Source organism: Equus caballus, chromosome 3 (assembly GCF_041296265.1).
Source record: "Equus caballus isolate H_3958 breed thoroughbred chromosome 3, TB-T2T, whole genome shotgun sequence".
In the NCBI taxonomy this organism is placed as follows: Eukaryota; Metazoa; Chordata; class Mammalia; order Perissodactyla; family Equidae; genus Equus; species Equus caballus.
The window spans coordinates 8,059,187-8,115,749 of record NC_091686.1 but is presented as its reverse complement, the minus strand read 5'-3'; the positions used below and the strand labels follow the sequence as shown (position 1 = coordinate 8,115,749).

The 56,563-nt window shown below is 46.1% G+C and overlaps 1 protein-coding gene and 1 long non-coding RNA gene across 8 annotated transcripts; one reads left to right on the top strand and one right to left on the bottom strand.

Moving 5' to 3' along the window:
• Positions 1-9,493: 9,493 nt before the first annotated feature.
• On the bottom strand, positions 9,494-12,962 carry LOC138923564 (uncharacterized). Its single transcript, XR_011437316.1, has 2 exons — positions 12,860-12,962; positions 9,494-9,836 (listed from the first exon to the last, which is right to left on the bottom strand). It is a non-coding gene; the product is annotated as an uncharacterized lncRNA (long non-coding RNA).
• On the top strand, positions 9,643-41,512 carry LOC100050992 (liver carboxylesterase). 7 transcript variants are annotated; one of them, XM_014738494.3, is made up of 15 exons: positions 9,695-9,826; positions 11,405-11,539; positions 12,616-12,820; positions 16,205-16,349; positions 19,329-19,462; positions 22,191-22,344; positions 24,031-24,135; positions 26,222-26,326; positions 28,692-28,730; positions 32,952-33,092; positions 34,939-35,019; positions 35,274-35,421; positions 39,629-39,760; positions 40,764-40,836; positions 41,118-41,511. In XM_014738494.3, the coding sequence occupies exons 1-15, from the start codon at positions 9,775-9,777 to the stop codon at positions 41,299-41,301; spliced, it is 1,833 nt and encodes a 610-aa protein (XP_014593980.1). In that variant the 5' UTR covers positions 9,695-9,774; the 3' UTR covers positions 41,302-41,511. The 7 variants fall into 7 exon arrangements, with proteins under 7 accessions (XP_001491752.1, XP_014593980.1, XP_014593981.1 ...); XM_001491702.5 differs by lacking the exon at positions 11,405-11,539 and having other exon boundaries at positions 9,643-9,826; positions 41,118-41,512; XM_014738495.3 differs by lacking the exon at positions 28,692-28,730.
• The last annotated feature ends 15,051 nt before the right edge of the window (positions 41,513-56,563 follow it).

Here is a 56,563-nt window from a genome sequence, read left to right as displayed (position 1 = left end):
TAGCCCTGGCTGCAAGTCAGGGGCTTCCCCTGGGCAGAGGTGGGGAGGGAGGGAGGCGGGCTGAGGCCCCGCACCTGGGAAGCTGCCCTGCCTGGCGCAGCCCCAGGTAACACATCTACAGGGTGAGCCTCCCTTCCCCCAGCTCAGACAGACCCACTGGGTCATGGCCCTTGTGCTCTGCTGGAAGTTTGTGTTAAGGGTGTGCCTCATGTTAGTCCCAGGGAAGGGGGGGTGGGGAGAGAACCTAACTTGGCACTTTCCTGGCCCGTGAAAGGGAATTCGTTGGCAAAGAGGTTACTGTCTGTCTGGATGAACTAGAACTCAAGATGGGGTATAAAGAATGGATAGGAGGATAAAGGCCAGGAGAGGTGTGGTGGCAGCATGACCATGAATATTCAGTGGTGGCAAGGGGGCCAGCCCAGTTGGCATCGTGGTTGGTATTGGCAAGGTTTCTGGAGACATCCTGGTGGCCTAGAGGAACAGCTTTTAAACCTTGACCTGTAGGAAACAGATTTCTTCCTTTACAGGGGGATGATTGATAAAAGATGAATTTAGCTATCAATCTATATATCTGCCGGTCCATCCATCCATCCATCCATCATCCACCAACCACTTGTCCACTGGCCATTAATGTATCTATCAACTATCTGTCTATAGCTATCTACCTACCTATCTACCTATCTATATACCTATCTATCTATCTATCTATCTATCTATGTATCCATCTATCTACCTGTCTATCTATCTATCTATCCATCCATCTATCTATCATCTACCTGTCTGAACCTCTTTATATGACTACCCTTGAGTCTCTATTGACCTCCTAGACTTTTCATATGCGAGAGTCAACGTACTCAATATATGCTTTAGGTAAGATTAAATATGATGTATGTATCACATGTTATAAAGTCCTGATTAAAATAATTGCCCATTTGACTATTTGCTTTCTATTCTATTTCCATAAGTGATATAGTCCTTAGTAATTTTGCCTATATCAATCTTCTCTCTTCTATTAGGTAATAGGTTCTTAAGACATGGTACAAATTTTTGAGTTTTTAAAGTGAATATAATACACATACAAAAAAGTGTATATGTGTATATATTCTATAAATATACATATATAATATATATTGTCTTGATGAATTTTCACTAACTGATCATACCTGTATAGCAGCATCCAGATCAAGACACAGACTATGATGAGCATTCCAGATTCCATCCTGAGCTCAGTTCCAGGCCATGCCCACCACCCCTCTTCCTGCCCCATCACCCACAATAGTAACCACGATCCTGACATCTAGCAGCATATTTCCGTTTTCTAGGTGTTGTACTTCATAGAAACAGAGTCATGTACTCTTTTGTGCAGCTTCTTTCTCTCAACATCGTGTTTATGACGCTCATCCATACAGTATGTGCTTGTAGTTTGTTCTTTATCATTGCTGCATAGTCATTATTTGTGTGAATGTGACATCATTTATCCATTCTACTGCTGTTGGGCACTTGGATAGTTTCCAGTTTCAGGTTTTTATGAATAGAGTTTCCTTGAATGTTCTAGAACATGTCTTTTAGTGACTATGTGCATGCATTTCTCTTGCAAATTTACTTACAAGTGGCTTTGCTGTATCACAGGGGTTGCATGTGTCAACTTTATAGTAGACACTCCAAAAAATTTTCCAAGGTGGTTGTCTCACCTTGTCCTCCTCTCAGCATACTAAGAGATTTCCAGCTGTTCTCTATTGTCGTCAACATTTGGTATTTTCTGAAAGTCTCTACACTTTTATTCTTATTAATTACTGTACATTTCTTTGTTTAGTTTTACTATGTGCAACAATTGATTTACAAAATTGCATTTCTGAAAATAAGTTACTGAATGGGAAAAGGGGACCATTGACGGTCAGTTAGGAATACAAGGGCAGAAACAACCTTGTCCACCATCATGACCACTAGTTAGGTGGCCAGGCACTGGTTTCATCAAGGGTCACTGTCACTGCAGCCATTTTCTTGACCTTCAGGGAACTCGTTTTTGACACTCAGATCTCTGAACAGAAATCACTTATGTTGATTTTACCAAGGCCCTTCAGATGCTCTGCCGTGATCAGGTGATCAGATTCCCCAGATTCAATCCCGTTCCAGGCCTGGCAGAGGCAGAGCACCTGTGGGGACTGTGGCCTGGGGGTGGGTCTCAGAGGGGAGAGCTGCCCACGCCGTGTGCATAGGTGAGGGATGCCTGCACCCCACTTCCACAGGTACCAGGTAGCTCTCAATCCAGAGAGTTTTCTGCTGCCTCCGCCTTGAATCCATGTGTGTGTGGGTTCCCTCCTCCCTGTGCCTTGACTGTTACTTTCCCTGCTCAGAAAGCGGTCTTCATTGCTTGTCCAGCTTCCAGCTTCCAAAATGCTTCCATTGTGTTTGTCCCTGTGGGCTTGTGCCTTTAAAGACTCTATTTTACTATCCTTTTAGATGAATTTGGGGAGAGAGAGAAAATAAATGCAAGTTCTGATCGTTCTTCTTTAATAGGAAATGGCCAACTGCTTTTTTTAATGAACATTTAAAAACACGTTTACATGTGTTTCTACTTTTTGACAGCTGCATAACATCCCAGAGCAGGAATACTTAGTAAATTGTTTAACCGTTTACTGTTGTCACTCACTAGGTTGTTTCATAGTTCTTACTACCGTCAGTATCACTGAGGTGAACCGTTTGATACACATACGTCAGAGTTATTCCTAGAGAGACCATCGCTGGGACAACGGTCATCGATAGAGTCAGTCTTCCATATCCATGGATTCCACACCCACGGATTCGACTAACTGCGGATTGTGTACTATATTTATGATCCACAACAGTGGATACAGAGGGCCTACTAAAGGACATGAGCATCCATGGATTTTGATATCCACAGCAAGTCCTGGAACCAATCCCTCATGGATATCCAGGGATGACTGTATTCGGATATGTTTTGCTAAATTGCCCCCCAAGCATACTTGCACTAATTTATCTCTCACACCAGCTGTATAAGTTCCTGTTTTTCCATATCTTTCCAATACTTGGCACAACCACTAAAATAATAAGGATACAAATCCTTGCCAATTTCATAGGGGCAATTTGAGTGTGTGGTTTTAATTTTCACGAGTTAATGTTCATGCTTATTAGTATATTGAAACGACATTTTGTATGCATAAGGTTGAAAGGCTCTTGGAACCTGGGTAACGGGATTGGGGGACAGTGGACTGACTCATTGTCCCACACACACTCTTGTGCCCAACACCAATGTGCTCCCAACCTGCTTGCATAGAAGGACAAGTAGGACAGAACAGACAATGGTTTGGGGGATCTCAGAGGGTTACAACTTCCCCATGGTTTCCATGACCTTCTAAAGTGAGAACTGAGAACAGCATCGATAGATCCTGTGATCCGGCAAACTTAGTGCAGTCCAGCACTTTGGAGACACTTATGTCATTATTCTTGCTGAGGCCTGTGGGAACCAAAAAGCCAAGCTTTCCCAGGCAGAGAGCTTAGCCATTTTTGGAAAGGAGAGCTCACCTTCCTCTCTGCCAGTGAGTGCCCAGGAGGTTCCTTTTCAGAGTTATCCTCTTGTCCTCTCCAATGGCTTGCATGCTACTGACAGATTCTACTTTCAGAAATGTCCTTTTAGGGACCGGCGTCATGGCCGAGTCGTTAAGTTCTTGCACTCCACTGTGGCAGCCCGGGGTTTTGCCGGTTCGGATCCTGGGCGCGGACATAGCACCGCTCATCATGCCACGTTGGGGCATCGTCCCGCTTGCCACAACTAGAAGGACCCGCTGCTAAGATATACAACTATATGCCGGGGGATTTGGGGAGATAAGGCAGGAAAATAAAGAAAAGAAATGCCCTTTTTATCTCGACATTCCCTTCATTAAAGCCTTTCAATGGCTCCCCATTGTCCGAGATGAAAGCCAGTTTTCCTTCACTTCGCACTCAAGCCCTCACTCCTCTACTCACCCATCCAACCCAAACGACCTCCCCAAGGAGCTCACAAACCCACCTGGCACCACTGCTAATGTCCTGTCTTCTCTGTGCTTCCAGATCCTGCTCCCCTGTTAATGCCCAGTATAATCAGGAGAAGTAACAGAGAGTTTAGGGCGCTAATACGTATAAACTTTCTGGGTAAGAAAACGCACAAAACACTTGTCTAGTTAAGGTCACTGTATTTCCCAAATGTCTATAATAAAATATAACAGTAATTTGAGGTGACTGAGACCTTTCCAGAATATGATTCAATCAACGTTTCTGGGCCTAAATTTTAATATATCTTTCTAATTCACCCATTTACCTTTTTTATTCATAAAAACCTGCAGGAAACATTTATAGTTAGGACTAGGAAGCAAGGACTGGATTTAAAATCAGGCTATTGGAATTTAAATCAAAGAAATGCAAAAGCTCAGCGTTCACCTGAGTGTAGTACACTTATTCCCAGAGTTAAACAAGATCATTTTAGATGGCATACGAAGAAACTTTAGTGCATTTGTATAATGGCTACATATTTGTTTTGCTGTGTATTTGAAAAAAATCCCTAATATCAAATCCATCACTTATTATTTGTGGCAGGAATTGCCAGCTGTCCATTAAATTCTGTCCTACCTTCTTTGGTGCACACATGCCAGCCTTCCTTGCAATTAGATTGGTCATATGCCAAAGTTCTTTCCAGTGAAATGTAAGCAGAAATGAGGATTGCCAGATTCACGTCTGGTTCAAAATGCCTGCCCCTGACCATGTTCACTTCCTTATGCTCCTCCTCTCTCTTGCTGACTGGAATCGACACCCATGAAACTGTTAGAAACCATAAGTTAAAGATGCCAAAGCCATCATAGTCTAGGTCACAGGCTGGCAAACTATGGCCTATGAGCCAAATCTGGCCCACCTTCTGTTTGCCCAGGTATTGTCTATGCTGCTTTTGCTACTACAGCAGAACTGAGAAGTTGCCGCAGAGACCATCTGAACCCCAAGCCTAAAATATTTACCATCTGGCCCTTTACAGAATAAGTTTGCTGACCCCTGGTTAGATCCCTGAATGACCATGTGGAGGACAGCCACTTTGTTGACCTGAACAGCACCCCAGTTCTTTACCTAAGCAGGAAATAAGCTCCTGAAATTCTGGGCCCATTTGCTCCCACAGTTTACCCTACTCTCACAATACGTTCTTACTCAGCAGGAGCTAAACTAGGCAGCCCCATGTGATCGCCTGATGCAGATGACCTGACCGCCAGTTGCTAGTGCTGTGCAAGATGACCAGTTATGCCCATGGGACAGTGCTCCCCTCCAGGACTCACCCCCAGGCCAAAATTTCCCACAGGTGCTCTCCCTCACTCAGTCCTACGACCAGATTGACCTTTGGGAATCTGACCCCCTACTCACAATACAGCATTGTAGGGCTTGAGATTGGGAACGAGATGTGAGTTCTCCCCAGTTATCTGAGTATCAAAAGGAAGAAGTTCCCTGAAGCTCAAGGAAATGGCTGCAGTAACAATGACCCTCAAGTTAGCCAAGGCCTGGTCACCTGTCTAGTGGTCATGATGCTGGACTAGGTTGTTCCTGCCCTTATATTAATAACTGTCCCTCTTTTCCTGTTGAGTAACTTATTTTTGGGTGTACACATTTGTAAATAGATTGAAGGTATTATTGCTGCTATTTCCTTATCCACATCTGATTTTTACCCTCATTTTAATTTCTAAAAATACAATGACACATTTTCCATGCTTACCTTTAATTCATGGTAAGTTGTAGAAGTCTTCCGTTTGTGGAAATGATGTAAAATTTCCTTTTTGAATGATTGTTTTCAATTAAAATGTATTAAACTGTTTAGGAAATGGAAAACTGCTAATAATAGTATAGATGGTACGTTGATATGACCAAAAATCATGATGTTATTATGAGAAGCAAAGAACATCAGAAATAACTTCAAAATAATGCACAAAAACAAAGTAACATCAAATAACATCCAGAAACATGACGTTATTATGAAAATAACTGAGGTTCCAGAAACACTGCTTGTGTCTAGGCTGCTTTGGAAAATGTGATGGGATGCTAGATTCAGAGAATATTGATCCAGGTGGGATGGTGCATGAGAGGTGTGTGCTTCCCATATCTATTGAGTGAATTGGTGGAGATGGAGAGGTTTGGGGGGCTAATGTGGATCCCCCAGAGGTGTCTTCTCTCCTAAGACCTGCCCGACCACTTAGGAGTTAAGGCCAGTTTCTAGGATTTTACTCTTCATCTAATTCCACATGGGAAACCTCAGGGAGTTCCCCAAGGCAAAAACAATAATCCCAATTAACTGCCACTGAAACAAGAAGAGCTGTATTGCATACAGGTGATGTGACCCAGAGAGATTACACACGTAAAGCAAAACCGAGGTCTTCTTGAGGTTTCATGCACTCCAGCCTCTCCTATCACTTCTGCGGAGTCATCATGAGCCAGGAATGGCCTTCCAGGCTGTAGCTAGACATAGCAACTTCTGGGAGTGGCTCCCTCTGTTTGCAGGATTGGCAGGTGTCACAAGTGGGCATGTGATTGAACAGTGGGGTTGGGAAAATAATTCACCCCTGCCTTTTATATTGTGCTGAGTCAGCACCCTACAATCTTAGACTATGAGCCAGGGCTGTGTGCCCAGGTTGCAAAGGCCAGCTGAAGAGGGAAAAAGGTAGGATGGTTATGTTTTAACAGGTGTGTGTGTGTGTGTGTGTGTGTGTTATGCTAAGTGATTAGAGACAGCCTTGGTGTCTACTTGTGAGAACCACCCAGATTGTCCCATGTGGATAGAGACAGGGGTGCTCTTCATTAGGTTGCTCTTTGTTACCTGTGTTTCTTTCCTGGATAAAAGGGAAGAACACAGCCTAGGTCAATCTTTATAGAAGCAATGAGCTCTGGGGACTGACTCTAATACTGTCACAGAGTCCTCACCCCACCACAGGGCTCCCTCTCTGGCCTGCCACAGTGTCTAGAATTAGTATAAGTGAGCATCCCTTTTGGAATTTGTGTCTCCAGAAGCTTCATTCAGCTATAACCTACAGCCTTGGCCAAGAACCCGTGGGTTCTTTCTGGGGTTGTCATGTGCTTTATGCTGCTGGTTGCCCAGTTTTCCCTGATGTCAATATTGGTCTGGCCTGGACACAGGTGGGCTTGCCAATGACACTGAGAAAACAGTGTGAGGGTGGAGAAGGCACAGCTGCCTCTTTCCTGTGCCGGCCTGGAGACAGCCCTGCTTCACATCTGCCCCTTCCCCATTGGCAAGAACGGATCTCATGACTCCAGTTAATGTGGGGGGCCTGGGGCATGCGTTCCCGGATGGGCAGCATTTTCTCAGTGACAAGTCCACACTGGGAGAGGGAACCGTGAAGTGTGAGCCATCACAGCAAGCCCTCCACCACCTGGTCACCACCTCTCCCAGGAACCCCAGCACTCCTGGTTCCAAACAGCCTTCCAGGCAGCCTGAGGACCCAGGAAGACATGGCACTTTGAAGGGATAGAGGTGGCGGAGATCCTAGAGGAGAGAGATGACCTGAGTTCATCCACAGGGGAAACAATCATGTGCTTAGGGCATCAGAAAGTCGGTTTGTCAAAAAGTTTTGACACCACAGCTGCGTGGTTGAGAGTATGGCCCGTAATGTTATGCAGTTTTTATTCAATCCTCAGCTCTTCCTCGTACTTTATGTGTGTGTGGGCCAGTTCCTGACCATGTGAGCCCGAGGAGATAATAATATCAATTCACAGGGTTATTTTGAGAACTAAGTGAGATCCTGCAAACAAGACACTCAGCACAGTGTTTGCCACACACTCAAATGAATGTCTGAATGAATAAAAGTTTTCAAATGAGTATAAACTCTCAAAATACTATAGCCAGGAAATGGCTACGGAAATACTAATTACATGAATAATCTTTCAGAATTTTTCCTATGCAAAAAAAGATATATATTTTTACTGAAGTGGAATATTATACATAACTAGATTTTTTAAAAATAATTATTTTATTGAAATACAATTCATGTACCATAAAATTCAGCATTGGTTTTAGTATATGCACAAAGTTGTGTAATCATCACCACTATCTCATCCCAGAACATGTCTATCACTCCAAAAAGAAACCTCATACCCTTTATCAGTCATTTACCTTCCCTCTTCCCCCTGCCCCTGGTAATGGCTAACCTCCTTTCTGTCCCTGTGGATTTGCTTATTCTGGATATTTCTTATACATAGAAGCATACAATATGTGGCCTTTTTTGTCTGGTTCCTTTCATTACCATAATGTTTCCAAAATTCAACCTTGTGATGAAGGAAAAGATTCTTGTTGTAAGAAGTATCCGTACTTCGTTTCTTTTTATGGCTGAATAATGTTGCATTCTTTGGATAGATCACATTTTGTCCGTCCGTTCATCAGTTGATGGACATACGGGTTGTTTCCACTTTCCGTTATTAAGAATAATGCTGCTATTTGTGTACAAGTTTTTGTAGGAATGTGTTTTCATTTACCTTGGGTAATTACCTAGGAGTGAATGCTAGAAAATACGGTAACTTTACATTTAATCCTTTTGAGAAACTGCCACACTGTTTCAAAAGAGCAGCCATAACTGTCTTATAGTCCTTTTTTCCCTTCACAATACATCGTGACTGTCTTTCCTTGCCAATAAATAGCTTTGGGCATCACTACTTTGAGTGAATGGATAGCGTTTCCTTAGCCAGCTGTACCAGAGTGTCTATAACTGGTTCCCTGTTGTGGGACATTTAATGATCCTATGAAACAGGCTTTGAGCATGTTCCTTGTCCCCCCAGCAGGTAAAGGACACTCTTCCAGGGGTACCCAGAGCACTTTTTATCCATTTTGGACCTTTCAGATTGCACAGCAATTCACCCCTCCCCCCCCCCCCCCCCCACCACACACCCTATCTGTCTTATCTATACACAGGGAGCTTCTTGAGGAGATGAAACATGTCTGGAATTCATCCTTGTATTTATAACACCTAGCACAGTGTCAGGCATTTGCAGAATGAATAAGCAGAATAATGAAGAAATAGAAGGATGGATGGATGGATGGACAGATGAACAGAGCCAGGGACAGGGAGGGATGCAGTTTGTTGCCGTAAGAACAATCTGTCCAAAGATCCCTGCCTCTAGAGCTAGCGAGTTCCCTGAGCCTGGAGGTTTGTGGCAGGAAGCTCAGTCACCTGGCAGGAACATTGTAAAGTTAATTGGGCATCAGAAGGGAGGCTGGATGCAATTTAAGATGCTTCCAAACTGGACAGCATAGAGCTCTATGAAATAGAAGCCCAGGGAAGCTAAGAGATTGGTCCTCAGTTCCCCATCTGAGCAACTGCAGGACTGGGAGTTGCTCTGAAACTTTTCAAGTTGTTCTGGGAGCCCAAACCAAACTCTCCCCTTGTCCAAAAGCATCTGTTGCTTGTGTCTGCCTTTGGGAAGCTTACAGTCCACTGAGCTTAAAGTCCAGGAAGGCAGAAACTCTTATGTAACAAGTTGTTTAACCAGTCTATGGCTATCTGTAATCAGAGAGTTTACTCTGTGCCGTTTTGATGAAAGAGGGTACACTCTGGGAGGCGTTGCTTAGAGGTTCTGAAAAGGCCCTGACTGATCTTTGAAGGGGGAGAGTTTTCTGCCTGATTAGGCCATTGGCTGGGAGGGAGGGAATTGAGGGGCAGGGCAGGGAAGGGCTCTGGGGCTGACTGCATAGCCCCTTCCAGCAGCGCTGAGTACTGCAGGCCCAGGAGCTGCTGTCCTTCCACGATGTGGCTCTTCGCTCTGGTCCTGGTCTCCTTGGCCACTTCTACAGTCTGGGGTGAGTCCATCTGAAATACAGATAGGGGGGCACATTGGAAATGCTGGTCCAGGGGTGAGGTGAGGGACACACATACAGGACAAAGGCGTGACAGCTCCGGTTCCACAGCAGCTGCCCTCCGGATGTGGGGCGCCCGGCCCAGACAGTCCCGTCCAGGGGAGGATAAACACCCAACTTCAGCTGCCAATGCCGCACGCAGGAGGGTACCAGCTAACCTCATGCCTCCAGATGAGGACTTTGAAGAACTCAGTTTATTTCCCCTTGAGATTTGTCCAGATATGGCCAAATCATGGAGAGTGACTTAGCAGAAAATAAATCTCAACTCTGGGGAAGAAGAGTGCAGGTTGGAGACCCAGCTCAGCCCTTAACTAGCTGTTTATCCTTAGGTAAGGTACTTCACTTTTCTGTGCCTCACTTTCTCTCTCTAAAATGGGGATGAGGACAGTACCTACCTCACTGAGCTGTTGGGAGGATGAAATACATTGTTTCTAAAGAGCATATTTTCTGTTATGAGGAGAGAGAGTGCAAAATAAAGATTAATAACTGAAGTGGTGGTTTTGAAATATAGTGTATAGATAGAAATTTAAGGTATGGTAAGATCAACAGATAAGGAGCCGACTGCCATTGAAAAGAAGTTTTTTACACACAATTCCCAAGGTGAGGTGGAATGCCAGCACAAGGTGAAGCACCTGGAGGGTCAGGAGACAGAGGGAGGAGGAGGAATTGTGGGCAAGAGTTTTTATCCTGCTTGCTGTGAGAAGGACGGGGTGAGGCAGCATAAGCATGTTTAGGATTTGCAAACTAAACAAACTGCTCTGGGGCCAGGGGGCGGTCCACAGTTGTCAGGTAAGTGGCCCTGGAGTGGTTAGGGCAGGATGATAGAGGCCTGGAAGTCCCTCCAGGGTCAGCAAGGCCCCTGATATCAAAGCACCAAATACAGAGCATAAAGACATGGTTAATACAAGGGTGCAGCAAGGGTCCTCAGAATACATCTTGTGCCATTTGATAGATGGAGAAAAAGAGACTCAGACAGGGAAAAGTACTTGTCCAAGGTCAACTGGAAAATCACACTCAGAATCTATGTGTTTCTCCTGAATCCAGGGTCAGTGCTTTGTCCAGTAATGTCCTGACAGAGTAGGCGCCATCTGGATTTTATGTTCATTCTGGTGGAGTGACACCATGAGAGGCCTGGGAGTGAGTGTCAGGGCAGAGTAAGAGATAAATTGGGAGGGATAATTCCTTTACCAATGGTCATCTCCTGGCAAGTCCATCTCAATTCAATCTTCAGAAAGTCTATAATGGCAGCATGCATTTCCTCAGCTTCCTCATTTGTAAATGGGATATATGAACACCTACCTAGCAAGGCACTTGTGAAGATTAATTTAGCTGACCTGGAACACAGATCCGGCACATAGGAAGTGCTAGTACACAAATATTACCTATAACACACGTGGTAACTGCTGCTCTTAACACTATGGCTGATGCCTCTCACCCCATCGCCCACTTTGTCACCCTCGGCATCTGGCTTCTGTCCACTTCATCTCTCCTGAAGGTTAGCACTGGATATTCTTCTTTCAGAACAAGTCTGGGTTATTCTTTCTGCTCTGGCCGCACACTTTGAGGGAGATGCAGCCCTTTCGTCAACATCTAAAGGAGAGCAGTTGGGAGGACGAGAGGCTAGACATCATTTCCTACGAGGAACGCTGGAACCATGTGAGGACGGACAAGAGGAGGCCTGAGGGATGGGCATGCTCAGGGGTCTGCAAGGCCGCTGCCACATGGGAGCTCAGGACGGGCCACAGCAGGTAGAAGCAGGGCTGATGTGGAAGCTGCAGGGGAGGAACTTCGGCTCAGCGAGGAAGAGCTGTCTGCTCCTCAAGAACAGAACAGACGGGGATCTGACCCCAGTCTCAGCCCCTCTGGACGACCCTGCTCAGAGCCACCAGAGGAATCCTCCTCAAGCTGATGGTGTCACTCTCCCATACTCTAACAGTTCATTCCTGCTCATTTACCCACAATAAAGCCCAGATCCTTAGCCTGGCATTCAAGGCCCTCCCAAACATGAACCTCTCTCACCCCAGGATTATTTTCCGCTCCCCATAGACTCCCTCTGCCTCACATGGGCCATCACTCTTCCTCGGGCAGGCCTTGCCTTTTGCTGTCTCAGAGCCTCGCCTCGGCACATTCTCTATACCTTTATACCCCTCTCCCATCTCCAATTGCTCCGCCCTCCTCGACTGCTAGTCCCAGGCTCCAAGGTGACAGCCTCCATGATGACACCTATCAGAAGGCCTCACTCCCTCTTCTAACTCATGAAGGACCTTACTGGTCCCTCTCTCAGGACACTGACCACTTTCTTCCCAGCAGTAGGGTCGAGCGTGTATGTGGTTCATTCTCCCCACAAGGCTCAGAGCTTCTGAGAAGAGGGGCCGCCTCTTGTCCACCCTCCCATCCAGCACGCAGGTCAGCGCCAGGATCCTAGTGGATAACTGTCTCCAGGGCTCCTGAGAGCGCAACCCCAATGTCTGCTTCACTCCCAGCAGCTCTCCTCCTTGCATTTCCTTCTCACTTGATGCCGTTTTACCTCCATGTCCAATTTGCTCCTTAAGACAGCCCTGGGAGTACGGAAGGATAGTTAACCTCCTCTCCCTTTTACATAAGAAGAAACTGAGGCCTAGAGAGTTGAGGTGACTCATTCAAGGTCACAAGCTGAAAGTGGCAAGACTCCCAGAATCCAGGTCAAACCTTTCACTGCTGACATGTGCTCATTTCCTCTCGCTGTCCCGCAGGGCACCCATCCTCGCCGCCTGTGGTGGACACCGCGCAGGGCAAGGTCCTGGGGAAGCACGTCAGCCTGGAAGGATTTGCACAGCCCATGGCCGTTTTCCTGGGGGTCCCTTTTGCCAAGCCCCCCCTGGGATCCCTGAGGTTTGCTCCGCCGCAGCCTGCAGACCCATGGCCCTTCGTGAAGAACACCACCTCCTACCCTCCCATGTAAGCCGGGGGCTTTGGCATCTTTCAGTGGGTGTGCACCTCAAAGTGACGCAGGAAGGAGCCAAGGCCATCCTCCGAGTGGCTCATACTTTGTTCTGGAATCCTGAAGACATTGTAGATCCTTAGAGATACTCCAGAACTCTCGAAGCATTCTAGAGCCCTGTATTCAACACATGGTTGTTGAGCACCTACTGTGTGCCAGGCATGTTTGAGGTCTTGGGATCCATTAGCGAACAGAACCAAGATCCTGTCTTCATGGACCTTGCATTCTAGGAGGGGAGACAGATAATAAATAACATGCAAATTAATAAGTGAATTATGTCATATGTTAGAATATTTGATAAGAGCTTTGGAAAAAGATTAAAAGGTGAGCAGGTGAAGGCGACCAGGTGTAACGGTTCTGTTTATTCTCCTGTCTTGAACATTGCTATAGTTGGCAAGTAGGGTGAGCCAGGCAGCGTGTGGGTGGGGAGTGCTTTGGGATGTTGACCAGGCAAGTTCTCATCTCCCAGGTGTGTCTAGCCACCTAGACATGAGCAGAGGAATGGTGGATGTGTCCTAGTCACCCTGGCCATGTTGGGCAAAAGAGCCCCTCAGCCACCCTCAAGCCTCCATGCATCCATTTAGCCCTTATTCTTCTCAGCAAGGCATTTCTCGGAATCTCCAGCTTCCCACCTCTTGCCTTCTTTTCATTTCTTTCCTTTTTCCTCTTCTCTACTCTTCTCCCCTTCCTTTAAAAATTATATTCACTGTTTTTGTTTCTTGATTGTAAGTGTAATACATTCTTATTACAGAAATGTGAGGATGCACAGGTAAGGAGAAGTAAGAAAGTGAAAATCTTTTATGAATTTACCACTGGAGAGAACAGTGGCTCGTGTTTTAGGTTCTGTTTTCCAGACTTTCACGTGTTGCATGTTTTCTCTCTTAAAAATAGAACCACCCAATATTCTGTACCAAATTTAACATTTGTGTTTCTTTTTCACACTACTTGGGTATCTTACAATTCAACTCAATTCAGACGCCATTTACCAGGAGGTAGTATCAGATGCCACCGGTTAAGAACTCAGTCCCATAGGATTGCCCTCTACTTCAGATGCCCAATAAGGGTCCACGTTGTTATCTGTGCTTCCGATTGACCAGCTATAAATCAGACATTCTCATGACACCCTCCTTATGTTCCATTAATTTTCTATAACGGTTCACAGACCTCAGGAAACTGATTTAGTCACTAGATTAATGGTTTCTGAAGGATTTTAAAGAATATGAATCAACAGTAGATGAAGAGATTCATAGGGTGAGGCTGTGAAGAAAGCAGCTTCTGTTCTCATGAAGTTTGGGTCTGGCAAAGCGGCAGTGGGAGGCATTCTGGTTCACCAACCAGGATGCTCTCTGAGCCCTTGTCCATTTGTGTTTTTAAGGATGCATCCTTATATAGGCATGATTGATTAAACCTTTGGCCATTGAACATTGATCCAACACCCAGCACCTCTCCCTTCTCTAGAGATTAGGTGAGTGGGACTGAATTTTCTAAGCCTCTAATCACTGGTTTGTTTCCTGGCAACCAGCCCACATCCTTAGCTGAGGTCCAAAAGTCACCTCATTAATATGACAAACACACGTTTATGGCTCTCATCTCTTAGGAAATTCCAAGGTTTTAGAAGCCCTGTGCCAGAAACTGCATGAAGAACAAATAGATGTTTCTTATTATAAATCACAGTATCCCATCACCCTATACAGATAGTTTGGATGCCTCTTTTGCTCACTTATAAGTCTATCCTGAATATCGTTCTATGTCGTTAAATATCACAGCCTGACATTTAATAGCTGTGTTACGTTGGGTATTGAATCATCATTTATTTACCTGATCTCTTATTTGGGGTCACGGTTGTTCTTAATGTTTTTGATAATATACATAGCATGAACAACCCATAGTCAAATCTTTATGCACACTCACAATATTTTTGGAGAAGTTCCAAGAAATTATTTTCTGAGTCAAAGAATATGCACCTTTTTAAAAATTCCCCCCAAGAACTGTTCCAACTACACTCCTTTCATTAATGTAGGAAAACCTCCTTTCCCTGGACCTTTGGCAATACTTGGGGTTTTTTAAAAATGTATTTTGGCTAGTGGATAGACAAAATAATAATTATTATCACCATGATAATATGTATGTATAATTTTGCTATTTATTTTGCATTCATTTGAATACCAGTGATGTTGAAGTGTTTTCTGCTTTTTTGACATTTGATGTTTTTATTTTATGAATATTATGCCTCTTGCTCTTAGTGATCCCAGAAATCTTCCTCCGGGATGGAGATCAGGAAGTCGTCTTTTCAGGCCTGACTGCCTCCTGACAGCAGCGTCATCCAGGCACCTTAGTGCCTCAGCCACCTCATCTGCACACTGGGGGTGGTGACATCTGCCTTCTGCTTACATTGAGACTCAGAAATGTTGCTTTTAATGTCCTTCGAAATGCAAGCACTCCATAGTATGGATCTTTCTGTCTGTGTAAACAAAGGATTTCTAACCTGTCTGTCCTTCAATTGTCTTCTCTATAACATCTGGATAATAACAGAACCCATGTCATGGGGCTGCTTGAGGATTAGGTGAGTTAATACAAAAGGAGTACACACCTGATGTGCTGGGAGGACTCAGGAAATGTTACCAATTATAATCTATACCTGATCTTCATGATCTGTTATTAGGGCAACCATTAGTGCTTGTCTGGGCTGGATGATGGTAGAATCTTAGTATGTCAGGACTGCAAGGCCCTTAAAGAAATCTCTCCCTTCTCCTAGATCTGAAGATTGAGGATTAGAGCAGGGAAGGAATTCAACCAAGGTCACCAAGCTCAGTAATGGCTAACACAGGACTAGAACACAGTTCCTTTAATGTTGTCCCACAAGTATTTCTCCTGACATGTTGTACGCCCTGAATGTCTGCCACTTGAGTGACTTCTCATAGTTTATGGAAGTCTCCCGGGACTAGAACACCTGGTTTACATGGTGGAGGAACATGGTCACCCTGCAGCCCACCATACAGAGCCCTGGGGAGAGCCAGGCTGTGTCAAGAGCCTGCAGGAAATGGTCCTCTCCCAGGTGTAGAGGCGGCCTCCTCTCCTTGACCCAGGGCATCCTGAAGGCTCTGGGAAGGGGACAGGTGACAAACCTCCTTACTATACACACTTGTGGAAGAACCTAGTGTGCCCCAGGGCCCCCCACCCTGATCCTCAGTTACCTTCCTTGTCATTCCAGCATCTCAAGTCTGGTAAGAACAACATTAATACATGCCTAACACTCCCAGTTCAAGGCTCAGCCTGACCGTAGGAGACATCTCCTTGCTCAGCTCTGACTGACTCAGGAGTTCTTCTTTCTCCCCTCCCAGGTGCTCCCAGGACACAGTGGCAGGGCAGATGCTCTCAGACCTCTTTACCAACAGAAAGGAGAACATTTCTGTCCAGATTTCTGAAGACTGTCTTTACCTAAATATTTATACTCCTGCTGACTTGACAAAGAAAAGCAGGCTGCCGGTAAGTAGTGGGAAGCACTGGTCAAGGCTGGTGAGTTCCAGCCCTCCAGGATCTTCTGGTGGAGACTGGAAGAGGATGAAGGCAGTTTGGGGTGGGGCATCACCAGCCGTGGCTGTTTCAGGGCCCCAGGGCTTTCTTCACCCACCCCAGCCAGACCACATGATCACAGGAAACTGCAGGGGATGAAAGCTTTTCCCGTCTTCCCATCTAGGTTCTTTGGCTGGCCTAATAATTAAATTGACATAAGACAGATTAACAGGAGGAAAACAAATTTAATTTTGTACATACAGCAGCTTATCAAAATTTGAGTATTGAAGAAGTGACCAAAGCAAGCAGAATTTATACATTTTAGACAAAGAAACATTTATGAAGATTTAGCAGCAAAGGGGTTTGGGTTGGAGGGGAAAGTTAAAGACGAAGTAACGAAGGTTGTTTCTACAGCCTTCTCGACCTTGACTTCCCCATCTCTGGTGATAAGAATGCCTTTTCCCTTCCAGATGTAGGGAGATTACCCTTCACATGGGAGATTCATTCCTGCTTTCAGGAAACCAAAAGGGTTAGAGTGTCCTTGCACTGGCTGTTTCCTAAGAAATTTTCTAAAGTAAATTTAATTTCAAATAATCAGTATACCAAAATGGCATATTTAGGGGTGGCATGTTCTCCTCCCCTTCAACCTCAGTTATCCCTAGTGACAGACATAGGATCTTTTGGGGAGTTTGCTGTACATCTGTAATGTACCTTTCCATTGTCCAGGTTCTCTTACACTAACAGAAGAAGAAGAATGATTACTCTTGGTTGCTACGTTAGGAATCTGACACCCAGAGCAGCTTATATATAATTTCCAACAAGGTCAGAGCTGAAGTAATCATAGTGATAAGCCAACAACCCAACCTGTACTTTACAGAGAGAGAACTGAGGCCCAGAGAGGGGAAGGAGAGGTCACACAGTAGGGTTGGCAGGATGAGAACGGTTGTCTTCTGATTTTCAAACCAGTGCTTTTTGGCACAGACTATGAAATCAAGCCTGTGTGTGAACTTTCCTCAGCACACAAAGAAACCTGCCTCACAGTGTCCCTGATAAAAGCGTGGAGAACACAACATGGATCAATCCAAGAAGCACTTTCCTTGGCCAGCTCTCTGGGACTTTGTTGTAGCCTACTTCCCTCCCTAGCAGAATTTGGCACAGGGTGATGACCCAGTGAGTCAGCATTTCCTGAATAAAGGGAGGCCCAGAGATGAGGGAGCCTTCCAGGCTCAGGCTGGATGGTGGGGGAGGGGTTCTGGAAAAGAAGGGGGTCCCTGGGGTGGAAAAGGTAGGGGTGTGAGCACCCTGGAATCTCCCAGAACACATCTGGTGTGATGCCCAGGAGTGGAGGAGGCGTCTATGAACTTGTGACTAGAAGTGGCACTGCACATGCTTGGCTCAAAGAGGTTGGAACAAAGACTCACTCATTCTTTCATTCATTCATTGATTTATTCTATGATGTACTCAGTGCCCCATATACAGAGCTAGACTTCTTAGCAGAAAGGAGGAACGTGATACAATTACCAAGCAGCCCCTGCCTTTGCGGGTCTTACCATCTGGGCTGCACAGACGGACACTAACTTCAGCAAATCTCTGCTGCCCCGACCTTGGCTCAGCCTTCACTCAGAGATGACTCAGCCTCAGCCCCTCCACCTGGAGGCAGGCGGCGATCAGAGGTGTGGGAGGAACAGGGCCTCTGGGAACCTGCAGGCAGGAGACCTCTAGCTATGGACACAGTTTCTGGAACTAGAGTCTCCGCTGAAATCCCGGTTCTGCCTTTTACTAGCTGAGACACCTGGCTCTGTTTCCTCAAAAGGAGAATAATCACATATGAGGATTCAACGATGACTATCAGGCTTTAACTCAGTGCCTGGCCAGGTACACAGAACAGTGCTCCTGGCATGTTGCTTAGAGCTGAAGGGAAGATCTTCCTCCTTCCCTAACAGCCGACCTACTGCACCCTGGACATTGGCTGCAGTGACTTAACATGTGGACTCTGGAGCCACACTGCCTGGGTTCAAGTCCTGCTTCCACCACTTACAGGCTGCCCAACCTTGGGCAGGTTAAGTGTCTCAGTTTTCCTGTGTGTTAAATGGGAGAATAGTAGTTCCTACTTTAGGCTGGTTTAATTTTAAATGCTAAGTACAGTACTTGGCACATAGTTTGTGCTATGAGTTCTTTTTTGTTAAAGAACAAAATTATTATAATATTATTATTTTAGCTACTCTCACTTCCTTGCTATGTGAGCTCTTAAATGCAAGAGCCATGAGTCATGAATTGTTTTGTCCACTCTCATCCGTAATTCTTATTACGGTCCCTGGCACATAGTAGTTTCTCAGATCATGTTAGTCAAATGACTGAGAACTTCTCAGAGGAGGTGGCTTTTAGGCTGGGCTTTGGAGGATTGATGGGATTTGGGGAGGCAGAGGAATCAGGAGGAGGAAGAAGGAAGGCATATCAGGAAGACACACCACTCGGGGCATGTGCGCTTCTTGAGATAATCATTCACGCATGAGAGAAGTTTAATTCACTGCATAAGAGATAACTAAGATAAAGCTGAAGTACAGGGCTGTGGCATGCCGAGTATGCTGAGCTGAGGGAGGGGTCGAGGGACGAGGGTGATGGGAGTGTTGGGGAGAAAATGACACTTATAGACTTGACTGTTCCCGTGACGGTGTTCTGAGCATGAAGAGCCCTTGTAGAAGGTGGCACTGAGGCTGGGAAAACAGGCAGGGCCAGCCAGCATGCATTGAGTAGGGTAGTGGCCTGGACCCCAGCTGGCACAGTGGGGGCAGAGGGCAACAGAAAGCTGTAACTTTGGGGGACACTGGTGGACTTTGGGTAATGGCCTTCTTGAGTCATGGCTAAGAGATGGGTTTCCAAACCAGATGACATCTTGAGGTCTTTCTCAGATCTGCTTCCTGTAACCAGTGTTATCATTTCCTTCCTGTCCAGGTGATGGTGTGGATCCACGGAGGTGGTCTGATGATAGGTGGAGCATCAACCTATGATGGGCTGGCCCTCTCTGCCCATGAAAACGTGGTGGTGGTGACCATTCAGTACCGCCTGGGCATCTGGGGATTCTTCAGGTAGGATATTAGACTCTCCTCACAGTGAATTGGCCCCCAAAGCAAGGAGGGTAGGGTCCCACTCCGGTCATCTCAGCCTTCAAGCGGATCTTTACTAAATTCCCTAGTGAGGCACCCAAGTCCCTTCATAACTGAGCTGCACCTCCCTTCTCATTCCCCAGACACACTGGTCCGCTTGCTTCTGAGCTTTTGCATATGATGTTCCCTCTGCCTGGAATATCTATTCTTTCAAACTTTTATTCATCCTGTAAGATTCTACTCAAATGTTTGTTGTTAGTGCTGTTGGGTCGATTCTGTCTCCTAGTGACCATGTAAGGAAGAGACAGAAGCTGCCTGATATTTTTGCATCATCCTCTCATCTTTGGCGCTGTATCAGACAATGTTCTGCTGCTATTTATGAGGTTTTCATGGCCAATTTTTTCTTAAGTTGGTGGCTAGGTCCCTCTTCCTGGCATGCTTTGGTCTGGAATCTCTGATGAAATCTGTCCAGCATGGGTGACCCTACTGGTATTTGAAGTACTGGTGGTATAGCTTTAGCATCACAGCAACATGCAGCCACCACATTATGGCAACTAGTAGACTAGTGTTCTATTTCCCTGACGAGCAAACAAACCTGGGATGCAACGGTGACAGTACTGAATCTTAACCCCTAGACCACCAGGGCTGGATAACTCACGTTACCTCCTCAGAAACACTCACCTCCTTTTCACCTGTGTTGCCCCAGTACATTGCAACCTGTAAAGTGACAGTTAGCATCAGCACAGCAGTTATAGGCTTACATATCTTACCTCATAGGAAAGTAAGGAAGGAGCAGACTCATGTTGGGAGCTCAGTGAATGCTTGTGGGTGAAGGAATGGGTGGCTGGAGCTGGGAGATTGTTGCATCATCTGAGCTCAATGAAGCCCTCCTAGGAGGAACATCAGGTCCACTCATTCCATTTCCTTCTGCATTTGGTGCACACATGAGTCAAGGCTAGAGTGTTCTCCCTTGAGTCCTCATGGAAGCAGGAACCACGTTTCCTGCAGGACACAGTTACTAGTACTAGGAGCATTTTGTAAACGCACCAGCCCCAGGAACTCTGACCCTGAGATGGCTAATGGGTGGGCTGAGGGAGGGGTGGACTCCTCACTGAAAACAGCTATGGAGCTGGAGGAGGGGTATCCTAGGTGAGTCATGACTCAGAATGTCTTACCTGCTCTTTCAGCCATGTCCCGTTTCTCTGCTCCCCGTTACAGTCAAACTGCTACATTAGTGCTTCCCAATTCCTCTCCTCCCAGTCTCTCCTTTAACCTATGTCAATCAGGTTTTCTCCCTGACCACGCCATCTGACTGTTCTGGTCGAGGTCACCAATGACCTACCAGCTCTTGGCCCAAACTTGGTAAACATCCACATACCAACTTGACAGCATCCATACACGACCGTTCACTCCTTTTTGAAATGCTGCCTTCTCTCGGCTCATAGCCACCTCCTACCTCACAGACTAATCCTGGTCAGCCGCTTCACTGGAGCCTCCTCCTGCCCCTCCTAAAGCCTCAGTGTTTGGCTCCATCTCCATCTCCACTACTGCCCTGAGTGATCTCAGGGGGCGCCTTCACAGCTCCTTGTTTTAGCCCCACTTTCTCCTTTGAAACACAGATGCACACGATTAACTATCTCCTTCTATGCCCACTGGACGTCTAAAGGGCACCTCACACTTCACTGGGACAAGCTAAAGCCTTGACACCCACTACCCCTCCCCCAAAATACTCCTCCTTTCCCCACAGTGCCTCCTGCTCAGCTTCTGCTTGCTCAAGATAAAGACCATGTGGTCAGCCTTGACTCTTGTCTTTTTCTCATATCCCTCATCCAGTGGATTAGAAAATCCTCTTGCTTCCATCTTTAAGATTAATTCAGAATCCAGCCACTTCTCATCTCCTCCCTTTCACCTACCCTAATCTAAGCCCTCTGTGCCTCTCACCTGGATTATTGTAACAACCTCCACTTTTATAATCCTGCTACTTTTATACTCTGTCTGATCTGCACAGTAGCCAGAGTGATCATTTAAGGCATAGATGGAGTCATGTCCTTGCCTTGCAGTGACTTCCCTCCTTACTTACAATGACATCGGGGTCCTTACCAAGGCCCACAGGGCCCTCTCTAGCTGTGTGTCCTGCAATCATACTTTGTTCACTGGACCCTGGAGCCTTTGCATTTGCCATTTCTTCCACTTGGAATTCTCTTCTTTGGATGTTTGCAAAGCTCCTGTGCTCATTCACTCAAGTTTCTCTCAAATGCCACAGCCTCCAAGAGGCCTTTCCTAGTCATGTGATCTCGAATAGAATCCTACTGCCCCACCTCTGCCTTTCCTTTTACAAGATTTTATTTCTCCTAAAAGCACTTTAACTACCTGACATTGTATTCTATGCCTATCTGTTTATTTGTTTATGATCTGTAATGTGAGCTCTGTGTGGTCAGAGGTTTGCTTGTTTTGTTCTCACATGTGCTCCTGGCTCTTAGAACAGTGTTTGCTCATAGCAGATGCCAGATAAATGCCAGATAAAGGAATGTAGAACTCACAGCAGAACGATGCCACAGAAGAAGAAGGCAGGTGGAGACACTTGTGTCAGGGCTGTGGAAGCCCCGTCTTACTCCAGAAGGCTCGCCTAGAAACCCTAACCCCGTCTGTGGTCCTGAGAGCCCTGCCATGACATCTCTGTTCCCACTCCAGCCTGTTCTCTTACTCACAGCACAGGGGACGAACACAGCCCAGGAAACTGGGGTCACTTGGACCAGGTGGCCGCACTGCGCTGGGTTCAGGAGAACATCGCCAACTTTGGAGGGGACCCAGGCTCCGTGACCATCTTTGGAGAGTCAGCTGGAGGTGAAAGTGTCTCTGTTCTTGTAAGTGTTCCTGACCCTGATGTGACTCCTGATAGGACTCTTGGAGACCAGTTTAGCCATGGGCACCTTTATTTACAGGACCTAGATTCAAGGCTGACCCCACCCTGCACAGCAACAAATGGTGGAAAGCTAATAGCCCAACTCTCCTTGGCCCCCAGGAAGCTCAGAGCTCACCTAGCATCCTGGCGCCATAAGAATATTCAGTCACAACCGCAACATTTCTCACTTTCCAATTTGGTTGCGCTCTCTCGCTCCTTCCTAATCATTTTCCCATTAGACTCATCTCACTTCTCTTGGGATATAGGGGTGGTTATACATTATGAATAAGAGCAGGCAACCTTAAAGGTTGGGCAGAGTGTCATGGTTTGGCTTATAGTCATATACATGTCAAGGGGACACGGGCACAAAGATCGGGTCAGGGGCCTCCTCTGAGATGGTCTGAATGTTTGTGCGTGCCCAAGAGGGAAGGCAGCAGTCTCTAGGATGTCTTGCTAGTGGCAATGGGGCTGGGGGAAGCAATGGTGGAAAATCAGATTAGAAGGTGCTAGGAGCTGTAAGGAATCCTCCAGCTGCCTCACAGGTGAGCAGAGGGTCAGCACTATTACTGTTTGTTTTTTGGTGAAGGAGATTGTCCCTGAGCTAAGATCTGTGCCAATCTTCCTCTATTTTCTGTATGGGACGCTGCCACGGCATGGCTTGAGGAGTAGTGTGTAGCTCCACACCCGGAATCTGATCCTGTGATCCTGTGAACCCCGTGCTGCAGAGCAGAATGCGTGAATTTGACCACTATGCCAGGAGGCCGGCTGACTGTTACTGTACTTTTACAACATGGATTGATTTCCTAGTTAAATACTCAGGGATAAATGTTTTTATATTTTATCGAATGGAAAAAAAGGAAAAGTACAAATAAGCTTAAAGAAGAAAAAAGTCATACAAAATCCCATTACCCAGGGATACCCACCACAAACATTTTGACATGTATTTTTCTAGGCTTTTACCATGACGCACCCTATCCATCTATCTTTCTATCTACCTATCCCTCTATCTGTCTAACTACCAGCTGTCTGTCTGTCTGTCTATCTATCTGTCCATCTAGGATTTTTTAAACAAAAAATCTTCCTTAGCATTTTAAGAGAACATTAATATTTCCCTAAACATTAAGCACTCCTCCATAATTTTATTTTTTATAATAATGTAGTATTCCATGGTAAGAATGAAAAATAGCATATTTACCAAATCTCATAATATTGAAAACTTATGATATTTTCTACTTTACTTTTATAAACAGCACGAGCATTCGTAGAAATCGTTGTGTGCCTCCGTGGTCATTTTTCTAAGGCTATATTCTGAGTAATGGAAATGCAGAATCAGAACCGTGTCTTTAAAGTGTTGTTAGGAATTCCTAAGCATCTTTCAGATACCTTTGATTGTTTTAATCAGCGTGCATGCCGCACACATCCTATTCTGTCCCTCGCTCTGTGCTCCTGGCTGGCTCCAGCTGAGGGAGGTTTTCTTGGAGAACCGGGTCCTGGGGTCAGCCTGGGGAACAGGCCAGGCCAGGACCTGTCATGTCCACTGAGCCCCAGGGTCTCCAGGGGAGGGGCCAGGGCAGAGCTGTGGATGAAACTAGCTCTTCAAGACCCCTGCTGTGAGCGTAAACTCTCTACATCTCCACTTTCCTCCCAGGTGTTATCTCCACTGGCCAAGAACCTCTTCCACCGGGCCATCTCTGAGAGTGGGGTGGCCTTCACTGCTGGCCTGGTCCAGAAGGACTCGAAGGCCGCGGCTCAGGTGAGTCTCACACTGGGACACCCCTGCACCCTTAGCTCTGCTCTCCTGGAGTCTTCAGGGGTCTGCCTTGCTATGTGATCCAGCTGAGACCCTCAAAGCATCACAGTAGTGAGAATGGCTGGGAGGGAAGGGCAAGGAGACACCTCAGCCAACCTCCCAGTTATCCAGCTGAGCATACTCGGGCAGAGAGTGGAAGCAGCTGGCCAAGGTCAGAGAGTGATGGGGCCAGACCTGGGACTCAAGCTCACGATTCTGGACTGCCAGCTCAGAGCACTGTCCATGAACCACATTTCCCAAAGTGTGCCAAAGTGGGGTCCAGGCCAGACGGTGGGCAGTGGACTGTCACCATTTGTTGTGTTTCTCAGGGTTTGAGTTCTGTTGAATCCACTTGCAGCATGTGAGCCTGGAGTGGTCCTCACTGAGGCCTGTGACTGCAGGTGTTTCCTCGTGATGGGGAAAAATTCATTCATTGATCCATTTATTCATCAATGAATAATATTTTTTTTTTTGAGAAAGATTAGCTCTGAGCTAACATCTGCTGCCTATCCTCCTCTTTTTGTTGAGGAAGACTGGCCCTCAGCCAACATCCATGCTCATCTTCCTCTACTTTATATGTGGGACGCCTGCCACAGCATGGCTTGCCACACAGTGCCATGTCTGCACCTGGGATCCGAAACTGTGAACCCAGGGACGCTAAAGCGGAACATGCACACTTAACCTCTGCGCCACCGGGCCGGGCCCCATCAATGAATAATTTTGATGTACACAATATCTAGCAACCTTAGGAAGCTTCCATTCTAATGAAGGGCACAAATTAATGAAGACATAACCAAAAAAAACCTAAAATGTCAACTCTGGCAAGAGCAATAAATGAGAGATACCTGATGTCATAACAGAATCCAAAAGGAGCAGTTAGTCCAGTGTATAGGGTGAGGGTATCAGGAAAATCTTCCCTGAAAAGATGGTGAATGAGTTGAGATCATAAAAATAAGCAGTAATTTACTTGGTGAGAAAAGAATATTTCAGGAAGAGGGAACAATGTGTGCAAATGTCCCGTGGCAGGAGGAAGTATCTCAAGTAAGAGAGAATGAGAAAGGCTTATGTGACCAGAGCAGAGGGAACCTGGAGTGAGCTGAGGATGGGGACATTGTGGGGACTGCACAGGACCCTGGTGAGGGCTTTGTCTTTATCTGGAGACTGTTAGGAAGCCAAGGAAGAGTGAGCCACAGGAGGCTCTGTGGAGAGGAGAGCCCACTGGAGTCGGTGATGTGGGGCGTTTACGTAGGGCTGTGAGAGCTGCTTTCATGGAGTGGTGGGGGCTGCAGCCAGACTTAAGGGGGCTGGTGAATAGGAGGAGAGGAAGACACGAGGGATTTTTAGAATTTTTGAAAATGTTTTTCAGAATTCTCTGCTTATAAACAACAGAAGCCCCATTGACCAGGCTTAAGTTGAGAGGGGGAATTTATTTAAAGGAAACAAAGTTGACGTAGATGAGGATGGATTTTGCTGTCAAATAAGAACCATAAATTGGGAAAATGAAGGGAATCTAAGGCTCTTATGTTCTCTCTCCCTCTCTCTCCTCCACTTCTCTCAGTACCTTTTTATTTATTCAACAAATACACACTGAGCACTGATTCTGTGTCAGACACTGTACTAGGCTCTGGGGAGCCGCACACACTCTCCATGGCTCCACCATCGTGCAGCCTGCCTCCTCTCCATCTGCATCTTCTCCTCTGGTTACTTTGTAAGTGTCTTGCCTGAGTCCAAACGTCTAGTAAGTGGATGAGCTGGATCTGAAACAAGACAGAGTGATTCTGGACTCCATGCTCTCAGCCCCACTCCTGCTGCCCCTCCTTAGATATTCAGCTCTGAGATCTTTGTTCCCGTTCTAAAAGAGACAAAGTAACAGAGACAGAGGCTGTGTAATTGGCATGACTGGGACCAGGACTCACACCTGTTGGCCCAGAGTATTTTGTACCACCCCTCGTGTGGCCTTTAGAAATTGAGATTGGGATGGAACACCTCTTTATTGATGAAAGAAAGGGCCATGGTGCTTGAATTCTGCTGTCACCTGTGATCTTTGCAGCAAATTGCTGTGTTTGCTGGGTGTAAAACCGCGACCTCGGCTGTCATTGTTCACTGCCTGCGCCAGAAGACAGAGGACGAGCTCCTGGAGACGTCAGTGAAGATGGTAGGTGCATCCATTCTTGTGGTCGCATGAGGCCCCACCCTGTAAACTTGGCTGTAGCCTTCATCATTTCAGCTGTCTCCTTGACCCGGGAAAACTACCTGGGACAGTGTCTCACCTCTCAAGAGCAGTGTCAGCCTCTGCATCTGAATGGGGAATTTGTTTTTTTTCTTTTCTATCACGAAATATCTCAATCATTAGCATAGTCAAAAATAGTGAACATTGTGTAATAATCCCCTAGCTTTATCAAAACTTACCATTTTGCCTATCTTACTTTCAGATATATTTTTAAGAAGTAAACATTACATATTACCAGAGGTAACTATCATCCTGAATTTTGGGGATGGGGACATTAAGAACAAAGATTTTTGGAAAGGTTGCCACAATTTATCTTGGCTCATTTAGAAACTGCCTCAATTATAACCCAGTGGTGGCTTCTAGATTTTCTAGATTCTACCTTAATTGTGATTCTAGGATAACTACACATCCATCCATTTACCCATTCATCTTCTTATTTTCCATCTAGACATCCACCAAAGCATGCAACTCATCAATATCGTCTGATCAATTTAACATCAATCTATCCCTAGCATTCATTCACATATTATCAAGCATCCATGCATCATCCACCACCATATATCCTCACTCCATCATCCATCCCTCTAAAACCAATGATCCATCTATTTCCTATCCGCAAGTTATCATCCATCTAGCCATTTATCCATGCAATTCACTCACAATCCATGTATTAACAAACTCCATCCATCCATCCTTCCATCTGTCCATTCATCCATCTATCCATCTATCCACCCATCTACTTGTACTAAGTGTATGGGTGGATAACAGGAAGAGTGACGAACACGTGAATTGCCTACAGTCCCTGCAGACAGGGAACTATTCAAAAAGAAAAACACTCATATACGTCCTGGCTTACGCGTATTGGGAGTACAGAGAGGGGAACCACTCATTATAGTCACAAGGATACTTCACAGAGACGATGACATTTGAGGATTGATGGATGCCTATTGCAGTGGGTCATCACAGGGAGGGTACAGCAGGACAGATGCCCAGAGAATGCAGCATCCGGGGACAACAGAAACTATTCCTTTTGTTGGGGGAGGGTGTGACTGTGAGCCCAGGAGTAGGCTGAGCCCCTGGACTCTCTGTCTGCACCCTGGGCTCCTGAGAATACTCCTGGACCCTCAGGGACAAACCTCCAGCGCCAGACTCTGCTGTTTCCATGGGTTGAGTCCAGTGTGACCCTAAAATTGGATCCTGGGTTTTAATGCTCACATAAGGTGACCAATGCATTCAAAGAATTAAAACGGAACTTTTTTCTTATGCGTGGAAAGAGGCAACTTCATTTCCACAATTCTCCATGTGGCGCGAGAGGACCTAGCATTTAAGGGAAGAGTTGGTGATCTGGGGAAAACCCAGAGAAGAAAGAGCACATGATCTTCTGAGATCACGTGGGAGAGTTTCCCTGATTATGCACTCTCCTCAACACACACACACACACACACACATGTACACACACACAAACCTGGATGGTAAGGTTACAACCCATAATAGAGGGACCCTTACTGGTCACTTCCTCCATGCCGATCAGATGTTTTAGCTACAATGTGACGTTACGATCAGTGCAATCTTGGTGAACACACAACAAAGAGAAGTGTAGGTTGGTGTGAATTTCTGTGAGCTTGAGTGAGTCAGGACTTTCTGATATGAGATGAGAAAATTCATCTCAAAGCGCCTAGAGCAGAGAAAGGAATGTGTTGTAACAGACTCTTCACGTAACTAACTGAAAACTAAACTACAGTTCAGGAGTAGATGGCTTCAGGCATGGCTGAATGCAGATGCACATATGATATTAATAAGAATCTATCTCCATCCCTCAGCTTTTTACTTCTCAGTGTACACTTCACTATCAGGCAGGTTTGTCCCCTAGGGGGGTAAGGACAACAATAGCCCTCTAAACTTAACATCCTGTCTGCTTAGAAACCTTGTTTTCCACTAATTCCTGCAAAAGTTTTGGCATAATCTCTATTGAACTGACATAGGCATGTGCTTATTCCGGAAGTAATGTCTATGGTCAGGGAGATGGGGCACCCCAGGTCACATAGATGCTTGAATTCAAGGACTGAGAGTGGGGAAGCGGGAGCTCCCCCAGGGAAAAAGATGGTGTTGTTGTCTGGGGGGACAATAAGGGGAAATGGATGGAGGGCGGGGCAGGCACCACCACAGACATCCTCTCCTGAGCCCCTCCCCCGTCCTACACCTGCACCCTGTGCTCACGCCCAGGGGAACCAGGGTCCAGCTTTTCTCCAGGAAGCCTCCTCACCCACACCCTCTGCCTTTGTCTTCACAGAAATTTCTCAGTCTTGATTTCCGTGGAGACTCCAGAGAGGTAAGGACCTGTGGTGTTGATTACAGATTTTAAGTTTGATACCTTTAAACTCCACTTCAATATGAGTGAAAGAGTTCCACGTGTGGACTCATAGTAACTCCCTGTGTTCATATGGCTCAGGCCCAGAGAGGGGTAGTGATTTGTCTGGAAAACACAGCCAGGAGGACTACATGTAGGACTGGAACCCCTTCCTCTGACTCCCAGTCCGGGGCTCCCAGTCATTAACCTTGTATCTCCTCAGCCCAGCATACCTCTCATTTTTGTTTATATTTCCTGCTCCCCAAAATGGCTCCTGTAGAGAAGGCCGGACTAGAACCTTCCACTGTGGGGAGAGGGAGATAACTGGCTAAGGGGTTTCTTCAGGAGCCTTCACTGAGGAGCCCAGATCTTCTCCTGGAGGCTGCTGGGTAGGTTAGCTGTGCAAGCTGCACTGTCTGCAGGGCCGTAAGGAAGGGAGCCAAGAATCTCAATCCTGAGGAACCCCCCTCCTCCCAGCCAGGAGGAAACTCCAACAGCATCCTCCTCATCTCCTTCTTCCTCCTCTCCTGCCCTCTAATATGTTTCCAGTTTCCAATGGCATTATCTCTGCAACGTCTCACATTCCTGTCCTCTCTGCTCTCTCCCTGGGGATGGTAACACTTCGCTTGAAAAGTGTGGTGAGGATTAGATGAGATTCGCTCAGTCATTCAGCAAAGATTTAAATAGTACTTACTACATGCCCTACCTGATTCAGGATCTGGTGTTATAGCAGCAAGACAAGTAAAATAGAGGTATGCCTTGCCTCCTAGAGTGAGGGAAGAGTCAATAAACAGACAAATAAAATACATACTGTGTGTGATGATAGTCAGCATTAGGGTAGAACAGTAATTGGGAGGTGGGGCTGGAGTTTGCCCGTGGTTTGAATTTACATGGCAGAGTGGGGAATGCTCCATGAGAAGGTGATATTAAGCCAGTTCTGGAGGAAGAGAAAGAAGCCAGCTGTCAGGAACATGGGAAGAAGAGTGTTCCCAGCAGAGGGAAGAGCAACAGCAAAGGCCCTGAGGCAGGAGGGCAATGTGGCTGGTGTGGAGGGAAAGAGGAACAGGGCTGAGGCTGAAAAGGGAATGGGAGGTGGGGGGTGGTCCTTTAAAGGACTTGGATTTTGATCCCAAGTGTAACCGGAAGTCTTGGGAGGGTTCTAAACAGAGGAGTGAGTGACCTTGGATGTTACAAAGGGCTCGTTGACAGCTGTGTTAAATGGAAGGTAGGGAAGGGGCAGAGCAGATGCAGGGACAGCAGCTGGGGGGGCCCTGGGCTGCAATAATCCAGGCAAAGAATCATGGCGGCTTGGACTAGCCCACAGCAGAGGGAGTGGTGAGAAGGGCTTGGCGCCTGGATATTTTTGAAGTAACAGCTGACAGGATGTGCCAATGGACAGGATGTGGGGCATAAGAAAAAGACAAGGGGTGAAGCAGACCCCTGCTTTTCAGACCTGAGCCAGGAGATGCAGGAGCCGCACACAGGGCGACCACCTGCAGCCACTCATGACAAAGGACATCACTGCCCTTCCCACTGATGCTGGTGTGCGTCAGCCACCACTGGATGCTGCTCAACTTGGGCCCTCGTGGTCTGTCTCCTGGACTTTCACTATCTTCCACCTCTACTCTCCCTCCCACTCCTACGCCCCACGGTGCAGCCAGACTTACCCTTGTGGACCCACATCAGGGCATGTCGCCCCTTCTTAAAAGGCTGACCCTCCTTAGACAAATCCACTCACCTCCATGGAGTTATCCTTCAAAGCATATCTGAGCCCCTGCTCTGTGCCAGACATGGTGCAGAAAGTGTGCTGCACCGTCTACTCTCTCTCTGTCCATGCCCCACAGCCTTCCTCCAAGCCCAGGGCTCCCGGGGTCTGAGGTTCCTGGGATTAGTGCTACACACTGATACCACAGTCACTGTGCTCACGCCATTCCCATTGTTTGGAATACTGTTCATTCCTGAGGCCCACTGCAGATGGCGGGTACTTCCTGCATGTGGCCTGCTCTGTGTCTTCCTTCCAGAAGGAGTTGCTCCTCTAGGCAGCTTCCGACAACAGCCCTTTCTGAACTGCACAGCCTTTCAAAGAGATCAGTGGTGGCACCCAGATCCTTTGTCCCTGTTGTCAGCCATATTGCATTAGGATGTGGGCCCTTGTCCTGCTGAGTCAGATCACTTGACAGAACTTTTCCTCTGCAGCCCAAACTGGCCGGTCTTCATTGGCCCTTGTGGAGCAGACACAGGTCCTGGGAGTCACAGGGTCTCAAAGCCTGGGTATTGTCCAGTTTCACCTGCCATCCAGGGGGGAATATGACACATAGTGGGTGGAGCTGGAAATATGGCACGTGGGGCTGATGTCTAAGTGAGGGATCTGGAACAACACTGCTCATGAATAATATCTAATGTTCATCCAGCCCTTTCCAGGTACAGGGACTGTGCTGAGCATTTTGCATGTGTTCAGCCATTTAAGCCCCACAACAACCCATCTTATAGATAAGGAAACTGAGGCACAAACACATGAAATTACTTTCCCAGGTTATCAGCTAGTAAGTGGCAGAGCCCTGTTTCAAATCCAGATGGTCTGGCTCCAAAATCCATGCTCTTAACAACTTCTGTGAGCGAATATGAAATATAACTGTACCCAGAACCAGCTTCTCAGATGGTGACAGGTGAGTCAGGCTCTGCGGGACCATGTAAATATTTTGCAACAAATGTAAAATCTAAAATTAAGGCATTTATCAACACAACGCGAGCCCATCCCTGATTCTTTTTCTCCTGCTATTGCTCTCTGATAGAGAGCCAAGCCTCAGTTTAGGCACCTGGAGTGACGAGGAGCTCACTGCCTCCTTGAAGCAAACCTTTCATCAAGAATAGCTCGTGTTTAAATATAGAGACATAGATACAGTCAATTGTCATTAATCATGAATTCTGTTTTTCTGAGTTCACCTATTCACTGAAATTTATTTCTTACTCCAAATCATCACTCGGAGCACTTTTGTGATCATTCAGGGACATGCGCAGAGGGAGAGAAAGTGCAAGTCAAGTGATGACTGTGCGTTCCCATTTGAGATCAAAGAAGGCTACACTCCGTCTTCTGTATCATCTCTCATACTATTAAAAAATGTCATTCCCATGGTCCATTTAGTGCCACGTTTTTCACATTTGTATGCTTTCTGTTGGTGGTTTCTCTGTTTAAAATGGCCCCAGGCATAGTGCTAAGGGGCTGTCTAGTGTTCCTAAGCAGAATAATGCTTCGATGTGCTCAACATGGGAGAAAGTACGTGTGTTTGATGAGCTTCGTTCAGGCGTGGGTTACAGTGCTGTCGGCTGTGCGTTCAGTGTTAATGAACCAACCCTGCAGCCCATCCAGAAAAAGGAGGAGGAAATTTGCTCTGAGGCCCCTCTGGAAAGGCTAAAGTAACATCCGTAGGGTGTGATGAAGCTGTGGAAAAATTGCTACAGTTGTGGATTCATGAGATGATGACGATAAACTCATAGTAGACAGTGCTGTCACAAGGCTGAAGGACAAGGAAATTACAGTCACATTACCCAGGCTCCAGAAAATGTGGAGTCCTTATTGGCTGGTTCTTTATTATAAATAAGAACTACAGATAACTAGTTATGTGTAATAAATGTATATTGCATAAGATGTCTTCAAACACACACAAAAGAGGGTTGATGAAAATGTGACCACAGGCGTGCAGGAACCTGACCCCGTATTTCCCCTGGGAGCAGTGGCTCAGTGTTCACTAATTCAGAGTTCACGGTGACTTACAGCCCTAAACCACCACGAATAATGAGGACTCACTGTAGAGAGAGAGACACATACATAGATATATATACACTCTAATTGAAATATATGTAAGTATGTATACATATCTAAATGATTAAATCTATACATATATTTATATACTTATACATATTTGAATATATATAAATGTGTATATGTGTGTGTATGTATATGCATATATCTTTCAATTTGAGGGAGACTTGCCCCCAACACCTTACCCTATCTAGCCTCTGGTCGAATTTCTGCCCTTGGGTGCAACAGAGACTTACCATCCTTTGATGGGACCCTCAGTTCTGTGGTCACTGCCATGGGCATGCAGGTCTGTGGTGCTGGCCTTGTGCTCAGCCAGGTGGGGATGCAGAGGCAGGTGTTTCCTTGAGAGGAGAAGTGCACACACTGTGCTCCCTCTTCCCCAGAGCCATCCCTTCCTGCCCGCTGTGGTTGATGGAGTGCTGCTGCCAAAGATGCCTGAGGAGATTCTGGCTGAAAAGACGTTCAACACTGTTCCCTACATCATCGGAATCAATAAGCAAGAGTTCGGCTGGGTTATTCCAATGGTGAGAATGCACTGATCTATTAGACTCACCTCCCCTGCCCTTCACATCACCTCTCCCGTCTCAGGTCACAGGAGCTCCTCCTTGTCCAGACCCTCCTCGGGGTCCAGGACAGCCGTCACCTTTGCACAAGTTGACATTTCCATGGAAACCTTCTGTGGCTTGGCCCAACTGCCACCTGAGTGTGCAGCGCTGGGAACTTCTCTCCCTAAACACTCTCTGATTCTTTTCCAATCCAAGAATCCTGAAATGTCGATGCTGGGGGGCCTGTAGAGACAATCATGGGGCAGATGAGAAAATCGAGGCCTGGAGAGGACAAGGAGCTCAGGGCTGAAGGAGTGTGAGGCTGGGGCCCAGCAGCCTCTCCCCTGGGCTTGGTGCCTTCATGGTTTCTCCATAAACTCCACACACACTCCTGGTCATCCAACTGCAAACATTCATAGGAGTTCGCTTCCTCCTGTGTTAAAATGACTGCTGAAAGCTAGGAAGGGCTGTCCCTTCTGCCAAAGATCAAGCTGACAGCAACGTAAGTGGTGAGGACAAGTTTTATTCAGTTATATCACTGCAGTGGGGAAGAGAGTCCAGCATGAACTGAGCAAGTCCCTGAAACTAAAGCTTGAGGCCTGTTTAAAGGGTCCGTGTGCTCAGGGAACGGCATGGTGTGTGCAGGGTGGTTTGCCCATGGGACTAGTCCACCTGTTTTAGTTAATTGGTGTTCATTGGAGGAGAAGCAAATTTTCCTGTTTTGTTTTGTTTTTGGTGAGGAAGATTGGCCCTGAGCTAACTTCCATTGCCAATCTTCCTCTATTTTGTGTGTGGGATGCTGACACAGCTTGGTTTGATGAGCAGTGAGTAGATCTACGCCCACCTGGGATCCGACCCAGTGAACCCCTGGGCCACTGAAGCAGAGCGGGTGACCTTAACCACTAGTCGCTGGACCAGCCCAAAAACTCTTTTGCCTTTATGACAGGAGACAGTGGTATATGTGGAGCAAGGTGCCCAAAGCAGTTAGGTTTCTACCCTCCTCCAGGGACTAAGAGAGAGCAAGAGTCATTCCCTCAAAGTTTGCTTTCAGAGAGATGGCTCTCAGGTCCTTAAGGAAACAGGTGGGATAGTTTCTCTACATTGTAAAGGTCAGAGAAAGGATTTATAATTGCAAACTATCTAAAGTTACTACTCCGAGAGGGGTTTATGGGACCTATCTACCTATCACCAGGTTTGGGCTGTAACAAACAGTAAATTTCCCCTGAGAAAACCCCCTGCTTTGTCAGGCAGGCATTTTAAGGGAAGCTGCATCATCCTAAAGACAGGGCCTTGAGCTGCCTAAGCCTTGTTAGATTTTGGTCAAGTCCCTTATGCAGAGGTTTAGATGGAGTCATTACGTACAGAGTTCTGCATTTCTCACTTCAGAACAATTTCAGGGGTCCTATTGAAGGACCAAAGCCATAATGGCAGGATTTAGGGCTTCTTCAGTCAGCTGAGACAGGGAGGGTATTTGTGAGCTCTGTGTCCTCTGCCCAGAGCCCTTCGCGTCCATACTAGCCTGGCTTAAGCCTTCCCTCTCTGTCTTGATGACCATTGTGGGGACTGTAGCCTGACATATACATGCACATACATACTGCAAAGGACTGGGACAGCTCTTCCTAACATTTACTTTACCCTCTTTGCACTCCTTGAGCATCTGGATATAAGTCCGTTGGACTCATTGATTTTGCCCAACTCTTCAAAGACCCTGACTGTCAAGACATGACAAGGTGACCTTCAGTCTGCATTGATATGGTTGATGGGTCAGTTTGATTCTTCCTCTAATTCCCAATGATTCACAATTGCTTAACCTTTGTTTTAACAGATGATGGGCTACCCGCTCTCTGAAGGCAAGCTGGACCAGAAGACGGCCACGTCACTCTTGCAGAAGTCCTGCCCCATCCTTGTAAGAGTCTAGGGAATCACAGGAACTGGCTAAGACCCAAAGAGGGGAGGAGTTTCCCCAAATCACAAAGCGATTAAATTGCAGAATGAAGATGTGGGCCAGAGGGTTTTGCCCCCATTTTTCTACCTTTCTCACCCACCACCCAAGGTGGGGGATGGTTGCACAGGGCTCGAGAGGCTCACCATTAACACAAGAAGAGAAGCTGTGCCACTCACTGGAGGGTGGCGATCACTTTCACTCTTGACCTATTTCAGAACATCCCTGAGGAAGTGACTCCAGTGGCCACTGAGAAGTATTTAGGAGGGACTGAAGATCCTGTCAAAAAGAAAGACCTGTTCCTGGACTTGATAGGCGATGTGATGTTTGGTGTCCCATCTGTGACTGTGGCCCGTCTCCACAGAGGTGAGTCCCAAAGGTTGGAGAAGAAAGGGACACTGACCCAACCAGCTGTGCTGTCTGTCCTGCCCACACCGCTACATAAAGAAATATTTGGAAAGTTTGTCCCATATGGCCTAGGGTGGCATGTTGTCCTATGTTGGTTTCTGCTAGAAGGTGACTCTTGGAAAAGGATCCAAGTGCAAGTAGTTTGTTTTGGAAGTGATCCCAGAAAACATGAGTAGAGGAGTATAGAAGTGACACACGAAGTAGAAGGAAGCCAATCCATGCTGCCCTATCAAGCAAGTATCCATTTGGACACTGGAGCTGGGGAGCTCTGGGAAACCTGCAGTAAACAATCTCTGGGTTATCCCAAGAGAGCAGTATGAGAGTTCCAGTATTTATCCTCCAACTTCCAGGAGTCCTTGGTTGAAGGCTGTTCCCAAGGGGTTGTTAGTTCTCTGGTGCTTTGACCTACTGTACACATGGGCAGAGTGGTCTTTGGTGGCCGAAGACCTCAGGTAAAGAGCTGCAGACCTGGAGGTGGAAGTCAGTTTGGCATGTCCAGAAGTAGAGGATATGGTGAGGCATCAACTGCATCTGCTACAAGGACTCCTCACTTGAAAGTTTTGTAGTCCATGGGGCCATAGAGCTAACCTTAGAAGACAGGATTTGGAAGGTCCAGAACAAACTAATTCATTAACTAGTGGAGCTGGGGGTAGAGTGAGGCCAAACAAAAGATCAGGAGGGGTTGTCCAGGACCAAGAAAGCTGAAAGAAACGAGTAGCAGGAGGTGTGGGGGCAGGTGGTCTGGAGAATGTCAATGTTTGCAGCTGGCTTTTGTCCATCCTGGTGTGTGCTGGGTCTACCACAGGACCTCCCACACTGACGCAAGGCCATGTGGGTGGGGTATGAGGTCAGGGTGGATGTGGTCACCTAGAGGGGAGGTGTCCCTTCTGCGTGCCTTTCAGAGGTCTTCACAGGACCCGTCCTTCTCTAGGAGCCCTCCTTCATCTGGTCTGCAAGACAGGAAATGGTTCTCTGGTCCTGACCTCTCTCTCTAAACTTGCTGGGATGGTTGTAAATTCAAGATGTTATAAGAATGGTAAAAAGTACCTCCAGCTGACCTACTATGTGCCCAAGCACTCAGGACAGTAACATACAGGTGCTGGTTACCACTTCCTCCTCCTGAGGGTCCTGATGAAACTCTATAGCCAGGGTCCACCTGGGTCAAACCTGTTCTTTCATAAACTTTGTCTTTATTCTTCCTACCTGTCTGATTTGTGGTATCCCTGTCTGCATCATCTGCTGGTCCAGCCACACCGGACTTGTGTTTTTCAGCTGAAGTCTCATGACTTTGAGTTCAGGGTCTTTTGACAGGACTACACAGATTTTGTCAACGTTATCCTTTCATTTGTGTATTTTCCTCACTGTCTTTTTGATAAAAAAGAACTTTCAGAATATAAAATTTATATATAATAATTATAGTGTATTTCAGTTGTGGAAAGTTTTGAAAATGCGGAACACATAAAGAAGCAGTTAGATATCACTCATAACCCCTCCACCTAGAAGAATCTGCTATGAATTTTTGATATGTTTTCCTTTAATAATCTTTCTATGCCTTACATAAATTTAAAAATTAATTTATATTATGTTTTTACTTATAGAACACGATATTGTCGATGTTTCCTCAATGTCAGTAAAACCTCATTGAAAACACTCATCATTTCATGGGTTAAAATTTATTGTAGTAGTTGGGGCTGGCCCAGTTGTGGAGTGGCTAAGTTCACCTGCTCCACTTCAGCGCCTCAGGGTTCACAGGTTTGGATACCGGGCACGGCCCTAGCACCACTCATCAAGCCATGCTTTGGAGGCATCCCAGATACAAAATAGAGGAAGACTGGCACAGACGTTAGCTCAGGGCCAAACTTTCTCGCCAAAAAAATAAAAAGAAAAGATTATTTTAGTATTCCTGTCCTATTGGACATTTCACCTGACTGCTCACATTTTAATGCTAGAAAAACATTCTGCTCGGCCTTATTTGCATACGTCTTTAATCTTGTCTCTAATAATTTTTTAAGATTGGTTTTAGAAGTGAAATTAATGTAGGCTGTGATGTAGGAGCATTTTCAAGTTGCTGATGCAGAGTTTGAAGTTTGTTTCCAGTGGTAAGAGGGTGGATTTCCTAATTCTCTAACCCGAGACTCTCACACTAAAAAAGAAAAACAACACTGCCTCTTTAATAAGCTCTTCCTCACCAAAAAAAAAAAAAAAAAAAAAAAAGACAGAGAACATCACACTGTTTTAATTTGCATATTTTTTTATTACTAGCTGTCTCTTTCCTTCTGCTTCTCTCATTGTTCCCAATCGTAATTATCTAAATCTGTGCCTTACTTAACTTTGAAGATGTGTTGTGATTGTAAGGATTTTACAAATCTCAGTGATTTAAGGCAGTAAGTTAAAAAATGAAGAAACAGAAGTATATCTTTTGGTCAGCATTGTGCCAAAAATAAGTTCTCTCATTCACAGAAGATCTCTCCTCTATGGCTGTGTTCTGAGCTCCTCTCTAAAAGGTTTGGGCGGCAGAGGCGAGGTGAACCCCTCCTTTCAGGGAGCTCTGCTGAGCTGGAAGCAGCTGTTTAACAAGTGGATTCCTGAACTGCAGGGGATTGCTTCTTCCAAACACCTCCTCTCCCCAAACCAAGGGTGCAATGATGGGGTGTGGGAGGCAATTAAATAAGTTATTCTACTTCCTCATGTCAGCATGGCATATATTGTTAAATCATTGGATGAATATTTAATGATGTGAAGAAATGATTATAATATTTACATAATAACATATACAATATTGTCTCAACTTTATATACATAAGAGGAACATGTGGGGCTGGCCCCATGGCCAAGTGATTAAACTTCTGGGTGCTCTGCTTTGGTGGCCGGGTTTGCGGGTTCAGATCCTGGGTGCAGACTTGCTCCACTCGTCAGCCATGCTGTGGAGGTGACCCAGAAATAAAGCAGAGGAGGATTGTCACAGATGTTAGCTCTAGGCTAATCTTCCTCAAACAAAGAAATGAAAAGGGATATATGCAAAAATATTAACAGTTTTCTCTGAATGGTGAGATTATATACGCTCTTTTTGTTCCTTTTCCTTTTTTCTGCATTTTCCAAATTTGTTATTGTGTCCAAGGGGAGAAAAAGTTGTAAAGTTTCTCCAGCAGCCTCACTTGGGAATGACCTTTAACGCCTTGTAGGCAATATGATTTCTGCAAAGTGCTGACATCCATGCCCAAATGGCCCATGAGTTAGCCCTGAGGGAGCAGGGATGGGCAGCTCTGGTGAAGCCATCAGCAGGAAAACTGACATCTCTGGGACTTGGAGAGGGGGAAGTGAGAGAGGGGGCAGGGGAGAGGAGGAGAGAGGGCAGCAGAGAGGCAATGTTGTCCTTCCTCAGCCCCCTCTTCTCTCTTACGCCACCACCTTAACACTCCCCAGGCCAAGGAGGAGGCAAGACATGTGAGGTGACAGAGGAAAAGGGAAGGCTGAGTTTGAGGTGCCCTGAGAAACAAGAGACAGATTGTCCCCTTTCTGCATGTGTTTGTATTTAAATATTTGTGCTTTCAGACCAGCAACTTGGAGTTGCTTCATTCTTCTCAGAATAGGTGAGAAAAAACACTGGAAACTCTCAAAACTGGCCAGAACAGATGACTACTGTTGGACAGCAGGGATTCTCCAAAGGAATGGAAACTAGCCTGTTATCAATGAAATCCAGTAGTGTCAACTGTAGGTTTGTAGGTGTTCTTGAGTGTGGATGCATCAGGAAGCAACTGGGTTTATGGGAATTGACCCAGTGACCCTATAATGATAGTTATTTTCAATGGATCTATCTAGTGTTTCAATATTCATTTATTCATTCATTTAATCTTCATTCATTCATTCAACAAACACTGGCTCAAATTCCATTCCACCTCCACCACCTATGAGCCCTAAAGCAAGTCAGAGAACTTTTGAAAACATTATTTATTATGCTGATAACCAAGAGTTTTCTGCAGGGCCACACAGTGTCCAGCACACAGCTGACACTCACAATGGCAGTTGTTATTAATATTGTTGTTGCTGTGTACTCAGGACCCAGGTGTGCCACCAATTCCCTGAGTGCTCGGGGCCCCCAGAGACCTTGATACCATCCAGGTGTGCATCAGGTAAAATGAACTGTGTATGAATCCATGTCTTCTCAGATGCCGGAGCCTCCACCTTCATGTATGAGTTTCAGTACCGCCCAAGCTTCTCATCAGTCATGAAACCCAAGACGGTGATAGGGGACCATGGAGATGAGATCTTCTCTGTCTTCGGGGCCCCATTTCTAAAAGGTGATGGCCCTTTACTGACTACAAACTTGGGATTAGCAGATCTGGGTACAAGTCTCAGCTTGGTGGCCTTGGGCAATTTACTCCTTCTTTCCAGGTCTTAATTCCCCAAATTCTCCATAACAGGGTTGAGCAACAAGTGTCCCCAACCTTTCTCTTGCTGCAGCATGCCTGATAGAGAATGCGTATCCATGTGCCCTCATTCATGGTCACTACAAGAATCCAGACCTGGGCATTAATGTGACAAGCGGTTGGTGAGCTGTCAGGTCCAGATCAAGGGCTAGAATGCCACCCCCATTTCCACTCACAAGAGCATAGCAGACTGAGAGATAGAGAGGTTAGAATGGGTGTTGAGGTTGAATCAGGGCTACTGTGTGTCTATTTACCTATCCTACCATTTGTCCATCTTTCTAAAACTCATACCTTTTCAAACTTATTATATTAATAATATGATATTATAAGAAACCCTTTCACAAATGTCTTCAATGCCTTAATTATTAACAGTGAGGGATGAGTTGCATGACTCACCTCCACAAACAGCAACCAGGGTTATTTGTGACACACCACTGCCTCTGGAACTCCCAGGTTGGGTGACACTTTAGGACCATTGCAGCTCTGTTATTTATCAGAGTCTGTGTAAATTTGGGTAGGTCAAGGGGCTTGAGAACAGGCCCAAAGGAGAGAAATCTTCTGAGGTGGGGTTGGTGTGATGGAAAGTCAGGGGTACAGCATTGTAATTCTGAAGGGGGTGGTGTAGGACTGGTAGGCACTGAAGACAAAGGCTTTCAGATTGACTGCATCCATTTATTGTGTTGTAGATCTGTAACTCTCAAGCTTAAAGTGCACATACGTTACCCAGCGTCTTCTTAAAATGCAGTTTTTGACCCAGTGGCTCTGCAGTAAGAGCTCAGATTCTAAATTTCTTACAAGCTCTCAAGTGATGCTGCTGCTGTGGGTCCATTAAACACACTTGAGTAGCAAAGGCTTTTTGTCTTCTTCCCCACAGAGGGTGCCTCAGAAGAGGAGATCAAACTCAGCAAGATGGTGATGAAATTCTGGGCCAACTTTGCTCGGAATGGGTGAGCCTGGTGGCAATGATGGAGCAGAGATGGGAAGTGGTAGGGCATGTCTGTTAGAAAGGGGTAGCATATAATGTTTAATGGTCAAACTCCTGACCCTGTGGCCTTTGACCTGAGCACTCTCTAAAAATAGGCAGGCTGCTCAGGAGATGGTGAGCTCCCTATCGTTGGAGGCATATGAGCCTCTAGGCAGAGATAACACCAGAAGTCCCTGAAACTCTCAGAGGATTGTTGAGACCACACAGTAGATTTGGGGAATATCTCTTTGCTTCTGTTCCCAGGAACCCCAATGGTGAGGGGCTGCCCCACTGGCCAGCATATGACCAGAAGGAAGGCTACCTGCAGATTGGTGTCACCACCCAGGCAGCCCAGAAGCTGAAAGACAAGGAAGTGGCTTTCTGGACCGAGCTCCTGGCCAAGGAGGCAGCAGAGAAGCAACAACAGACAGAACACGTTGAACTTTGAGTAGGCAACCTAACAGGCCTCAGGGGCCTGGGGGAGCCAGGACAGAGTGTTCTACAGAATTTGCTTAAAGTCCGAAGAGGCATCTTATTGTGGAGGCTGGGGAATTGTCTGGGGGGGGCGGGGGCGGGTGTGGACAGAGGCCAGAGAGGGGGAATTTCTGTATCTGTGGCCTCAATTTTGGGAATAAATGTCCATTTGGAGGCCAAGTCAGTGTCTGTGTCTTGAACTGAAGAGTAAGCCATCCTCCTTGTAGAGAGAAGGATGAAGAGAGAGGGCACTATCTGCAGCAAGTTGCCTCTGACAGGTCTGACTCGGCCTCTGGACAAGCAGAGCAGCAGGCTGGGCCCTGGGACGCTTTGCATCTGCTCCATGTCTCTAGGCCCTCAACACCTTCCAACAACAGGATGTGGGGTGGCCAGAGTGCAGTGTCCCTATCTTCCTTGTGGAATTACCTGTAAATACGAAGGCGGCACAGTTGAGCATCTACCTGGAGTCAGGGGGAGAGGGGAGGTTCCTTGCTGACCTTGACACATGTTATGTGGCCTTTATTGACCCTTCTACAGGTCTACAATTCTTTCTTCAACATGCACAGTATCCTCAAAGACCACTCACTGAGGCCATCTCTTCCAACAACTCATCTGAGCCCCTTCTGTAGTCTGGACCACTTCAGTCAAAGATGTGACCACCTTGGAGTGATCCCTGAAGTGTCAGGCTCTAACTGCCTCTTTAAGAATCCCTGGGGTGACTCCTGGCTTCTGCTGGGATGTAGAAAGCTCTACGGAGTGACACTCCCACCCTAATAGCAAGGAAACACTGGAGTATCCTCAAAACCATGACTTTTCCTAAACCATTCAAAGATCTGAGGCAGCAGGTGAACAATTACCCTGAAGTCTCAGGAAGACAGGCACTTTGGAGCAGAGATGGGATGTGGATGCTGACTCACTGTCTGCTACAGGTGGAAGATGGGGTCACCGTGGGTGTGGGTAGAATTACTCTAAGATTCCTAATCAAGTGCTAAAGGCCAAGTGTGGGCTAGTGTGAGGGTATAAAGTCCTTGAGAGCCACAAACGCATGGGGGAGTGTACACAGACTCTTCTCCATAGACCTCCATCAGAGGCTCCTAAGAAAGATGGGGAGCATGTAGTAAGACCAGAGAAAGCCTGTCTCAGGGGTGCAGGCATGAAGTCCTGCTCAGAGGCTTCTCCCTTAAGGAATGAAATCCCTAAACCATTGGGAAAAGGGCAGCAAAACCACCTCCCTCAGGGCCCTGGGGAAGACCTATTGAGGCTGCGGAAAGGAGAAAAATTTAAATTTTCTATTCCTCGGACTGTAACAGGAGACCATCTTGGGTCCTGGTCTTTAGAGGTCCTTTACTGCTGGGGAGGGGCAGAATCACTGAGAAAGCCCCCTCTCCATGACCAAGGAACACAGGGTCTGCCTGAGGCTGAGGCTGGACCAGGACAAGAGAAACCACTCCTGGATGCCAGCACTCAGTTAGTACACACCAAGTACTGAGAAGCAGAAGTTTACCACTGGGGAAGGGAGACAGTGTGGAGCGAGACCCTCTCTGAGGGGCAGGTGCACAGGGCAGGGCTATAGCTGAGGGTAGAACAAGAATATGGGGAAAACCTTTCAGCAGCTCTCGCCCTAAGCATGAGGTAACACTGGAAGAATGTGAATCGGGTGGTGCACTGAAGAAAACCACAGCAACAATGAAACCCAAGCTCAGCTCCACTCCTGATAAACGCACTCAACTCTCCCAACAAACACACATGCACAGACACACACACACGTATACACAAACACATTATCAGAATAGCAGAAGAGGCATTCCCATTTCCACTCATACATACTATTTACTTCATTTTCTACTCTCTCACATTTGCTGCTCAGGGGGACTCTGGATCCCTCATCCAAAATTGCAAACACACAAAAAGCAAGAAAAAACTCCACTAACATGAAACAAAACAATCAGCAGAAGTAGAGTCAGAGATGGCCCAGGTGTTAGAACTAACAGACTAGGGATCCAAAACAACTATATGGAAAACTTGTATCAACAGATGGGTAATTTCCACAGAGAGAAGCAAATTTATGTGTTAGAAATTTTGAAAAATAGTAACAGAGATGAAGAATACCTTCAATGGTTTTATCAGTATACTTGACACAGCTGAGGAGAGAATGAGCGAAGGTGAGGAGAGGTCGATAGACATTGCCCAACTTAAATAAAAAGAGGAAAAAGAGTAGAGAAAAACAGTACAGAGGATCTAAGAGATGTGGAATAATATGGCATGGTCCAACATAGGTGTAATTGGAATCCCAGGAGAAGAAGAGAGAAAGAAGGAGCAGAAAACGTATTTCAAAAACTAGTGGCTGAGAATTTTCCAAAAATAATGAAAGATACTGAAGCTTGATCTAGGAAGATCAGTCAGTTCCAAGCAGGATTAAAGAACACACACATCTAGCCATACAATGAGACAATATTGAAGGCAATGAGAGGAAAAGGACACAACATGACGTAGAAGGGCACCAGGGACGGCAATTGACCACCTATATGTATGGACAAAGGAGGCCCAGAGAGGGGAAGGAACTGGCTCAAATCACCCAGAAGACATGGATGAAACAACTGGAGCCAAACTGAGGCCTCCTCGCCCCTAAGCTGGCATCTCCCTACGGCACTGCCTGGCCACCCCCAGATCGACCCCGCCCACACAGGAAGGGCCTTTTCCTCTTGACCATACTCTCCACTCCTCACCCATCAGCCCCTGCCTGCAGCTGCTCCCCCTCCCTGCCCAGCTCTGGGGTGTGCAACCAAGTCTGTCAAACACGCTTTGCCCCCACATTCCAGGCAGCTGTGAGAGACCAGGGGCTTTGAAAGTGCTATTAATGAACATTTCCCTTAAATAATTATGACTAATCTTTGGGGAAACTGATGCTGGTGCCTGATGTAGACCAAGTCATGACCTACAATAGAGGAAGGGAAAGCAGAAAAAGAAGGGAGAAAAAACACGTAAAAGAAAGACTGGAGATGAACAAAATTCAGGCTGCCTTAAAAGAAGCAGAAACCTACAGAGGCTGAAAGAAATCCACTGGATGAGACGCTCTCCATCCTCACTGCCACTGGAATCAGCTGAGCTGCTTTTAAAAAATTACCTTTGCCCGGGCCCCATCTTGATTCTGATTCCCTTCCTCTGAGGAGATGCCTGGGCGTCAGGAGTTTTTAAAAGCCCCCCACGTGAAGACGGTGGACAGCCAGGGTTGAAAACCTCTCACCTGCTCCATTTGTTCCTGAGGGGAACACTTTCTATCAGTCTCTGCGTCTCCAGGGCCGGGCACAGAGCAAGTGCTGAATGCCGGCAGGCATGCAGGGCTGAATGCACGAGCAGGCGAGTGAAGGAGTTGTTTCCCAGGTGCCTGGAGATTGTAAACATGTGAGCCCACCCAGGATTTCTTCAGTGAATGGGATGTTGTGGTCAGAATGCAGGAAGAAGAAGGAAAGCAGCATATTGACCAGGCCTTCTGGAGACTGGAATATCATCTGGGAGATGAACCCTAGGTAGTTATGACAACAGAGTCATTGTATCATTTCCCCTGCAGTGACACCCACCTCCCCAACCCTGGATGTGGCCCTTCATGGCAACTCAACCCCTCTGAGCTTCTGCTTCGACAGCTCCTGCTGATGTCTCTGGGTCGCTGAAGGTTTCTGCTCACTGGGACCTTGCGTTGCACTCTGTCCGCTCTCCTGGCCTCTGGCTTTCTCTGCACAGTTTCAGTCCAACCTTCCTGAGACAGAAGGTCTGATTGATCGTCTCAGCCACCCTCCAGTAGAGACCATCCCAACCATGGTGTGGTTCTCCACTTCTTGGCCTGGGTGCCTGCCCTGGACTGTGCAGCTGTGACCACACCATGGGGAGCAGAGTAGCCCACATCTCACCCTCAGAAGAGCACTGGGGAGGGGCAGCCTTCTGAAGCTGGTCCCTCGTATCTGTAGGCCCTGCCTGGAGCTTCCCTGGTCAGTCCAGGAGATGAGCATCCAGAAGAGGGATGGACAGTGAGTCTAGGATCAGCAAACGTGTCCTGTCCATCAGTCCCTGTGTCATCAGCTCATTTGTGTTCCTCTGTGCACTGGCACCAGGAATAAATGTGAAGGCAAGGAAGCTGGTGACCAGAAGGGTTCCTGTTAGACTGGGGGCTCCTCGGGGTCAGGACCAAGGTCAGATTCATTTTCACGGTCCCCTAGAAAGTCTTGGCAACAGGACTATATTGTCAGATTGATAGATGGCAAGCCAGATGGATCTTTACAAGGTGGATTTGGACATCACCTTTGGTGACCAGTAGATTATGTCTTTGAACTCTATGCTAATAATAGTAACTAAAAGTTATTAACTATTTATTATTTGTCTTCATAATAAAACGCTTTTCATATTAATTGAAATAATCTTTATGGCAACCCTCTCAGGTTGCCACAAGGCCCAAGAAAACTCAATTAGTAAGTGACAGCCAGGACCAGCTACTCAATTGACTGTGCAAAATAGAAATGTGTAATTTGCATAATTTTGTTGTGCAGAATAAAATAACTCCTCATTTTAAAAATTAAGATTAACAAGATGGTAGCAGCAGAGCATTAAAGCAACTGGGGAGCCAGGAGGCCTTCAGAGAGCCGGGTCTGTGTGACCGCACAGGTCTCACGTCCATGAAGCCGGCCCTGGTGACAGAGCTGGGATGTGAACCTCGCAGTCTGGCTCCAGAGCCTGAGTCCTTAAGTGCAAAGCACCCCTTCCTTCCTACACAGGACATTGTTTACTGTCCACGTCTGGGCCTGAAGGCATCCTAACTTCATCTCCTGATTCTGGCCAGAGGCACCAATTTGGCTGAGAATTCTCTGCTGCCCTCTTGTGGGCAGAGTCCATGCAGCCACACCTGCTTCAAAGATGGAGCCAGGACTGCACCCCAGGCCAAGACTCTCCACCGTGTCCCCAAATAGTGTGACCATGCCTGAGCTGACACATCCAGGGATGGCATTTAGAGTAATCTCTTGGCTCTTGTGGCCTCTGGGGTCCTATCCATGCAGGGCCTGCTTGGGTGGAGCTTCCTAGATCTTATTCCTCCTTCAAACTGAGATAAATGCCTTCATGCCCAGGTGTTCTCCCAGCCTCTAAGACAGAACTAATCCAGTTCCCAGCTCCTCAAAAGTGCTCAGGAAGCTCCACTCACATAACATTTCTCTGCAGAAAATCTATACTTTGCCTCTCACCTGAGCTCGTTTAAGACTATGTAGTCTGCCTGCCATTATTCTCCACCCTGCAGAGCCAGAGTGATGCATCTGAATGGCCACAACTGTTATCACCTCTCTATACACACACCTTTTGCCATGCGATTCTGCAGGTCCACTCATTCAGAGTCTGGGCTGGACTCTTGACTTGCTTTGACAGTAAAACAAGGTGGAAGTGATGGGGTGCCAGTTCTCACCTAACAACTCATAAGTCCTTGCATGTGTCCCCTCCCTCTCTTGAGCCCATGTGACTGTCATGTGAACATTCCCAGGCTAGCCTGCTGGAGAACGAGATACCACATACAGGGGAGCCATCCCAGGAAAGGCTGTCTCAGACCAGCCAGCCTCCAGCTGACCCACAGCTACAGATACATGGTTGAGCCTGACCAAGCTCAACTGACCAGGTTGAGATCAGCAGAACTGTAGGAGGCAAGTGGTCCACAGACTCATGAGCTACATACATGGTTATTGTTTTAAGATCCGAGGTGGCAATAGGAGACTGTTTTGGTGCCACCTGGAAACCACAGTGCCCGTGTTCTATTTGAATCAGCTTCATCTGTTGCTCAGGTGCCCTGTCAGCTCAGAGAAGGGGAGAGAGAAGCTGAAATGGGGAGAAATGCTCTGCTCAGCAGTCATATGCATCTACTTAGCCAGCTCAGAGGTTCCTCCCTGAATGCCAATCTCAGGTCTGTCTGTCCTCACCCTGCAGGAACTGAGTCCTGAGTCCCCATAACGTGAGCCCAAGAGAATAATGATCTCAGCCCACGGGACAAAGAAGCCCTTCTCTAGGGCTCTCATTCCACGGTGCTTTCCACAACATCCCTCCCCACCTTTTTCAGCAGATGATAGAATCCCGGGTGAGGATGCCACGGGAAGGGAGACAACGACCAGCCTCTTCCCGATATCCTTCTTGTCCTCTTCCTAAGAGAAATCTGATTCTGTCCAGAGAAGCAATGTACTGAGTTACAAATTCTTACCCCAACCCCCATACTCCCTTGTAGTTAGCAGTTGCCATGTTACAAGGATCTGGCCAATGAGATGGAGGCAGACATCTGAGTGGGGTTCTAGAAAAATCTATGCTTCTCCAGAGTAAAGAGGCACAGACTCAGCTGGCATCTGCCTTATACACTCTTTATTTTCCTTCCTCCTACGTGAAAGGTGGGCAAGATGTCTGCAGGTGTGTTACCCATTTTTCCTCCGTGAACATGAGAACCACATGCTATGGATGGTGGAACAGCAAGCTAGAAGGTTTCCAAATTCTTGATGACTTTCTTAAGCATCTCCAGAGTGTTCCTGGGTTTCTGGGCATGTCCAAGGAGAGACCATCACTAAAGTTCTTTTCCAGAACCAAGGACACCTCTCCCTCTTCTTCCTGATGAAGAACACCTCTCTCCCTGACCCATTGCCTACTTGTCACACAGAATGAGAAAACCTCATTTGTCGAGAGACCATAGTTATTTCTGTTACATGGAGCCACTTGTCATCCTTACATATATGTACTGTATATATAGTCTTTTTGCTTCTTGATAGTGAGCTCTATTTCTGGCATAAAGAACAAGAAAGCGTGGGATTGGGGTGTACTTGCAGAAAGCCAGTAAATGTATTTCCCCTGGGATACACGAGACCTCTGTTCAAGATGAACTCTCTCTTACTATGTGACATAGGATAAGTCATTTCTTCCTAGCACATTGTAGGCTCTTACATATATATATATAAATCATGTATACTTTAGTGTGTGTGCATATATATGTTTCATATATGTGTAAAATTATACATATGTATATACAAATAGATTTAATTTAATATGTATTATGCATTTGCAACAAAGAGGGTGTTCGAACAGTTGAGGACCCATGTCCCTACCACCTGGACCATGTTATGCCTGTACGGCTGGGGACCAGGGAGATGGCATATCAGAGTCGTTAAAAGAACACTCCAGAGCCTGACTTCCTGGGATCAAACCCCAGTCTCACCCCCTAGTAACTTATTTCATTTCTTTATGTCTCAGTTTCCCCCACTTGTAAATGGGCTTAATAATACTACCTCATGAACTCATTAGGAGGATTCAATGAGCTGCAGTTTATAAAGCACTAGAAACGGTAACTGGCACAGGATAAACCAATGTGTTTGCTAATTACATGTCAGCTCAGGGCACTGGCCTTGTCCAAGGTGCTGATGCTCCTAAGGTCTCAGTCCTTCTGGGAATCCATGGCTTGTGAGACTGGGATGACCCCATTCTTTCTCTTAACAAAGCCAGGTACTCCTTCTGCCATGTTTCCCCTCCAATTCAAAAACTCCAGTGGGGACCTCTGTAAACTTAATTACCTAGCTAGTAATTCTAATCTTGGCTCTGTGTCTGCATCTGAAATGAAATGTCAGAGTTGCAGTGTTCTTTCTTATCTCAAAATTGGCCATGCCCTCACACTCCTCTCCATTGGTGGAGTATTGTTACTGCTAAGTGACTAGAGATTGAGGGGAGGGTTCAACAGCAAATTTGAGGGGAGTTTGCAAGGTTGTGGTGCAGGAATGAAATTTAGCTAAGACCAGGGAATGAGCTCAAGGTGGGCAGCCTGCAGGTGACTTGCTGTTGGACTGACAATGGCCTTCAAGTCTGCAACAGGGTTACTGTGGCCAGGGACTGGGTTTGCTTCATGCCTCTTCTCTTCTGACTCTGAGTGATCCTGTCCTAGGTTGGGACTCTGGAATGGAGTGTGAAGCTGCAGGAGGTCTGAGAGCTGCTCCCTGTATAATAGCCATTCTCTGCTGAAGAATTAATGGATCTGGGACTCCTGGTTATGTCGATGCCATGGCCCTTAAGAGAGCCTTCTCTGGGGACAGAAATGGTCTTCCTTGATTTCTTTAAGCCCAAACGCTCACCTTCATACCCTGCTAGTCTGTCCTAGCTCAGGCCTTCCGAGGCCTGAGGCTGATAGAGCCAGTAGCTGATGAGCAGGACACCGGGAGCCAGTCAGTTACCAGCTCTTTCAGGAGTCTGGTCACCACACTTCTGATTTGAGCATTCACGGATTTTGGTATCCACAAGGGATCCTGGGACCATCCAGGATAGATTGGATAGATTTTGGATAGAATTTGCCAAATCATCCCCTAAGACACTATGCTAGTTAATCTGCCACATGAGTTGTGAAACTTCCTGTTTTCCATACTCTTTACAATACTTGGTGGGGGCTGGCCCCATGGCTGAGTGGTTAAGTTCATGCGCTCCGCTGCAGGCGGCCCAGTGTTTCCTTGGTTCGAATCCTGGACACGGACATGGCGCTACTCATCAAGCCACGCTGAGGCAGCATCCCACATGCCACAACTGGAGGAACCCACAAAGAGGAATATACAACTATGTACCAGGGGGCTTTGGGGAGAAAAAGGAAAACATAAAATCTTTAAAAAATATATTAATACTTGGCATGACCACGAAAACAGTAATGGTACAAATCCTTGCCAATTTGATAGGGGCAATTTGAGTATCTGGCTTTACTTTGCACGTCTTGTTGTTCATGCTTATTGGTATGTTGAAATGACGTTTTATATGTACGTAGCGTGAAAGGCCCTTGGAACCTCGTGATGGGATGGGGGACAGTGGACTGACTCATCCTCCCACACACACTGGTGCCACCCCAATGTGCTCCCAATCTGCTTGCATAGAAGGACAAGTGGGACAGGACAGACAACGGTTTGGGGGATCTCAGAGGGTTACAACTTCCCTGTGCCTTCCATGACCTTCTAAATTGAGAACGAAGAACCAGCATCAATAGATCCTGCGATATGAGAAAGCTTTGCACAGTCCAGCACTTTGGAAATGCTTATGTCATTATTCTTGCTGAGGCCTGTGCGAGCCCAAAAGGCCAAGCTTTCACACGCAAAGAACTTAGCCATCTTTGGAAAGGAGAGCTCACCCTCCACCCTCCCAGTGAGTGCTTGGGAGGTTCCTTTTCAGAGGAACCCTCTTGGCCTCTCCAATGGCTTGCCTGCTTCTGCCACATTCTACTTTCAGAAATGACCTTTTTGTCTTGTCGTTCCCTGGATTAAAGGCTTTCAATGGCTCCCCATTGTCCAGGGTGAAAGTCACCTTTCCTTAGCTTAGCTTCTAAGCCCTCGCTCCTTATTCACCCACCCAGCCCCAGTGACCTCCCCAAGAAGCCCACAAATCCACCTTGCACCACTGCTAATGTTCTCTCTTCTCTGTGCCTCCAAATACTGCTCGCCTGTTAATGCCCTGTATAATCAGGAGGTCACAGAGAGTTCAGGGCACTAATACATAGAAACTTTCTGGGTAAGAAAACACACAAAACACTTGTCTAGTTAAGGTCACTGTATTCACTCAGATGTCTATAATAAAATATAATAATAATTTGAGCTGTGGGCCCTTTCCAATGTATGATTCAGTCTTAACTTTTCTGGGCCTAAATTTTAGTGTTTATTTCTGATTCACCCATTTACCTCTTTTTTTCATACAAAACTGAAGGAAACCTTTGTAGCTAGCCCTAGGAAGTAGAGACTGGGTTTACAATCAGGCTCTGGGAATTTAAATCAAAGAAATACAAAATCTCAGTGTTTACCTGAGGGTAGTATACTTATTCCCAGAGTTGTACAAGATTGTTTTAGATGGCATGCAAACAAACTTTAATGTATTTATATAATGGTTACATATTCATTTTGCTGTCTATTAGAAAAAAATCCCTAATATCAAATCTGTAAATTGATGTATTAATTTTGTCAGGAATTGCTAGCTTTCCATTAACGTCTGTCCTACCTTCTTTGGCGTAAAAACTGACCACGATCCCAGCCTTCTTTGCAATTAGTTGGCCACATGGCTAAGTTCCTTCCAGTGGAATGTGAGTGGAAGTGAGAAGTGCCACATCCAAGTCTGGTCCAAAATGCATCCTCCACCGTGTTCACTTCTTCATGCTCGTCCCCTCTTCAGCTGACTTGAATCAACACCCATAACAACATGCGAAACCATGAATTAAAGACAGCAAAGCCATAATGGTCTAGGTCACAGGCCACCAAACACAGGCCCATGAGTCAAAGCTCCCTGCCATCTCTTCTTAAAATAAAGTTTTACTGAAACACAGCCATGCCCATTTGCCTAGGTATAGTCTATGCTGCTTTTGCTAAAACAGCAGAGTTGAGTAGTTCCCACAGAGACCATACGACCCCCAAAGCCTAAAATATTTACTCTCTGGCCCTTTCCAGAGTAAGTTTACTGAGCACCTGGGAAGTCCCTGAATGAGCATGTGGAGGACAGACACCTTGTTGACCTGAACAGCACCCCATTTCTTTACATCAGCAGGAAATAAGCCCCTGAAATTCTGGGCCCATTCACTCCCACAGTACTCTACTCTCACAGTATGTTCTTACTCAGCAGGAGCTAAACTAGGCAGTCCCACATGATAACCTGATGTGGATGACCTGATCACCAGTTGTAATGCCATGGAGAATGGCTACTTATGTCCACGGGGCAGTGCTGCTCTCTGGGACCCACTGTCAGGTCAAAATTTCCCACAGGTGCTCTCTCCCACTCAGTCCTAGGACCGGATTGACCCCAGGAAGTCTGACCACCTGAGTACAACACAGCATCGAGGGCCTTGAGATTGTGAACAAGATGTGAGTCCTCCCCAGTTATCTGAGTGTCACAAGGAAGAAGTTCCCTGAAGCTCGAGGAGATGGCTGCAATAAAATGACCCTCGATGTAGCCAAAGCCTGGTCACCTGTCTAGTGGTCATGATTTCGGAGAACTCTGTTCCTGACCTTATGTTACTGTCTGTCAATTGTCCACTTTTCCCGTTAAGTAACTTATTTTTGGGTGTACACTTTTGTAACTCGATTGAAGATATTACTACATATATTTCCTTATCCACGTCTTATTTTTACCATCACTTTAATTTTTAAAAATACAATGACACATTTTCCATGCTTAACTTTAATTCATGGTAAGTTGTAGAAGTCTTCCATTTATGGAAATTATGTGAAATTTCATTTTTAAATGATTGTGTTAAAGTAAAATGTATTAACCCATTTAAGAAATGGAAAACTGCTAATAACAGTACAAGCGGTATGCTGATATGGCAAAAAAAGTGATGTTATTATGAGAAGAAAAAACATTAAAAATAACATCAAAATAATGCACAATAGCAAAATAACATCAAATAACATCCAGAAACACGATGTTATTATGAAAATAACTGAGGTTCCAGAAACACTGCATATGTCTAGGCCCCACAGGAAAATGTGAAGGAATTCTAGATTCAGAGAATATTGATCCAGTTTGAATGGTGCATGAGAGGTTACCACACCCATAGTAATCCCCTTGCCTCTCACTTCCTCGTTTCCGGAAAGGATCCCCGAATGTCACCCAGTGGGGTTCCCTGACCTCTGGGCTCCCAGTGCCCTGTTCTCCACCATGAAGGCTCTGCCTGGTTAATCCCATGGTTAATAGACAAAGTCAAGTGAAGGGCCCAGGAGGACAGGGGCTCATGCTACTTCAGTGCTTGTTCTAATACATGCTCTTCATGTATCTATTGAGTGAAGGATGGAGATGGAGAGGTTTGGGGGGCTAATTTGGAGACCCAGAGGTGTCTTCTCTCCTGAGACCTGCTCAGGTGCTTAGGAGGTAAGGCCAGTTCCTGGGATTTTACTCTTCAGTTCATCTCATTCCACATGGGAAACCACAGGGAGTTCCCCAAGAGAAAGCGATAATCCCAATCAACTGTCACCAAAACAGGAAGAGCTGTATTGCTTAGAGGTGATGTGACCCAGGGAGATTACACATGTAAAGCAAAGCTGAGGACTTCTTGAGGCTTCATGCACTCCAGTCTCTCCCGTCACTTCTCCAGAGTCACCATGAACAAGGAATTGATTTACAGCCTGCAACTACGCATAGCAACTTCTGGGAGTGGCTGCCTATATTTGAGAGATTGGTTGGTGTCACAAGCAGGCATGTGAGTGAACAATGGTATTGAGAGAATAATTCACCCAAGCCTTTTTTTTTTTTTTTTCGCTTTTTGAGGAAGGTTAACCCTGAGCTAACAGCTGTCGCCAATCCTCCCCTTTTTGAAGACTGGCCCTGAGCTAACATCTATGCCAAGCTTCCTCTGCTTTATACGTGGGATGCCTACTATAGCATGGCTTGACCAGCGGTGCCATGTCTGCACCTGGGATCCCAACCAGCGAACCCCAGGCTGCCGAAGCAGAAGGTGTGAACTTAACCACTGGCCCCTAATTCACTCCTGCCTTTTATATTGTGTTAAATCAGCACTCTACAATCTTCATAGGCTGAGAGCCAGGGCTGAGCTCCCAAGTTGCAAAGGCCAGCTGGCCAGGGCAAAAAGCAGGATGATTATGCCTTAACAGGTGTGTGTGTGTGTGTGTGTGTGGTGTGCTAAGTGATTAGAAACAGCCTTGCTATGTGCTATCAGAACCACCCAGATTGTCCCATGCGGACAGAGATAGGGGTGCTCTTTATTAGGGTGCTCTTTATGACCCGTGTTTCTTTCCTGGATAAAAGGGAAGAACACAGGCCAGGTCAGTCTTTGCAGAAGCAATGACCTCTGGGGACTGACTCTAATGCTGTCACAAAGTTCTCACCCCACCACAGGGCTCCCTCTCTGGCCTGCCACAGTGTCTAGAATTAGTGCAACTTAGCATCATGTTTTTAGTTTTGGGTCTCCAGAAGCTTGATTCAGCTACAGCCTATGGCTTTGGCCAAAAATCCATGAGCTTTTCTTAGACTGTGATGTGCTTTATGCTGCTGGTTGCCCAGTTTTCCCTGACGTCAATATTGGTCTGGCCTGCACAAAGGCAAGCTTTCCCATGACACTGAGAAAACAGTGCGAGCGTGGAGAAGGCACAGCTGTCTCTTTACCGCATTGGCTTGCAGACAACCCTGCTTCACATCTGCCCCCTCTCCATTGGCAAGAATGAATGTCATGACTCCAGTTAACTCGAAGGGGACTAGGGCACGCAATCCTGGCTGGGCAGCATTTTCTCAGTGACGAGTCTGCACTGGGAGAGGGAACCACGAAGTGTGAGACATCAGCAAGCACCTCCACCACCTGGTCACTCCCTCTCCCAGGAACCCCAGCACTCCTGGTTCCAACCAGCCTTCCAGGCAGCCTGGGGATCCAGGAGGGGTCAACAGAAAGGTATAGCCTTTTGAAGGGATGGAGGTGGCGGAGATCCAAGAAGAGTGAGGTCACCTGAGCTCACCTATAGGGGAACCAAGAAACAGAAAGTGGGTTTGCCATAAAGTTTTTGACACCAACGCAGAGTGGTTGAGAGTATCGGCTGTGACGTTGTGCAGCTTTTGTTCAATCCTCAGCTCTTCCCCATACTTGTTGTATGACTGTGGGCCAGTTCCTGACCAGGCTGAGCCCCAGGAGATAATTGTATCAATTCACAGGGTTATCTGAGGTCTAAGTGAGATCCTGCATACAAAACACTTCAGCACAGTGTTCTCCACACAGTAAAATGAATGTCCAAATGAATAAAAGTGGAAAATATAAATGAGTATAAACACTCAAAATCCTACAGCCAGGAAATGGCTATTGTAATACTAATTAGATGTATAACCTTCCAAAATTTTTCCTATGTAAATAAAGATATATTTTTACTAAAGTGGAACATTATATGTAATATTTTAAATTTTAAAATATTTTAAATAATGGTAAATTTTAAAAAATATTTGTTTTATTGAAATACAATTCATGTACCATAAAATTCACCATTTTAAAGTGCACAACTCAGTGATTTTAGTATATTCGCACAGTTGTATAATCATCACCACTTTGTAATCCCATAACATTTCCATCACTCCCAAAGCACCCTCATCCTCGCTAGCAGTCATTTCTCCTTCTCTCCTCCTTTAACCCCTAGCAACCTCTAATCTACTTTCTGTCCCTGTGGATTTGCTTATTCTGCACATTTCTTATACGTAGACCCATACGATATGTGGCCTTTTGTGTCTGGATCCTTTCACTAGTGTGAGGTTTTCAAATTTCAGTCTTACAATGAATGAAAAGATCCTTGTTGTAACAAATATCTATATTTCATTTCTTTTATGACTGAATAATATTTCATGGTTTGGATAGATCACATTTTATTTGTCCATTCATCTGTTGATGGATATTTGGGTTGTTTCCCCTTTTGGCTATTATGAATAATCCTCCTTTTGTGTACAAGTTTTTGTATGAACATGTTTTCAGTTATCTTGGGTAGTTAACTAGGAGTGGATGCTAGAAAATATGGTAACTTTACATTTAATTTTTTTAAGGAACTATTAAACCTTTTCCCAAAGAGCAGCCATAACTGTTCTGTCAGCTGTTCCTTTTTCCCTTCACAACACATCATGACTGTCCTTCCTTGCCAATAAATAGCTGTGGGCATCACTACTTTGAGTGAATGGATAGTATTTCCTTAGCCAGCTGTGCGAAAGTGTCTATAACTGATTCCCCATTGTTGGACATTTAATGATCCTATGAAATAGGCTTTGAGCATATTTCTCATGGTACCCAGAAGGAAAAGGACACTTTTCCAGGTGGACCCAGAGCACTTTGCATCCCTCTATTTTGATTATTTCATATTGCACTGCAATTCACACCCCACACACACACACACACACACCATCTGTCTTACCTACTACACAGTGAGCTCCTTAGGACATGGAACATGTCTTTAATTCATCTTGGTATTCATAACACCTAGCATGGTGCCAGGCATTTGGTAAATGTTTGGAGAATGAATGAATAAACAGAATAAGAACAAATGGAAGGATGGATGGAAGGATGGATAGAAGGATGGATGGAAGGATGGATGGGTGAATGAACAAATAGATTGAGGAACATGGAGAGATGCAGTTTGTTGCTCTAAGAAGATTCTATCCAAAGATCCTTTCCTGTAGAGGTAATGAGTTACATGACCTGGGAAGTGTGTGAAAGGAGGCTGAGTCACTTGGTAGGAATATTGTAAAATTAATTTAGGCAT

Bases quoted from the DNA above. Each gene is read 5' to 3' on its own strand.
- LOC100050992 (XM_014738494.3), top strand. From the start codon at position 9,775: ATGTGGCTCTTCGCTCTGGTCCTGGTCTCCTTGGCCACTTCTACAGTC. The intron at 9,827-11,404 runs GTGAGTCCATCT...TTCTTCTTTCAG, and splicing joins GGCCACTTCTACAGTCTGGG to AACAAGTCTGGGTTATTCTT. The intron at 28,731-32,951 runs GTAAGGACCTGT...CCTCTTCCCCAG, and splicing joins TCCGTGGAGACTCCAGAGAG to AGCCATCCCTTCCTGCCCGC.